General features: G+C 42.9%; 1 protein-coding gene and 1 long non-coding RNA gene across 3 annotated transcripts; one reads left to right on the top strand and one right to left on the bottom strand.

Moving 5' to 3' along the window:
- Positions 1 to 18,613: 18,613 nt before the first annotated feature.
- LOC121832411 (uncharacterized) lies at positions 18,614 to 25,665 on the bottom strand. The gene is made up of 2 exons (XR_006076075.2): positions 25,463 to 25,665; positions 18,614 to 18,987 (listed from the first exon to the last, which is right to left on the bottom strand). It is a non-coding gene; the product is annotated as an uncharacterized LOC121832411 (long non-coding RNA).
- On the top strand, positions 24,472 to 29,663 carry Spry2 (sprouty RTK signaling antagonist 2). 2 transcript variants are annotated; one of them, XM_006985647.4, is made up of 2 exons: positions 24,472 to 25,035; positions 27,839 to 29,663. In XM_006985647.4, exon 2 carries the CDS (start codon positions 27,890 to 27,892, stop codon positions 28,814 to 28,816), a length of 927 nt encoding a protein of 308 aa, XP_006985709.1. In that variant the 5' UTR covers positions 24,472 to 25,035; positions 27,839 to 27,889; the 3' UTR covers positions 28,817 to 29,663. The 2 variants fall into 2 exon arrangements, with proteins under 2 accessions (XP_006985709.1, XP_076401660.1); XM_076545545.1 differs by lacking the exon at positions 24,472 to 25,035 and adding an exon at positions 26,521 to 26,778.
- The last annotated feature ends 42,426 nt before the right edge of the window (positions 29,664 to 72,089 follow it).

Genomic DNA, 72,089 nt, shown 5'->3' with positions numbered 1-72,089 from the left:
GAGATTCTGCTTCAAATGACTAAGCAGAGCAGTGCCCTAACCTAAGGGTATTTAAGTTCTTTGTGGGAAAACAGCATTATAATTGCATATAACCAGTGCATGTCCTTCTTTCTGTATGTTATTTTCCTCTTTGAGATGGAGGTCTTGTGATGCAACTCAAGTTGGTCTTAAATTCTCCATCCTCCTGTCTCAGTTTCCCTTGGGCTGGAATTACAGGCATGTGCCAGTATATGGAATTCCTCATATGTTGTAACATACCTATAGATTGTTCCTAATACTCAGTTAAGAGATAATGGCTAGGAGAAAATATCTGTTGACTAAGCATTGTATACATGCAATTTTTCACCAAATATTTTAAAAATACTTATTTGTTTTTATTTTATGTGTATGAGTGTTTTGCTTCATATGTGCATATATGTGCACTGCATGTGTGCCTGTTATCCATGGAGATCAAAAGAGGATGATGATTGCCCTAGAGCTGGAGTTACAGAGTTGTGAGCTACCATGTAGATGCTGGGAACCAAACCCAGATCCTCTTCAAGAGCAGCAAGTCTTGACTGCTGAGCCATCTCTCCAGACCCTCCAAATACTTTAGATCAATGGTCAGTTCAATCCTTGGTGTAGAACCTATGGCTGCCAGGCACCACTGTACTGTGCTCAGTAATGTAGGACTGGAGGATCTGAGAAAGAAATGGAGGAAAGGAAAGTAGATACCTAACTCACTTAAAAAAATGCTTGGATAATATAAATAAACCTAAATATACTTTTAATTAAAGGGCACCTGAAATAAAATAGGCTAGATCATACATGTTTCTTAACCCTATTTAGATCAACGTTTGTCTTGGTGTCAGATATAATATTATCCAAAGATGAGGGAATCATGCCTCCTTCTAACCCTATAAACTATAATAGGCATGGTGACACATGCTATAATCTCAGCATTTACATTTACGTGTTTCATGTGTTGGTGTATGGGATTGACAATGTGTGCAAGTAGAGATCAAGGTCAATGTATGGGAGTTGGTTTGCTCCTTCTACTATATAGGGTCCAGGGATCAAATTTCAGATAGTCAGTTTGGCAACAAGCAGCCTTTGAGTCAATATTTAATGGCTCCTAAACATCAATTTTAAAACAAGCAGCAAAATGATCTCCTGGTTTCCTAAAATTTTTAGGTTTTTTTTTTTTAAGTCAAATGAACTATATTATGCCAAAGCAAATCTGTGAAATCAGGGATACTCTGCACCCCACCTTCATGATCAGTGTAGTGGATTCCCAACAATTGTTTAGGACTGAAGGATTTGAGAAAGAAATCAAAGAAAGGGAAGTAGATACCTAACTCACTTAAAAAAAATTCTTGGATAATATAAAATAAACCTAAATATACTTTTAATTAAAGGGCACCTGAAATAAAATAGGCTAGATCATACATGTTTCTTATTTAGATCAATGTTTGTCTTGGTGTCATATATAATATGATCCAAATCCTCCAGTCCTAAATGGTTCTGTGAAGAACCATTGCAAAATAGACCCTTGGAAGTAGAGTTTTTCATCCCACCAGCCTGCTCCCAAATAACCACACAGAGACTTATTATTAATTATAAATACTTGGCCAATAGCTTAGGCTTGTTACTAACTAGCTCTTACAACTTAAATTAACCCATACTTCTTATCTATGCTCTACCACATGGCAGTACCCTTTTTCAGCACAGTATATTCATCTTCTGCTTCCTCTTCATCTGGCTGGTGACTCCACCCTCCTTCTTCCCAGCATTCTTTTCATTTGGCTCTCCCACCTAACCAAGAGCAGCACTTCTTCACAGTATACAAAAGGATTATTCTACAGCAGACCCCTCCACCAGATCTGTCATTTAGAATAATGTGGATAGAAAATTAAATTAACCACTTGGGGAAATCAAAAAAATCCCACTTTAAGAAATTTGAAATATATCACCTAAAGAGACAGAATTGAAAACCTAAGTAATTAGAGAGTTGTTGTGTGGTACTGAGAGTGGACATCAAAGCAGTTTGAACGTAGAGTTATTTCATCTCTTTAATCTCTAACCTCTAATGAAGAATTACTCTGTGAGTAGGTTAAGTAAACACAAGCCCATAGAGCATGGTTTAAGAAGCAAAGGGCAATGACCCATCTCCATCCAATAATGTTTCCTAACATCCCCTTGTTAGTGCAGATATCTCTGAGACCTCTAGGTCCTAACTTAACTCATGTGTGTAAATATTTTCCAGATGAGAGATGAAAGAATTTAGCAATACAGTGTGGTCAGTATCAAATCAGCCTTGACCATGACAACTCACATCCCAACTTCCAGGGCCTGACTCCTCCTGACCTCAGAGCCTAGCCATAGGGAATGCATCTTAGCTTTGCCTTGATCCACTGCCTAATAGTCTGAGTCCCTAGCAGTAGAACCCGAGAATCTGTTTCTGCTCTGTCCAACTATCCATCCCTAACACCCTCCACTCTCTTCCGTCATTCCACAGCCTTGACATGCCATGCCAGAGCTCTATTCAGCTATGGCTGAATCACTTCTGCTTGAAAGTGCTCCTCCCTGACATTAACTGTCACTGACCCACACCTTCTCCTTGGTGATTTGCGGGGTCTGAGAATGAGCTGCCGATGGTAACTTGTTTACAGTGATGAGTAGGGTTGATTTAGGAGAGTTGGCTTCCTCCCAGATGTTTCAATCTGTTTTAGCGTTCCCTCACAAAGATAGATATTCAAGAGGAGGATGTTCTCGGGTAAGGAAATACTGTCTCTGACCTCCCCTGCTACATAACACCTCAACTCTCTCATTTTCCACCCCTTTTCTACCACTCTGGTCTTCTGTGGAAGTGTGTTTCTCGATTACGCTAAGTCCACTCCCTGAAATCTACCATTAAAAACGATTCTTCTGAAAGTCCATAGAGCCTCCCAACCTCCCTACTGAATGCAAACATCCTTGGGGAAAGCAGTTCCATTTATTATCTAGTACCTGACTGATGCCCGCCTACAGACAAAAGCCACGAGGAAGAGCTGAGTAAGTGCAGACAAGCTTCCCACCACACACTTGTAAGACATAGCATAGACCATTGTAACAGAAAGACTTTAGTGATTTAATACAAACATTTGTTAAATGAGAATGTGTATGGATCACCACTGATTCGTGAAAAGCAACATTCCAGAAGGAAAATGAATAATTCATTGAATTCTAAGAATCCTTAATTCTAATTTCTGTGTCATGAAAAATTATATTACCTGTGCAATTTCCAAGTATGCATACTCTAGGAGGATATAGACTACAAGAGTCTAACAAAGGATTTTCTTTAGAATTCGAAGACCCAATGCCAATGTCATTTTCACCAGCCATTTTATTATTCACTTGTGTGAACCCGATGGACAGGTAGCCAAATTAAACATTAGATCAGTTACAGAACCAGAGAGATAGTTCAGAAGCTAAGGGTACTTGCCTCCAAGCCTGACCATCTGATTTCAATTCCTGAAACTCACGGGAACGCGTGGAGGACAAAGACCTACCCTCACAGGATGTCCTTTGACTGCCACGCCGGTGCTGTAGCACACATGTACACATATGCATACACAACACACACACACACACACACACACACACACACACATACACACACACACACACACACACACCTAAAAATGAATGATTAAAAAAAGAATCTAGTTATCAAGAATTAGTTGTATAAAATTTATCTTTAAAAAAATTTCCAATAAAATTTAAATTATTGTATTTTGAACTGAGCATGATGATTCACACCTGTAATCCCAGCACTTTGGTGGCTGAAACCAGTGTGGGCTATATAGTGATATATAGTAAGACTATTCCCAAAAAGAGGAAGGGACTGGGAAAAAATATTTGGTACATTTTACGTTCTACTTTATGACATGAGAAAGGAGAAATTCACTTAAAAGTATTACAATTATCTAGCCCTATTTGAATATTACTACTTAATATTAGGGAAACTTTTACCTACTATATCAACACTTTCTACCAAGCCAGGGTGAAACTTCTGTGTAAAAACTGTATGTAAAACACAAACAAAATTCATAATTTCCTTTTCATCCTCCCAAACTGTCCACCTAACTGTTCCAGTACAACCAGCAGAGGGAGCGCAACCATTGTGTTTTTGAATGTGTTCCTTAAAAAAGAGACTTTTTCCCCCCCTTGGATTTTCAGATTCTTTTATCAAGATTGACAAAACTCATAAATTACAATTCTTACTTGTCATTGCCAAATGGTTTCAAAAGTTATTTCTATTAAACTAGTGTTAATTTTCTTTATTAACACTTTAGTTAAGAAAGCAATGCATTTCTGATGTAAAAGTGAAACAAACCCAGAGAGAATGCTTAAAAAGTTAATCATCTACCTTCCCTTCTGATCCCTATCATAACCAGGCTGGTGTGTGCCTTATACCTTCTCACAAGATGAGTGTATATGTATATGTGAATGTACATCCTATGCAAAAGTGTTGGTTCCCTGTCCGATGATGGAGAGTGCCTTCAGCAGGAAAAGTGAAATAAGCACGGAGTTAGGGCATATAGTCCTTACGGGTTCCGAGACCAAGGTCACATACAACGCCCGGGGGACCCGGAGTAACCAATATGCAAACCCAAATATGCAAGCCCCTTCTGGAGATGGGATGAGGAAGAACAGGTGACTTTTCTTCTGAGTTACAATCGATAGTGCTAATATCTTTGTAACACAAAGCAGCCGCAATAAACAACCCCTTGACATTTTCAAGTGAGATTAAAATACATTCTAGGAATTTTGGAATATTTTATAAATTCTGATCCAACTGAGTGATAAACTGTTTCTGCTCACAGGTACATTGAACATATATGTTCATTATTTAACTAAATGAAGAAAACGGATGTAGCTACAGATGACACTTTTTCCTGTGCCATAGGAAGACTTCTTGAATTTCTCCATGGATTCCAACTCCTATCTAATACCATCCCTTGCAGAGAGCTTCCTTTAAGTATGTGGTCCTGGGACACAAAGACACAGGATAGCCCAGATACTCATCTAGCCAACTGTTCCCTCTGTGGGTCTGTTTCTGAGCCCAGTGAATTCGCTGAAGCCAACATGTCCTTTACCACGACATTCCATACAGTCCTGTCACTCGGTTGCCCTTCCTGTCTGTCTCTGTCCCTAGCAGAAGTATTCTTCACCATTGCCAGTTGCTATGAACTCTGATCCCAATAGTAGTGCTATGGTCTTCTACAGAGAGAAGAAGGAAAAAGGATGGAGGTCGGGGCAAAAATAAATAATAAAGGGAAACTTACAAGGGTAACAAAAGGGAAAACCTTACTTACAGGATTCCAGCGAATTATTTCTGGAGGTGAAGGATGTGATTAGTGTGAGCTGTGGCTTCCTTCCCATCTCCTGGGAACAGAAAAGACCATCTGTCTGAGTTGTGGTTTGTTATTTTCTTTGCTAGGGGCTTTCAATGTTCAGAAAAATCTTCTAGTAGCTGCACTTTCTAATAAAATAAGAGAACACACACAACACCATGATCTTCGTCCCTTGGTGATGAAAAGCATCCTATTCCTATAGGAGGTCAAAAGCCTGGCTCAAAGTCACAGGAAAGGCAGTTGCAGCAGTTGGGTTCTTGACTCTTTGTTATCCACAAAGTCAACACAAGCAGTCTAGATTTGGTATCTTCCCCCTTCTCAAAGGCTGAGTGACAGAGTGCTTTGTGAGATACTGAGTGTAAATGACAGCACAGGAAGTCCACTCTCGCGGCAAGCTGTGAGGGTGGCAGCTGAACAGTAGGCAAGAAAGCAGTTCTGTACAGAGTTCTTTCCATCTGCAATCCCTATCTCACCCCTAAATGTGGCCGGCCAGGGGAGTCCACAGATACCCAAAAGAGGCACTGCTAAGGCTATGAGAGGGCACCAGCAGCTTTGAAGTTCACTGAACCAGTTACTTTCTGATCGTCTTTTAAGCAAAGGAAAGAAAGGCTGGGACTCAAGGGGATGGAATGAGTCATCTACACAACTGGGGTACTGACGTTTCAGAGTATTTTATGTGATAATTCACAGATAAGTTATATCATTATTTATAAGCTCTGTTTATAAACTGTACAAATGTTCAAAGTTTCCTTTCTGACTCAGGACCACGTTCAGTCAATCCAGTTCTTTGAAACATGTCAATACAGTTCTCAAGGAATGCCATCTAGTCGTGGATCGCATCTGAAGCTTCAAATGTTGAAAGTGAAGAAAAGTTGTATCCAAACAGGTTCAGTATGAAAACTGGCCATATAAGGAAGAAGTATTTATATGGAAACCACACCCACTGCTGAACTCACGGTTACAACAGCCAAGAGAGTGTAAGCGTACAAAGTGCACTGACCCAACTGTGGCCCACAAACTCTGATTTGTTTGTGTTAGCCTGGCTGTGTTCTTCACTGTACACACAGCAACAATGGAGCCTGTGGTGGCATGCTCCGGCTGCAAATGCATTTCACTGTCTTCCTGCCCACACACCTCTCATTACAAGTGTCTAATTACACGGAATCTCTAACAAAATCAGGAAAAGAAATTCATCAGTAAGAAGACAACAAACATCTCAAAGGACAATCCATCATTTCTCCTCTACCACTAAATTGTGGACAACAATACTTTTAAAAGATGTTCGCAATCAAAACGTGTTGTGCAATGGGATGATTTTTTTTTAATTTATAAAAATGTTAAGATTAACTGTTTATGTTTAAATTGATTGAAATATGTATAGTATGTGAAAATCGGAGAGATCCTAAAATACGTTTCTTTTTTAACTCTTAGTGTACACAAAGTATGAAAAATCTAATTTCTAGGAAGCCATGCTGTGATTTCTTAAAAAATATTTTCTGTCATTTTTTTTTTAATTCTAGAATGACTTCTATTATGTTTTTGTCATTAAAAATAGATCCCATTCTCAATCTCAGGCCCTTATAAAACAAAGACACATCCATCGTCACAGAAGGGAATGGTTTTATATCTTGTGTCCCTGCCGATGTTTAATCATTGGCCAAGAAATTAGAGGTTGGCTCAGCTTATCTGGAGAGCAAATATATCTAAGGCGGTGCCCGAAGAGCACCCCGAATTGACCGCAAAGTTGCAGGCTGTCCTTTCTGAAGAGAACAGACTTCTTTTTGGTGGTCAATGCTCTAGATTGGAGTTCCCAAATCAAGGAACCGGAGGAAAAGTGCTGTGTCATCAGGAATGTGGAGCCCTGGGAAGACGCAAACGTGCTCAAGCGTGGATCCAACGCCCCCCATCGGACTACCGCAGAGGACAGAGGGAAATACCTGCTACCTGGAGAATCAGCGGGGCCGTCCCACCAACACTTTGGGTTCATTTTCCTTTCAAAACTAGGGTGAAACAGAGAAGGGGGCATCTGCCGCAACAGGCAGCTTGCAAGATGAAAAGTTCAAATAATAAGAAAAAAAAAAAAAAAAAACACTGACGGAAGCCTGGCGTTAAAAAGAGAAGTGTTTAGCTGTTAAATCATCCAAATTGCTTTGCCAAATTTTAACACGCTTGGTTTCCTGTAGTTAAAAAATAAGTTAAAAAATAAATTCTCTCTCTCTCTCTCCCTCTCTCTCTCTCTCTCTCTCTCTCTCTCTCTCTCTCTCTCTCTCTCTCTCTCTCTCTCTCTCTCGTCTCTCTCTGAAAAAAAAAGTGAGGAAAATAAGCAGCTGTTTCTTGTATAGTTCAGGAAACAAGTTTGATTTATTACTTTAAGGTTATTTTTGAATGAGCTGCTTGCGGCGGGCCGAGCGCAGAAGTCACTGAGGCCTGTCCACTTGAAGGGCTCAAACTGCTTCCTGAACAGCCCTGCTTCGCTCCTCACCTCCGAGGGCTATTATTGACAACGTGTGACTGGGGCCTTCCAGGATTTTAAAACAGCGGGGGTCCCGGCCGAACAATCGGGCTGTCAATTACCTTTTCCCCTGTTGTGAAAGAGGGGCCCAGGACAATGCAACTTCTCAGCGGGGAGCTGTGCAGCTCCGCGTTTGTAACCCACTCTTGCACGGCTCCGCATTGAAAACCCAGTAAATGGTCAGTGCCTTCACTTTTGTCTGGGGGTGTCAGTTCAAACCAGAACGGCTGCAAGGTGTAGGCATCTCCACGGATGGGTTTTCAAGTTCTCGCTAGGGCAAACAGATTCTGGACAATGTCATCTCGGAACTTCGAAGGAGGGTTTTTTTGTTTTGTTTTGTTTTTTGTGTTTTGTTTTTTTCTGAGATCCACACAGACACAAAGAGCCTCCGGGCTCCCAGCCCCGTTCTGCCGGCTGGTCTGACCACAACGCCCAGGCCCCTCTACCTATATTGTGGCTTTAAAAACTTCCTGTGAGCATTGACGACTTGCTGTGAGGACTGTCCATCATCCTGCCCCTTTGTCTGGCAGTCACTTCCATTCGAATTTGACTGACTGAGGCAGCCTGAGTCATTTGTAAAGAACAACAAGGCTTTTCATTCATAATTTTAGTAGGGGGACAGGGTGCTAATGACTGAGCTTGAATAACTAGGGAATGCGGTATTCAAGGCAGGAAGATGCACCATCGGCTGCCAAAAAGAGGAAGGAGAGGATGTGGGGGAAAAGCATGGGTAAAAAAGCCAGTGGCCGGAGGATCACACATGTATACAAATACAAATCGAGGTTTTAAAGGTGAGACTCTCAGAAAGATAGAAGCAGGAAGGAAGGCCAGGGGCTCAGACAGGATTTCATCCGCTTTGGCTTAAGTTCCCCCGCTAGCAAGGACCAAGTGACTACAGAGAAAGCCATCTTTTCTTCTCCTGCTGACTGTTGGGCAGAAACACTTTTTTTAAGGAAATGTTTTCCCTCTCCTTTGGTGCCTTTCATACATTTGAAAAAAGAAAGAAGATTTTTCTCTCCAGGGTGCTCAGCTTGGCAATCAGGTCTGGGTCCCACGAAGTTTCCGTGGGGTGTCTGTTATCACTTTTGTGTGCCTCATTATGATCATGATACACAATTGTGTATATGCCCTGTTTCCAAGGAACAGAATTTGCAACAATGTAAATTTCTGGTTGAACAGTTACGGGATTTATTTTTATTGTTGAAATAGTAAAACTGCAGTTTGGGTTTTTTGTTTTTTGTTTTTGTTTTTTTTGAATTGAGAAGTGCAAATTGTCAGGCTAGGAATGCATAGTTCCGTAGTTGGGTACTTGCCTGACATGCCAGAGGCCCTAGGTCAATTCTCAGCATCCTGGACTCTCCTCCCAGAAAGAGAGAAACAAGGAAGCATGCTTCCTGATTTGCCTTCATGAAAGAAATAATTCCTTTGCGTTTCTTGGTTACCTGCTATTTAATAATCAGTCAAATTGCATCAAATGCTAATTTTGGTAATGACTAGCGAAAGTGGGACTTGAATTATTTTCTTTATAGAACTGGTGGATTGTTGTTGTTTTGAGACAGACTGTCTCTACTATATAGCTCTGGCTGTGCTGGAACTCATGGAGACCAAGCTAGCCTGCCTCTGCCTCCCAAATGTTGAGACTAAAGATGTGTGCCACCCACCCAGGAGGACTAGTGTTCTTAGGGAGCACTTGTAGCTACTGAGGCTGGAGGTCAAAGTTCAGATCTTCAGTTGCATGTACACATTTCTCTAAGTTCTTAGGTCACAAATTGGGACAGAAAATTTTTTGTTAAAGTTTAGGAACCAGCTGCAAATGCTGTGTGGTTAAGAACCATCATTTCATCACATTCTTTTCTGAGACAAGATTTCATTATCTAGTCCACGTTCACCTCAAACTTCCATCCTCTGCTCAGCCTCCTGAGTGCTAAGACTGGCAGGCATGTGCGACCACACTTGGTTTTTATTTCGTTCTAATAAGCATTCTACTCTGTTCAGTGAGGAAACTAAGGGTGTTAAGATGTTCCAGTACTTTCCTTTGATGTTGTTGTTCTTTGTGGGGGAGTAATTTGTATGGAGGGTTGGTTGGTTGGTTAGTTTGTGGTAGGATGTCATGTAGCCCAGGTTGGCCTCAAGCTTACTACATAACTGAGGTTGACTAGTTCTAACTCCTGATCATCCTGGCCTTATACCTATACCTCCCAAATATTGTGCGGATAAGATGGGGTAGGGTGCACCACACCTGGCTTTTCTAGTACCTTCTCTCCATTTCCACCTCAATACTCAAAAAGGTATAGGCATGTGAACACATTCCTGGAAAGCTCCAAAACTAATCCAAAGTAAGTATTGAATGCCATATTTAATTATTTTACTTATTTATTTACTTGGCTATTTGTGCCAAGCACGTACATAAGCCGAAATAAAATTTGATGGACCATGTTTATCTTGTAGCTTCTTGTGCTCGCTGGCATATCTTCACAGATCCCTGAGTTTTTTAGAACAGGATTAAGTAACTTTCCCCAAGGCTCTAACTCCAAATTGGTTGACAACTTAATCATATCCCGGCGATTCTATATTCAGAAACAGGTGAGACACAGCATGCTCTTCCATCTGTGACTCCTTGGGACTTGAGGCTCAGGCCGCAATCCCAGGAAAGACAGACACTACCACTGGACCAGAGCAGCCCAATCCTGAAGTCAGTGAAGGTTCGTTTTAGGTGTCTTTTGAACCTTTCTAAACTGTCATGTAACGGTCAATGTTACTGACCGGCTCTTGACTGGGGCAGCACTCCGACTTCAGCAGTTAGTGTTGTCTGTGCTCGCTATTGTGTGCTCACTACTGTGTGCTCACTACTGTGTGCTCACTACTGTGTGCTCACTACTGTGCTCACTGGAGCTGATTTTCCAACCAAAGAAAGCAGAAGATACCTGGGTAACTAGCATACAGGTGTGAGCCTTGTCTAGCACCTACCTCCACCTCCCCACACTTTTTTTGATGTAAGATGTATCCTCCATTTTCTACTCTTGTTTTCAATGAGCTGTACATCCCTCTTATGATTAATGATGATGATGAATACAATAATGATTCTCATTTAATAAGAGTTATTACAAGGCAGACCTCTCCTACAACTCTACAAGTATGACTTCTTAATCCTTACTATGATGCTCTAATACTGGAAATATTTTTATTCCCACATTGTAAATGAAGAAACTGAGATGTCACCAGGTAAAATTTATATGGGGCCCATCTTTTATCAACCTCTATTAAGTTTTAGATAAAACTAAATTCGTGGCTGTATTGCATTTCACACATATACTTCATACATAAAAAACAAACAAACAACAAAAAAAACTCTATAGGGGTTGGAGAGATATCTTAGTTGTTAAGAACACTTGATGCTCTTGCAGAGGACCCAGAATAGCCTCCCAGAACTCATATTAGGTGGTTCACAGTCGCTTATAACTCTAGTTCCTGGTTATCTGGCAGCCTCCTCTTCCAGCCTCCACAGGCACTGCATGCATGTGGTACACAGGCATAAAACTCAGATGCATACACATCTGTGTACAATAAAAAATATATGAACCTAAAAAAAAAACCACAATAGAGATGAAGTAAGAATGTGTCCACGTGGTTTGAATGCCAGTGACCCCCATAGACTCATATATTTGAGCGCTTCTTAGTCGGCTGTTTAGGAAGGATTAAGAGGTGTGTCCTTGTTGGAGAAAATTGGTCACTGAGGGTGGGCTCTGGGGTTTCAAAAACCCACACTAGGCGCAATCTTGTTTCTCTCTCTCTCTCTCTCTCTCTCTCTCTCTCTCTCTCTCTCTCTCTCTCTCTCTGCCTCTCTTCCTACAGATCAGTATGTACGATCTCTCAGCTGCTGCCCCAATGTCTTACCTGCCTACTGCCATGCTCCCTACCATGGTGGATCATGGATTAACCTTCTGAAATTGTGTGCAACCCACAATTAAATAAGAAAGCATTTGCAGTGATATTCTTTCCAGCACAGAAGAGGAACTGAGGCAGTGTGTCACCTTTAGGTTATGAAACAGTTTTTCTTAAAGAAATATTCTCAAGAAGTTTTGGGTTTTTTATTTGTTTCTCTGGTTTTGTTCTTTTGACAGGTATAGCTGGAGAGTTTTCTCTCCAGGTCCCACCAAGGCCCGGCAGTCCCTTAGCCCACTTATAAAATAAACATACGGACGCTTCTATTATTTAAACTGCTTGGCCATTAGCTCAGGCCTATCATTGTCTAGCTCTTACTCTTAGATTCAGCCCATTTCTATTAATCTATACTTTGCCATGTGGCTCGTGGCTTACTGGTACTTTACATCTTCCTTGTCCTGGCAGCAGCTGCAGGCAGTCTCCTCCTTCCCTTCCTGTTCCCCTAATTCTCCTCTCTGTTAATCCCACCTATACTTCCTGTCTGGCTACTGGCCAATGAGTGTTTTATTTATTAACATATTTGCCATACAGAACATCATCCCACAGCACTCAGGAATGGGTACCAAATTCGGGGTCTCCTGCATTGTGGGTAAGTTCTGTATGACTGAGCTACATCTCTAGCTCTAAAAGATACTTAATAACTTAAATATTTCAACATACAAAGCACTAGTGAAGTTGTAGTGACTTTCTTGGCTTCATTTCAAACATTTGTATTTTACTATTCATTTCCCTTAATTTTGTGTTAATGGATAAAATACAATGTGAGACACTATTTTGTTGCTGGTCTGAAATATAAATCGAGTGTCCTGTATTTGTGATTGTTAACTCTAGCAGCTGCAGATGAAGCCGAGGGTCAGAATCACCACACAGTAAATCAAATGTCACACTAAGTTGGCTCCCTTTATCTCCTCTCATCGTCCTGACCTGCCCATCCATCAGAATTTCCTTATGAATGTGCTCACAAGCCACACAGGATCTTATACCGACAAAATTCCCCATTCCTTTAGTTCTAGCATGGAGTAGGGAGGGGTTCATGAAAACCAACAAACAAATCCACTTGCCAATCACCAAGGGATGTCCGCGATAGGGATAAAAATTGTCAGTGATCGCTGGATAATTCTGAAACACAAAACACTCAATATAAACTGATAGAAATGTGTCATAAGAACGGACTTGAGTCCTCTGGCCTTCACAGGTATCTGCATGCATGTGGGACACATATACTCACACAGGCACACACACTTAAACACATTTTTGGAAAGCTTGTGTTATCAGTTGTGTGATCTTCTCGGGAAATGGCTGCCAAGTACGAGAGGAAAATGCCTTCTCCTTGCTGTCACAAGTCCTACCCCTTTGAGAGGTCACAATGCCACCCATGATCATGCCTTCAACATACTTACGGAATTCTTTTTTAAAACTCAAATATTTTACCTCTTGTCTAGCCTGATCTGAATTCAATTCCATTGCAAAGTTAAAGCTCTGCATACACGAGTTCATTTCCACCCACTCCCTTCGTACACCCAGCGAGTTTGACTTTCGTAGTTGTATTAGGTACTAACGTTGCTGCTGGCGGAATATGCCACAGAACTACTCAATGCAGAAAAGATTTACTTTAGCTTGGGGTTTCAGAGGATTTCAGTCCATCATGATTAGCCAATGGTTGAGAACAGCTGTTCACCCATAGGGGGCCAGGAAGTAGAGAGTGGCAAGAACTGGGGTCTCACCCCCACTGACTACTTCTGCCAGGTAGGCCACATCATCTAAAGCAGTAGTTCTCAACCTGTGGGTTTAGACCCCTTTAGGGTTGCATATCAGATATTTACATTATGATTCATAATGTAGCAAAATTATAGTTATGAAGTTGGAACAAAATACTTTTATGGTCAGGGGTCACCACAATATGAGGAACTGTACTGAAGGGCCACGGCATTAGGAAAGTTGAGAATCATGGTTCTAAAGGTTCCACACTCTCCCAAAATGTGACTACCATCTGAGAAATATGTGTTCCAGCATGAGCCTGGGGAGTCATTTCAGATTCTTATAGTAACACTAAAGAAACAGCAATCATTTATACTACCAAAGTAAGAGAATGGCAGAGACTTATAAAATAAGGTTCAAAGATCTGCTGGGGCTTTGATACATAAGCATGGTCCACCTTGATTTTGGTGGGCCAACACACCCTCGAGTCGCAATAACTCAGACTTGAAAATGAGTAGCTTCCTCATGACTGGGTTCTCATCTCTCCACTTCGATTGCAGTCTACTTGCAATCAGAAGCTATTTCTTTTTTCTTTTCTTTTTTCTTTCTTTTTTTTTTTTAAAAAAAAAAAGATTTACCGGGCAGTGGTGGCAGAGGCAGGCGGATCTCTATGAGTTCAAGGCCAGCCTGGTCTCCAATGCGAGTTCCAGGAAAGGCACAAAGCTACACAGAAAAACCCTGTCTCGAAAAACCAAAAAATAAAAAAGATTTATTTATCCATTGTGTATACAGTGTTCTGTCTGCATGTGTGCCTGAACCCCAGAAGAGGGCATCAGATTTCATTACAAATGGTTGTGAGCCACCATGTGGTTGATGGGAATTGAAACCAGGATCTCTAGAAGAGCAACCAATGCTCTTAACCTTTGAGCCATCTCTCCAGCCCCCATAAGCCATTTTTTTTTATTCCACAAATAGATGAACAAAGAGAGGGAGCCAGCATCTCCCCAGCCAAGGTTTTGAGGACAGGGGTCCCATCCCCAAAAGGCCATGCCACTTTGATTTGAAATAGTAGAGAATACTTAGTGTATGTTTTCTCCAGGAGTCTGGGAAGTATGTCTGTGGTATAATGCAAAATTCCAAACCCAATAATTACAGGCATGAATATTCTAAGTCATGTGCAAATTCACCTTTATAGAATCATAGTAACTTAAAATAATGTGGAACCATAAAATTTCATGCATTCTAGTGACAATAAATACCTACACATAACTTATTGTAAATGAATATATATTTTCCTTTAACAGAGGGTGGAAGTCTAATAACATTTCAGACACAGGGCTCAGTCCTAAAACATGCAGCCAAATGCAGTGTAGGGCAGTACCAAGGACTGCAGCCACTCAGACAAGAAGGTGCTTATATTATCTTGCTTCCTTCCAGGCTGGCCTTCAGAGCTAGCCTCCTGCCTCAGCAACCTTAGCAGCTGTGATTTCAGGCTTGTGTATTGCACCTAAGCAAACAACTCAATGAGACATTTCTGTCAGAAACAATAATTTAATCGATGTGGGTTCTTTCTTCTCTAAAGTGCTTTTTTAAACTTTGAAAAGGTCATGGGTGAAAATAAAAGCCAATATATGGTTAATATTCCACAGAAACACTGAGTATTGATAAATCTTATCAATAATAGTTATAGACCCAGCACTCCAGGAAGCATAGGTGGGAGGATCTCTGACTTCTAGGCCAGAGTGAGTTCCAGGACAGCCAGGGCTATACAGAAAATCCCTATCTTGAAAAGAAGAAGAAGAAGAAGAAGAAGAAGAAGAAGAAGAAGAAGAAGAAGAAGAAGAAGAAGAAGAAGAAGAAGAAGAAGAAGAAGAAGAAGAAGAAGAAGGAGAGAAAGAAAGAAAGAGAGAAAGAAAGAAAGAAAGAAAGGAAAGAAAGAAAGAAAGAAAGAAAGAAAGAAAGAAAGAAAGAAAGAAAGAAAGAAAGAAAGAAAGAAAAGGAAGTTATAAGAACTTATTCTAAGGCTGGGCAGTGGTGACACACGCCTTTAATCCCAGCACTCGCGAGGCAAAGCCAGGTGGATCTCTGTGAGTTCGAGGCCAGCCTGGTCTACAGAGCAAGATTCAGGGCAGGCTCCAAAATCACACAGAGAAACCCTGTCTCAAAAACACAAAAAGAACTTATTCTAAATTTCTGCAGTGTTATTTGGGTGCAAATGCAAACAAATACATTTAAATAATCAAATTGTGTTTAATAAAGTTATTTTTTTTAAATATGTCAACAAAATTGCTAATAATCCCAAAAACTACCAAGCCCAATTTAACTAAAAGTATCCATTTTGCCTTTTTAGAGCTTCATGGTGCTAGGCTCTCTCCACATTGCCATCCAATCCCCACAGCAGCCCTACACACACCGTTCATTATCTCACTCACTCACTCATCTGACCGAAAAGTGGGTTTTGAGTCCTTATTCACAGCAGGCTCTGGGGATAAAGTGGTATACAAAAATGACTTAGGAATTTGAAACGGAGTGGAGACAGTTATTAATGAAAGGATTGGCCCATTCCAAGTACGGTTTCTTTTGAGACAATCCGGAGACAAAAAAGAGGGATTGATTGACCTAAGAAAGAGGTCAGAAAAAACTTTCCTGAGACTATGGCCACAGGGATTTGAAACATATACAGGGGTGAAAAGAGATGAAGTTATCCAGAGAACTACACCAGAGAACATCATGTTCAAAGGCACTGTTGCAAGAGAGGAGCACATTTAAGCGACTCAGCCACGGTCTTCAGGGCGGCGGGGAAAGGGGGGGGGGTGCGGGGCGGGGGGGGGGGGGGTTGCGGGGCGGGGGGGGGGGGGTGCGGGGCGGGGGGGGGGGGCAGAAAGCCGGAGTGTGTTGGGGCCGGAGGCTGGGTGGTAGGGCTTGAGGGTATGCAGAGAACTTGGATCTTTATCACAAGCAGCAAGACTCAAGAACTTGGGCAATGGAGGTTCGTAGTCAGATTTGTTCAGAGTACCATCAACTGAATCCACATCCGGATTTCTTGACCTCTCTGACCTCTGCGACCTTTAAAATAGTTCAACTTTGAGCCTCAGATATGGGTTTTTGTTTTGAGTTTTTCTGGTTTGTAGGGTGAGGTGAGAGGAGGGTGAGTTAAAATAAACAAATAATAATACAATTTCTAGTCTTCCCATAGATGATTTTTTTTTTTCATTGCTAGGAATTGTACTTAGGGCCTCACACATGCTGGGCAAACAAACGCTCTGTAATCTGTTTTCCTAGCTTAACATCTTGGAGAATATAATGCAAACAAGTGTCTGCACCAGAGCAAAGGTGAGAAGTTCACGTCTTAATTAGTAAAGGATGCTCACACAAAACACAAACTGCAGAACTGTCTACTACTAGGTGACTTCCTTCCTGCCACTCGCTTTTATAGGCGGGGAGAGGTTGACTCAAGACAAGGTTTCTCTGTGTAGTCCTGGCTGTCCTGGAACTTGTTCTGCAAAACCGGCTGATCTCGAACACCTGCCTCGTGTGTGCCGGGATTAAAGGCGTGTGCCACCATGCCTGGTCCTTTCTGCTGCTCTTCATTTCATCAGTTTATACGACAAATATTTTATGCATCCTTGATTTTTGCCACACACAAATTCTGTTCTGCAGCCCTGTGAGATCAAAAAAATGTATCTGCCACCCTTTTGCACACGCTCTTTTGCATAAGCCTGTCTGACCAATTGAGTAAAACCCCTCACCCACATAATGGAAGGAGAAAACCAATTCCTAAAGCTGTCCCGGGACCTTCACATGCATGCTGTGGCACTCACACATTATTCCCCAATTCCAATAAATAAATAAATAAACAAACAAACAAAATAAATAAATGTAGCTTTTTAAAAAGTGCTGTCATTTCCTCTGCAAACAGTCTAGGTCTTAGAACTGCCTGTGACCTTCATCTGGATGGACCTGTGACCATTTGGTGACAACCACACAGCCCCTTCTGTCACTTCCGTACTTCGAGGCCATGAACTTGACAGTTCAGGCTCCACTGTCCATGCTGCTCACTGCCCAGGGTGCACCTCTTTCAGTTGGGCTTTTGATTGATCCCTAAACATGAGCTGCAGCGCCCACTTCTTCTTTTTTTTTTTTTTTGGTTTTTTTTTTTATTATTATTTTATTTTACAATACTATTCAGTTCTACATAACAGCCACAGATTCCCTTGTTCTCCCCCTTCCTGCTCCCCTTCCCTTCTCCCCAGCCCACCCCCCATTCCCACCTCCTCCAGAGCAAGGCCTCCCCCGGGGACTGAGATCGACCTGATAGACTCAGTCCAGGCAGGTCCAGTCTCCTCCTCCCAGATTGAGCCAAGCATCCCTGTATATGCCCCAGGTTTCAAACAGCCAACTCATGCAATGAGCCCAGGACCTGGTACCACTGCTTGGATGCCTCCCAAACAGATCAAGCCAATCGACTGTCTCACCTATTCAGAGGGCCTGATCCAGTTGGGGGCCCCTCAGCCTTTGGTTCATAGTTCATGTGTTTCCATTCGTCTCATTTCTTAATCTCAAGTCACAGCTCAACACTGGGAAAATGTCTCATCGTCAATGCAGGCATACTTTTTGCCAATGCACTTTTCAAAATGAAAATTTCAACCAGGGATGGTGGCCTGCGATTCCAGCACTCAGGGAAGCAGAGGCAGGAGGCTCTCTGGAAGTTCACTGTCATCTCAGTTTGCATGATGAATTCCAGGGGTCCCGAGGAGACCCTGCCTCAAAAAGGTGTGTACCCCGTGGTGGGGTTAAGGATGGTGGGGTAGGAAGGAGGTAGGCTGGGAAATTACACTAAGAACCAACTTCATGAATTCAATTTTATTTCCATATATCCACCTATCATCAGGTTTGTGCTAATTTCTTTATTCCCTATAACCTGGAGCATAAATTTTCCATAAAGTTTTTCTTTTAATTAGGATAAAAAAAATTCAGCAAAGGAAGTTTGAGAACATTCTGTATTTCATAAGAAGACCATCTTAGGAAGGGGGGGGGGTTGCAGAGGAGGAGGGAGAGGAGGGTGCAGAAGAGGAAAGGGAAGGAAAGAAAATTATGGCTTTAATCAAACTTGTTTCAGTCACTTCATGCAAGACATAGTAATAAAATTCTCACAGTAGCAAATGACTTAAATTCTGCCCTAAAAAAAAAAAAAATCCAGTTAGGAGTGGTGGAGCAGGTTTGAAATCCCGCAGTCAAGAGACAGAGTCAACCCGATCTACACAGTGAGTTCCAAACCAGCTAGGGTTTTGAGACCTGTTGGGGGGGGAATCCAGGGCTGAGGATGTGACTCAGTTGGTAGCCTATAAACCGGAGCTGGCCGTTGATACTTGCAATCCCAGTACTCCAGGGGCACAGGCACAAATGTTCAAGGTCATCCTCTGGCCACACGCCACCCTGGGACCACTGAGATTTTGTCTGAAAAACAGAGGAAAGAAAAAAATTAAACAGATACTTAAAAAAAAAGATTTATTTATTTTTATTTTACATGGTTGTTTTGCCTGCAGGTATATATATATATATTTGCATCTCATTTGGGCATCATCTGCTACTGCTCTCTGAGGCCAGAAGAGGGCACCAGATCTTCCGAAACTAGAGCCACAGGCAGTTCCAAGTCAGTGTGCGGGTGCTGGGAAGCATACCCAGATCCTCTGCAAGGGCAGCGAGTGCTCTTAACTGCTGAGCCAGCTCTCCAGCTTCCAGATATTCATTTGCTTTTCCAAAATTAAGACTTGAAAAAAAAATCTAACTTAAGTAAATTCTTTGATTTAATTAATTGAAAATAGAACCAGAATACTTTCTTTTTAAAAAATCAAATAGTAAAACAAAACAAAACAAAACAAAAGCAAAATCAAAACCCCAGAACCTGGCTTTCTGGAGAAAAAAAAAGAAAGAAAGAAAGAAAGAAAGAAAGAAAGAAAGAAAGAAAGAAAGAAAGAAAGAAAGAAAGAAAGAAAGAAAGAAAACCCCACAAAGTGTATCATACACTTAAGGTATAGACAGATTAGCATTGGAACCTATGAAGCTGGCCTGGCAGTGGTGGTGCATGTCTTTGATCCCAGCACTTTGGAGGCAAAGGCAGGCAGATCTCTGAGTTCAAGGTTACCCTGGTCTACTAAAGGAGTTCCGGACAGCCAGGGTTACACAGAGAAACCTTGTCTTGAAAAACAAACAAGAAAACAAACAAACAAAAATCCAAGAAATTCTGTTTCATTTCCAGGACCCAAATAAAAAAGTTCAAGGCAGCCCTGATATAGAGTGTCTGGATCTTCTGCATAGAGTGGTCTCTCAAGTGTATCTTTAAAAGCTTTTTTTAAAATATAACTCTACAATATTTCAATGACTATAAATGAAAAACATTTCTTCCCTATGAGAATAACCTAAATCTGTATACACACTCCAGTTACCAAGCCAGACATATTTAGATGGTAACCTGTGCACTGAGATTTGGAACTGGCTGTTAGCCTTAATAGTTTCACGTCTGTACTAAAATAACCGAAGTTGTGGGAATGTTTGGACCACATCTTCCCTAGAGAACAGTCTGAACTTCCTGTGCCCTTTGACCAGATGCTCACACACTGAGGAGTAGAAGATTAAAACATCCACGGATGTGGGATGTGGAACCCCATGTCTGCCTGCCTGTAATCCTAGCACTTGGGATGCAGAAGCAGGTGGATTACAGGGGTGCAAGCCAGTCTCAACTACATAAAGAGACCTTGTCTGAAGATCAAACTACAATAGCCTATGTATTCAGAAGCCAAATCTTCCTACTGCTACTAAACATTACCCATAATATCTGAAAACTAATGTCCACTACTCATTCTCTTTTATATTAGGCTTTAGTGTCTCTGTTTTTTTTTTTTTTTAAATATTCTAGAATGAAAAGGAACAAATGTTAAGAAACACATAGAAGAGTAAATGTAAGGTGGAGAGGACAGAGGACTAGATCGGTCCCACAAAGGAAGAAGTGTAATTGTTAAGTCAAAGGACAAATATATTGAAAAAGCAGTGAGAAAACTCCTGAGGCCAGCAGTAGACTCTTTCCTTGCCTTGTTACAGACTTTCAGCCCCTCTCTGACTTTGCTTCATTTGTAACAATGATGCACAAGCATCTGGCAGGAATATTCCTTCATTAACCAGTACAAACCACAGGTAGAGTCCAGCTAAATGTGAGATCTCTGAAAAACACCAGACCTACGGGGTCTGTGGCTCCAGGTCACTTACCCCAAACACCTCCTCTCACCCTAGTATAACCCTAGATCTTGCACCCAGTTTAGTTAGGGATAAGGGACAGCTGCAAAGAAGGCTAGATTCAGAGATAAACTACTTCCAGTCCTCCGAGCAATCCAGATAAGACATCAAGTGGTCTATTTTGAATTCCTTTGCTCCTTTATTGATGCCACTCCCAAGCAAACAAAAATCCCACCTCCTTTGGTAAAAGAACAAAATGTCTAAATACTTGTCAATTCTTTGTCTCAAAAGCACACTGTATGTTTGCAAGATTTCTCTAAAGTTTTCAAAACTAGGACTAAAGCTAGGAAGGTCAAGGGGTTTATTCAAATCTCAGAAAGAGACTGGATTGAGAGCCATCTAAAGATACACTTTCCCACTAAAAGAAACCAAACAACTTAGTTTAGCTGACAAGGACAATCCTAAACAAGGTTTCCTCTCACTCAACACAGCTCCAGCAGAGTGTGTTTACAGTCTTCTTCACTACCTTCCACCAAAGATGGGAGGAGGTGCAATTCACCAATGTTTACATTCTGCTTCATTAAAAATGACAAATGAATAAGACTATGGTTATGAATTACAAATCGATGAATTCAGAAAATGAAGCCAGAGTTGAGAACTCACAACAGATTCTGATCAACAGCCAGCACTGGTGAGGGATATTCCTTGATGAGTCCTGGGAACCCGGAGTTGAGCATCAGTGCAGTGTGGAGACCCATGGACTTGTTTGTTTTTGCTGTTGTTGTTTTGCGGCGTTCGACAAGTAGTAAAACCCGTGCTTGTTTCAGGGTTCTCTTTCTAGAACTTTCCACAACACATCTGAAAATGAACTTTCTCATGATGTTTGTCTGAGCTCTGCTATTATCCTGGATTTTCTTCCACAATTAACCCCAGTTTTAATTTGTGAGCATAACTGATTATGAGGCACAATGGTTTCATGAAACTCCTCAGTGTGCATATACAATGTGTGCACAAATACAATTCGTCTTTTCTGTTTTAACACTAGTCTTTGGAAGTACAATATGGTAGCTTATACACCTCACTGACTGAAAAACAATATTGCACTAGGTAAGATAAAGACTAAGGAATAATTAAAAAGAATCCAGATTCTTACATTTATTTTGGTCTTAAGTTACCGGTAAAATGTTTTCCTAAGCAGTAATGTGGGGGTTATTGGGAAGAAAAAGAGAAGTAGATTATTGCCTCAAATCCTTCCTAATTTATGAAAGATAAGTACGAATTCTTAGATTCTTTCCCAAGCATCCGGAAGTTCCTGGTTTAAATTCTGTTTTATGCTTTGATTCCTAATGACCTCTTGGCAGGGCTCCTGCAGCGCTGGAGGAAATGGCATGGGGCAAATGTCTCCCAAGAAGCGGCCACCGGGTGCAAGACGGTGAAGGGAGGTGTTTCTCTGGCCAGCTCTCTTGCTGGTCACACACCAGCCGCCTAGCACAGCCTGCCTTTGACCCCCAAGCTCCTGGGCTGAAAACTTAACGCTCTTCGGAATCGAAGCAGCTCATTCTCAAAGGGAATGTGGCTAAGGCGATGGTAAGAAATGCCACCTTGCGTGGCGCTTATACCACACTGCTCTTAAAAGCCCGAAGCCAGCGGGACCCACTCCTTTGCAAGGCAACCCCTCCAACCCGCAGTGAGTCCTAAAGAAAGCAGCTCGAGCCCCGCGCCTGGCGCACGCCCCCTGGTGGCTCCACAGGGAAGCGCAGGGACTCCTGCGCTCCCTTGCTAGAGACTCCCCGGTCTCGGACGCCGCGCGAGCCGCGGTGGCCCGAGAGGCCCGGCTGTCCTGAGCCCGAAGTCTCGAGGAAGCAAAGGAGCCGGCCGCCGAAGCCTCTTCCACCCTCGGCCGTGGGGTGGGGGCACGTAGCCCAGCGCCCGGAAATAACGCATGCCACTTCCCCTGCCATCTCCAGTTCCAAACCCCAGGCGAGAGGGAAGAGCCGTGGAGAAACACGGAGAGGGCAGGGCGAGCGCGCAAGCGAGGCAAATGACGTGACAGGGACAATCTAGAGAGATACGTCCCCAGAAGGCTGCTAGAGGCCAGGGTATCAGCAGCGAGCAGCTGAGGGCTGGAGCGAGAGAGATCAAACTCCACGTTTTCCCCTAGCGCCGGCTTTCAGCGCCTGGAACCTCGCATGGCGCAAGGTCGCAGGTGCTGTGCGGGAATTTTGACCTTACAGCAGGTACTTTCCGGCGGAGGAAAAACATTCTGTACATTCTCAGCTACAATTGCAACATCAGTGTGCGGATCTATCTCAGCTACCCGCTGGGTGCTTCCACGTGCAGGCACCTTTCTTCGTCCAGCAGCGGCCAGAGCCTATGTATTTTCTGTATTTTAAGTGGTTAACCATAGTCCACTTCCAGCACGAACAAGAGGAACTTTTAGGAGAATGTTCTGGGTGACAAATAGTGGGATTTGAAAGGCGACTCTCCTTTTATTTACGGTTTCGCGAAGGAGGAATTCAATTCTGCAGGGGAATGGTGAGCCTCTCCCCCCTCTCCCTATTTCGGAAGTCCATGATGTCGCCCTGAGTAATCGCGTGGGTATTACTGAATTAATTTAAAAAGCCTTTGCGTCGAGCAAAACAATACCAAAAAAGTCTTCAAAAGGCCTCCATCTATAGATAATCCCTCTTAAAAATGAAATTCTAACAAACTACAAGTCCACACAATCAAAAGCCAATCCCAGCCAGAGCAGAAGGGACGTGAAACACGAATCTGCATTCCGTTCCTCCCGTACAAGGCTCGGAGGTGGGGGAGGCGGTTTGTGCTGGTGCCCGGTGTATAATCGGGTTAATCCAGTAGACAAAGAATAAACCAATAGCCCTCCCACCTCACTTCCCGCTCCCCTTTCCCTCTCTCCCCCACTCCGCCTGCTGCTCCCCCCCCCACCCTCTTCGCCCCCCGGGCATTGGAGGGGGTGGGGCGGCGCGAAGGAGACGAGAGGTAGAACCGAAATGGACTCCCAATCGAAATCTTAAAAAGCTGCAAGTCGCTTTGCACGCGAACGCTGTGCGGCGGCCGGGTTAGTTTGCAACAACGTCCCTTCTCCTCTCCGGGAGGCGAGGGGGAGAAAGTTCCCTTAAGTCAGCCTAGCCTGGGGGGGCTCGTGCTCGTGGCCTTTGGGTGGGTGGGTGTGGGGGGGAAACCCTTAAGGTCAGTGTTTCCTTGAAACTAGATAAACTGACCTCGCGGTGGCCAGAGCGGCCCCCGCGTGTCGGCGGCGCCCGGGCTGCAGGAGCGACTGGGGACGCGCGGGGCGGCGCGGTTGCCCTTTTGAATGCCTCCTGCGGCTCGGAGCGCTGGCGGGCGCTGGAGTGTGAGTGAATGTAGCCCCGCGGAGCCAATGAGCTGGGACCGGATGCGATATATCCTCTGGGACAACAACTGCTCTGTTCCGCCTCGGATCCACATGACGCCATTTACTGCTGCCGCGGCCGCCGCAGAGCTCCCTGCCTCCTCCGGAAAGGCGAGGGCGCAGGCCAGCGGCGCGCCCCCCCACCCCCCGCATCTCCGCCTTCCCCCCCCAACCCCCACCCCCCGCCCCATCCCCGCCCGGGCCCCAGACCCTCCTCCCCCACCGCCTTCTCCTCCCCCCCCTCCGCACCCCCGCCCCCGCCTCGGCCTCGCCGCCGCGCCTCCGCAACGCCCAGTCTGCACGAGTTAGAGCTGCGCGCCGCAGCGCCAGCGGAGGACAGGGGCCGGCGGAGCGCGCAGCGCCCAGGCCCCCGCGCGCGCCCGGCCCGGCCCGGCCCGCGGCCCCGCGCCAGCCTCCGCTCGGAAGCAGCCCCGGGGCCCCCGGGACTTGGCGAGCTGCTGGCCTTAGGTTCTTTGTAAGGCCGTGTTCGCCTCGCTTTCTCTCGTCGACCAGGGGAAAAAAAAAAAAAAGAGACTCGCCAACCACGGCGCTTCGGCCTCTTGTTCATTGAGAAAAAAAAAAAAAGGAAAGGAAAGGAAAAAAAAAAAAGAGGAAATACTCCGCGTGCGCTTCTGTAAGGGAGGTCATCTCTCTAGCCCGGAATCCGGGAGGGTTCCAACGGTGGAGGATTGGGTTCCAAATTTTCCCGTGGTTGTTTTTCTCCTCCCACCGATTACTTGGAAGTTGGACTGAAGCAGAGTTCGGAAAGAAGGGAAAAGTTTGCATCGGGGACTGGATTTATTTGCACATCGCAGAAAGAAGAGAATCCAAGGGAGAGGGGTTGGTGCAAAGCCGCGATCACGGTGAGGAGCGTTTGGCTTTTCCCCTGCTGGAGCCACAGCCGGCCGCGAGTGGGGTCCGGGTTCCTCTCTCCCCCTAAACCCGCAGGCTTCCCGGGAGGATCGGGGAGCTGCCCCTTGGATCTGCTTCGCTTAGGACATGGGTTCGGCCACGGCTGAGCTGCAGGGTTGCGCCGGTGCAGTGTCCCCCACCCCACCCCCGCGACACCGCGCTCCCTAAGGGGTTTGGGGCGGAGGACCGCTCCACTGCGTTCTGCTCCTACCCCTGCCTTGGCGGCGACTTAGTCGCCGAGAGCCCTGTTTTTCCAGGTCCTTGTTGCAGGCTCTTACGTTGCTAACCTGTTCCTCCTTTCAGTGGAAGGCCAAGTTATGGGAAAGCCTATCCTGCGGCCGGGGGGCGCCTGTGGGGCTGGGGTACTGGGTTTCTCACCTCACCGGGGCAGAGGACCCGGCGGACAAGCAGAGGGTAGGTTGCCAGGCGGAGGGAGTCCCCGCCTCTGCCCGGTGTGGACAGTCTAGCCCGGTGCGGGTGGGAGCGTCGCCCAGCCTGGCGCCGCGTCTCTGCGGTTCGGAAGTGCGGCTTTCTCTTTTTTCCGTTCTTCGTGGTCGGCCTGGGTCATGCTTTTTTTTTTTTTTTTTTTAATTTGGGCGCTTGGGCTGACCTAGCACAGGAAGAGAGTTATCAAGTGGTCGCGATCGTTTTCCATTACCTGAAAGGAGGTGGCAAAAAAAAAAAAAAAGAGAGAGAGAGAAAGAAAAAAAAAAGAAAAGAAAAGGGCTAGTTTCCCCCCTCCCTCTTTTGTGTTACTGTTTTTAAGATTTGGAGTCTTAACGCCTTTTTTACAAAGGGGTTTCTGTGTCGGTTTGCCCCACCCTAGTGCTGTAGTCCTTTCCCCCTAATCCTCAGTCTGATCACACACTGTTCTTAATGGGGGTTTCAAAGCACTCTCAAAGGGGGAGGGAGAGGAACTGGGAGAGCGCCGGGGGTGGAGGGGGCCTGCGACGGAGGCGGCCAGGGATCGGTAGGAATCACTTTTTTTTTCCTTCCGAAAGATGCTGCTTTCCACGGCAAGTCCCCACGGAAAGTTTCCAATCCCAGGGGTCCGAGTCCTGCACCCTGGCGTGTGCAGTGGGGCTCTGGATAAAGCTTTTTTTTTTTTTCTTCCATTTTAAGAAATACGTCTTTTTCTTCTTGATCTAAAGGAGGTAGGCGTGTGCAGATTGCAGGCAAGCAGTGCTCGCTTGGGTCATTGCACGGTGGAGTCTCTCTGGGAGCGTGGGTGCATAGACTTCTGGGCAAGCTGTGCGTCCCGACCGGGCTCCCTTCCTCGGGGCGACGGATTTGGAAACTTGTGGGGACAGGCGTTTTGAGGGCCTTCGCAGAAACACCTTGTGGTGACCTTGCTGCGGGGGTGGGCGTGTTGGAGTGGCTCCCCCTCTTGGGGCTGGATGGCAGTTCCCTTGGGTTGGGGGAAATTTTAGCTGCGGGGGTGGAGGAGGGGGAAGTGTGCTCGTGCATTTCACGACACGTCCCCTTCGGAGGCGCCCGCGCCCCCTGCCTGCCTGAGCTTCTGGGGATTGCGCGCAGGAGGGGCCGGGCTGGCCCCTGGACAGCGTCAGTCCGCCTGGAGAAAAGTCCCCGGGGTTCTGGCTGAGTCCCACCTGCTGCGGACTGTGTGGGGGCGCCGATAGAGCCGATAAACCGAGTGAAAGCAAAGAACAGCCTTGTGTGCCTTGCAGTTGGAGGTGAGCAGATCCGGTTTCCAGCTCTGCGTAGTTCTGAATTAGGAGGCATTTGTCACCTGCCTTGTTCTGCCCTTCTCCAAAAAGCAAAGGTTGGATTAAAAGTCCGTTTTTGCTTTGTATGTTTATGAGGGCTTGGGAGAGGGTATGGTACCTTAAACCAGAGAATGACTATGATTTAAGCGATTACTTGACAAAATGATAGGTTTCAACCGTGACACTTTCGGATTTTTAAAACTTTTCCTATTGCTGTTACTTGCTTTGTGTTTCTGGGTATTTTTCAAACGAGAAAATAGCGTTATTTTTTGCATGGTGTATTTATAAAACAGGAAGAATGGTTGAGAATCTAAAGCTAGAATCATAGGTCTGTAGGATATTTAATTCTCGAGTTGTGGAAAATACGTTTTGGTCTTAATGAATTTGTTTTCGTGTGATACCTAATGGGACTCGAAGTGACTTATTTTAATCCTATAACTTTGTACTACTATATTTATTTTAAAATATGCAACCTTACTTGTCCTCGAAATGTACTTTTATATCATATGGGATTGGGAAAGGGCGCTGATTAGACAACTCCGTGCAAGTGTGACGTAAAAGGCTGACTTAAACCGAGGCTGTTGTAGGTATTTGGTGTTTAGTGTAAAGAAACGGTCATGGCAAATTCAAACATGTTTCAAAATCGGAAAGGTATTTAACCTCTGACAATGTTGGTAGCACTGGTAGGCTCCAGCATTCACTTTTCTTCCAATTTTTACATTGAACCGAGACTTCTAAATTGTGTGTTTCTTTGAATAAAGGATTGTTAGCTAAGTGACCCCACAAAGATGAGCTTTGTGTCGCCGCACATCTCAAGAGTACAGAGCTGTGAGTGTCCAGCCAGGCAGGATTTTCACTGTGGAGTACATGCCTTGATCATGTGGCTGTTCGCCTGGCCTGGCCCCCACCACCAGTGCATTTCCCATTTCGCCAGGGGATGTGGGAAGTGAAGAGTCAACTCCCGGTGGGTGGAGAGAGTGGGAAGTCGTAGAGTGTAAACCATTTTCTTTCCTCTTGGTTTCTCCAGGAGTTCAGATGTGTTCTAAGCCCGCTGGAGTGAACACACCACCAAGACCTGATGGAGGCCAGAGCTCAGAGTGGCAACGGGTCGCAGCCTCTGCTGCAGGCGCCCCATGACCCCAGAGATGCCCTTACCCAGCAGGTACACGTCTTGTCTCTGGATCAGATCAGAGCCATCCGAAACACCAATGAGTATACAGAGGGGCCCACTGTGGTCCCAAGACCTGGGCTCAAGCCTGCTCCTCGCCCCTCCACTCAGCACAAACATGAAAGACTCCACGGTCTGCCCGAGCACCGCCAGCCTCCCAGGCTCCAGCCCTCGCAGGTCCATTCTTCGAGGGCCCCTCTGTCCAGGTCCATCAGCACCGTCAGCTCAGGGTCTCGGAGCAGTGCAAGGACAAGTACCAGCAGCAGCTCCTCTGAACAGAGACTGTTAGGATCATCCTTCTCCCCGGGGCCTGCTGCTGCTGCTGCTGATGGGATAATCCGGGTGCAGCCTAAGTCTGAGCTCAAGCCTGGTGAGCTCAAGCCACTGAGCAAGGAAGATTTGGGGCTGCATGCCTACAGGTGTGAGGACTGTGGCAAGTGCAAATGTAAGGAGTGCACCTACCCGAGGCCCCTGCCGTCAGACTGGATCTGTGACAAACAGTGCCTTTGCTCGGCCCAGAACGTGATTGACTATGGGACTTGTGTGTGCTGTGTGAAGGGTCTCTTCTATCACTGCTCCAATGACGACGAGGACAATTGTGCTGACAACCCCTGTTCCTGCAGCCAATCTCACTGTTGTACCCGATGGTCGGCGATGGGTGTCATGTCTCTCTTTCTGCCTTGTTTATGGTGTTACCTTCCAGCCAAGGGTTGCCTTAAATTGTGCCAGGGGTGTTATGATCGAGTGAACAGGCCCGGATGCCGATGTAAAAACTCAAACACAGTTTGCTGCAAAGTTCCCACTGTCCCCCCCAGGAACTTTGAAAAGCCGACATAGCATTAGTAATCAGGAATATGACAGTAATAAGGATCGTTTCCCCACCCTCTTTTTTTTTTTTTAACTCACATATGCAACCAACTAAATAAAACCGTTGTAATCTTGGCACTGTTAATAGAGGGTTAGAGTATTTGTCGTTTGCAGTGAGATGCTTTGTTTTTTTTTGTTTTTGTTTTTGGTCCATGTGCCATTTTTAACTGATGCGCTTGCTAGAACTCAGCTAATGGAACTCCAAGGAAAGGGAACGGAAGTTGGTGACCCACATACTGCATAAGCTAAAGCAGCAGACACTCCTAGGCAAAGTTTTTTTTTTTTTGTTTGTGAATAGTTCTTGCAAAATTTGTAAATTAGCAAATGACTTCCCCCCTCATTGTTTTCTCCAGAGATAATGTGCTATATTTTTGTATATACGATAATATTTGCAACTGTGAAAAAAAAACAAGTTGTGCTATACTCCATGGCACAGTCACAAAATATTATACTAATATGTTGTACATTCGGAAGAATGTGAATCAATCAGTATGTTTTTAGATTGTATTTTGCCTTACAGGAAGCCTTTATTGTAAGACTCTGATTTCCCTTTGGACTTGATGTATATTGTACAGTTACAGTAAAATTCAACCTTTATTTTCTAATTTTTTCAACATATTGTTTAGTGTAAAGAATATTTATTTGAAGTTTTATTATTTTATAAAAAAAGAATATTTATTTTAAGAGGCATCATAATTTTTGCCCCTTTTATGAGGATGTGATGGTTGCTGCAAATGAGGGGTTACAGATGCATATGTTCAATATAAAATAGAAAATATATTAACGTTTGAAATTAAACTGAGCTTGTTTTATCTTATTTTACCTGTTTTTTGTTTCTTTCAAATGCAAGAAGCCACGTTTTCTGTCAAGGCATTCTAATCCAGTAGTTTGCCTCTGGACAAGCCCCCTTTTAAGGACAGCTGCTTTCAGAGATGATGCTACCTATCAAGACAGACAACACCTGATTATTTGAGTGTGAGTTGCTTTAAGTTTATGAGAATGTCCTTTGGCTTGGCCCGCCTGTTGTTCCCAGTCCCTTTGCAGACCCGTTGGCTTGCCTTGGCTCTACAGGGCATTTCTGGTCTGTTATTTTGAGCTTCTTTAGAAGACATTCTGAAAAAGGTTAATGCTTAGAATTTTTTCCTAACATACAGTATTAAAAATGAATGCCAAAGACACTCAAAACTGGAGGAGCAAGTTTGTTCTACAAGCACTGTGTGTCAAACATGGAATAGATCTATGCCCAGATGGAGCCCCGTATAGCAGGAAACAATGTTTTCTTGACCTAGCTGGTCCTGGCTGTTTTTTTCTAGTGTATATTTGGTTTAGATTCTCAGTTCATCACCATCACACCAGATTCTTTATGTTGAGGGAAAAAAAACAAACAAACATTAAAAAAAAATGCTGTTTTGATTCAGGTACATATTTGGTAGGACTTTTCATACTCTTTTGGTCAAGTAATTCAAATCCAAGTATGCCAGTTTATATCTCTGACCTACTGAATCAAATTACATAGAGAGTTACTCAATCTTGCTCCCGTGGAAAAGGTGCAGTATGGCAAAAAGTCAGTGTGCTCAGAGCTGTCCTTTGGGAACAAAGACACCGCAAGCTGCTGCAAGCCCATCTTAACAAATATTAGTCACTTTGTGGCTGATGATTTTTTTTTTTTCCCAAAAGCATAACACTTGGCTGCCAAGAATCCCCGGAAGTCTAGGAAATTATTTACCTGCCATTATAGTTTAATCTCTTGTTTCCTGTTCTCTTGTGTGAAGAGGTCTTAGGACAAGCTGTCTTCTGTTTTGTTTTTTAAAATGGGCTTTCAAGGAACCCCATGGCTGCCTAAAGTCTGAGGACCTTCAGTCCTCTGAACTTCCTCCAAACAACACAAGATTCAATTAATTTAGAGCTTGTTTACTTTTAGCTTCAACTTGGAGATACTGAATGTTCGTGGAATGTTGGGTTTAATGTGCATTCTTAAATTTCTCACTGGTGATTTAAGGAAGAATGAGAAAGTTGGAAAATGAAGCAGGGTTTCTTACTCATGGCAGTCTTAAGATTTGTAAAGCACAATAATTCTGACTAATTAGCATTGTTCATCATTGTGCTTTATGCATCGATAGAGCATTTTTGGGGAGTATAAAAACTGAAAGTCAAAATTTCCTTGGACTGTGTAAGCAGTTTTCAGAGTGTTCTGTACAAATTGGAGCAGATGCCATTGAGTGTTTATTGAAGTTAGATTAAAAACTTTCTTCGTAATTACCCAATCCGAATCTCTGATGTGGCCTAGAGATTTGCATTTACCATCATTCCACAGCAAGTTATCTGCAGTCTGGGGCTGCTGACCTAGGAACTGGGTTCTACTTGAACATGCTTTTAATGAGCTCTGATATCAAGCATCCTCACTGAGTTGGATATTAAACGATAGCCAACTGAATGTAGAATAGAGGACTTGGTGTGTAAATATGTTAAGTGTGTAAATATGTTAAGTACTGGTAGACTTAATATATCTAACATACAAAGGGAACTTGGTTTCCTCAAGAACTTTCTAATTGACCTATTTGGTGTTAAATTTATCCATACCAGTATAGAATTCGTTTTTAGCATATGAAGATTAAATATTTATGACTAGATAGATTAAAAATAGTTGGGCCTACCACATTCTTTGTGCTAAGAGTTGAGGGTAATCACTTCGCTTGGGAATAAATAGGCAATAATAACCTCAAATGTCAGTTTCTATTGAAAGTTGAAGATGCCAGGAAAATGCAGTGAGTTAATGGGTCCAGTGACCAGATTTTGGTGTACCAGATTAAAAATAACGATACAGGCAAAAATAACTGCTGAGCCCTGAGACAGTTGCAAGAAACTTTCTGTGTCCTTAAATTTTTCTTAAACCTGTGCATACTCTGTTTGAGATTCATTTACCAATGACAACTTGATTGTTGTTATTTGAAACATTCATTTATGTGTTTTGAGGAGGAGATTTGAAGGCCTTGCCAAATTTCTGCCATGTTGGAGCATGCTCTGGGGATTGTCTGAAAGAAGACAGCCAAACCCAGGGACGTAATTCCAACCCAACCGTTGGCATAACTTCTTTCCCCGGTACATGTCTGTCCCCAGGACTGCTCAGCTCAGTCCCTAAGGTACTGGTGATGTCAGATAAATGCGTTTGCTCGCTGCACAGTGCTGGGAAGTAGTCCATAGTTGTGTCGTCATTCATGAGTCTTTGTGTGCACAACCAAAGGTAGACCGGATTTGGAATTTCAGTTGGCATTCTCTCCACAAGTGGCCCTTTGCCTTCTCTCATAAGTGTGCTGTAGCTGGAGAGCATCTCTCCAGCTCCCGCCAAGCCCCCACAGTCTAGCAGCCCACTTATAAAACAAACACGCAGACTCTTGTATTATTTAAACAGTTTGGCCTAATGGCTCAGGCTTCTAGCTATCTAGTTCTTACATCTTAAATTAACCCGTTTCTATAAATCTATACCTTGCCACATGGCTCATGGCTTACCAGCATCTTACATGTTGGTACTCATGGCAGCGGCTGGCAGTGTCTCCTGACACAGCCTTTTAGTTTTCAGAATTCTCCTCTCTCCTTGTCCCGCCTATACTGCCTGCCTGGCTACTGGCCAATCAGTGTTTTATTTATTAACCAATCAGAGCAACACATTTAACATACAGAACATCCCCACAGCAATGTGCAGAAGGACTGCAGCCTGGGTGTAGAGTCAGTTTTGATGCTGATTAAATTCTACGTCAAAGAGTGATTTGTTTTGGACTGGAGCTCTATCCCAAGAATAGAGCGTTGAGCGGGTGAGAAAGGTCCAGGATACACACACACAAAAACTACGTTTTTATCTTACTGATATTCTGGACTATTTTAGTAAGGAAATGTTAAGAGGTGTAGCTCAATTGGCAGAGTACTCATCGTCCTACAAAGAGCTCTGGATTCAGCCTCGCCTAACACAAGTGAGGCGGCATGGAAGTAGAAGCTCATAATTTTGGCACTTGGTAAGTTGAGGCAGGAGGATCAGAAGTTCAGAGTTTGGCTACATACTGAGTTCAAAGCCAGTCCAGCATACATGAAACCCCATCTCAAGCAGAACAAATATGAAAATCGGTTATTAAGAAGTCGTGCCATTTTGTCCGTGACTAATCTTCTATTGGCCGCATCTACTAAGACAGCGTATTAATTTCTGTTTTAATTTGGATGAATGCATCGTTTTTCACCATTGAGACCAGGTCAGAATGTTATCAAAGCCTACCTGATTTGGCTGGACACTGGTCATCGAGGTGAAAGACACACATCTGAGGTATTTCATCGCTGGTTTGGCTGTTCATCAGAAGAGAAAGCAATTAGGCTGACTGTGCTCAGTGCTGCAAACTGGCTTTGATGCCATGCCTCCCCGACCTGCTTCTATCGCTTGAGAGGACCATGTGAATAATGGAAGTATTTACCAACAGTACGATGCCTCTGGTCAGAACAGGTAGTCATGAACCGGGAGTCAGAAAAGACCAAAAGGGCTGAGGGGGTGGCTCACTAGAGAAAGCGTTTGCTCCACTCAGGTGAGGACTGGAATTCAGGTACCCAAGAAGCCAGGCAAGGAAGGTGTGGCTGCTGCCTGTCATCCCTGAACTCAGTGATGCAGAGATGGGACCCCTAGGTCAGGTCTGTCTCCATATATAAGGTGAAGAGTGATTAAGGAAGATACCTGACTTTCACTTCAGACCTCACGGTGCGTGGACACACACATGAACACGCATGCACATGTGAGTACACCGAGCACACACACATAGACATCAGGCCTACCATGGTGGCACATGCCGGTGATCCTGGAAAGAAGACTGCTAACGTGAAGCTAGTCTGGGCTTCATAATGAACTATTACTGCGTCACCCAAGAAAAGACAACAACGACAAACAGTCGTGGGGATGGAATATAGTAGATCACAGGAGTGCTTAAACGTGAGTACGTAAACGTCTACGGATGGCTAGGAGACGGCAAACACTTTTATTTAATGCTGCAATTTGATTGATTTACAATCCCCCCACCCACCCACCCCTTTTTTTAAAAGTCTGTCTTACTTGGTAACTCCTTTATGAAAGTCAATGAAATTAGAATGGAGCATTGGCCTCTGCCTTGGCTGGATGGAGGCATTTATTTCTCAAAACAGTTGCTAATACACGGAAGGATTATGCTGATTAGTAAAACATTCACTCTACATGGAAGAAGGGCAAAGCAACCACCTGGCAGTTCCATTTAAATTCTATTTATTCATTCGTTCATTTATTGAGATCTACGTCCCACCCCAAACTGGTCTCAGATTCTTAGTTCTCCTACCTAACTCTCTGGAGGGCCGGAATGACTAGCTTACATCCTGGTTAGTTGATTCCTGAATCACTGCATAGGAGTCATAGGCCTAGTTCATCGGATGCCAAGGGGTAGGTAGGGCTGGCAAGTGCAGTGCTAGCAAGCCTTGGGGGTAGTCGGAGCACAGGAAGAAAGAGAAGTCAGGGTGCGTTCTCACCATGAGGTCGGTGCCCACCGCACACCCCCGCTGTGGCTGCAGATAGGCAGGAAAGATTCTGCTATGGGATTGCAACAGAATCCGTATCACTCATTAAGTGAAACACTTGGTCAAGGTCAGACTTTATTAAATCCCAGCTCAAACGTGCAGGAGTTTGATAAATATTTGGCTAACTGTGTTTCCTATGACTGCTTGTTTGCTTGTTTATTTATACAGCCCAGGCAGGCCGAGCACTTACCGTGTAGCCTAGGCTGGCCTCTTACAGGCCATCCTGCCCTGGCCTCTCTTGTGCTTTGTTGACTAGTGGGTGTTTTACTCTGAAAATTCATCTACAACTCAGCTGCATTTATTCTTAATTTTCAAATATAATTCACAAAAACTTTTTTTTTACAAAAGAAACCAAACTTTAAAGCTGGGGAGATAGCTCAGTCAGTAAAATGCTTGTCTTGTGGGCACAAAGACCTGGGTTTGATCCCTAGAACCCATGTCAAAAATGCCAGGCATTGTAGTGCGTGCTTGTGATCCCAGTGCTGGGGAGGCTGGTTCCAGCCTAGCCTACTAGTTTAAAAAAAAAAAAAAAGATGATAACACCTAAGGGCTAATATCTGAAGGATGTCCTATGACCCTTACATGCACACACGTACTTGTAAATATGTTCCTCTATGTAAATGAGTGCGCACACACACCAAAACACAGAAAGACATCGGAACAGACATAATTAAGTTGAAAAGACCCACTTCCTAGCGCTTAAGTTCTCATTGAAATTCATCTCTAGCCATCAACCCATTATTTTATCTTGTCACTTAAAAGAGGACAGGTGAAACATGAAAAAGAAAAGCAGTGGTTGGCTTTTACTGCAATTCTGCCCTGATGGGGAAAAAACAAAACAAAACACGTGGTTCTTAAAACCAGGTACCCATCGCTAGGACCTAAGCAAAAGGGTTTTTGTTTTTGAAGTGTTTTGAAATCCAAGTAACATCTTGCCGTGTTGATTTGTATCCATGGCTCTGGCACTCCAGCAGCGTTCTGATAAAGTTATTTGTATCAGTTCTGATGAATCCCCAGATTCTTATTGGGTGCCCCAGCTTGGCCAGACTCCCCCTGTACTGTTCTCCGGTAAACAAAAGGCATCTGCCTGCTCACATTAGAAATAGTCCGAAACCCTGTCCTTTGCAAGTTCAGAACAGCATTTAAGGATGTAGGTAAACCACACTCCAGTGGATGGTCCCACCTTCATCAGAACGTGGGCAGCACAAACTGGACACCATGGGTTATTTAAAAACAAAAAAACGAGACAGAGGATGTGGTATTGGGAGGGGATGGGGGGGTTGGGGGCTGGGCATGAACCTGGGAGGAGTTAAGAGGAGTGGAGGGTGGATATGATAAGAATACAGTATATAAGATTCTCGAAGAATTAAAATATGTTTAAAAAAAGGGGTGCCTATCTAATAATGGTCACTGTGAATGTTATAAAGCCTAGTGACCTAGCAACCCTGCATTCACCAAGCAATACGTAACAGTACACACAGAATCTTAGAAGACTGATTATCTTCTCCAGGATGCCTTAAAGCAGTGGTTCTCAACCTGTGTGTCGCAACCCCCAGGTGTCAAAAGACCCTTTCACAGGGTTTGCCTAAGACTGTCAGAAAACACAGATATCTACATTATGATTCGTAACAGTAGCAAAATTACAGTTATGAAGTCACGACAACGTGAGGAACTGTGCTTAGGGCCACAGCATTAGGAAGGTTGAGAACCACAGCTCTAGGGGCCTGTTTTCCTCACTGTTGACTCACCAAGTAAGGGGCTGAACACTTGGCGTTTAGCTGCGATGTCTCCTGGAGTCTGACCTACAGAGTTAGTAGAAAGCCTAATTGGTTTCATTTTATTGCACTCTATGGAGCAAAACTTTAAAAACATTGAAATTACCAGTTCTTTCACAAAGTACTGATTTGTTATTTATCATCTGCGAAGTCATGCGATGAGCCCAGGATCAGGCCTTCCGAGTCTTCCATATGAATGAGAGCACTGTCTTAAGAACAGTAGAACTGATGTAGTTCAGACGTAGAGCACTTACCTAGCATTGGGGAAGCCCTAGGTTGGGTCCATAGTACTGCAAAACCAAAAAGCCTGCGGGCTCAGGGGGCAACTACTTGTCGCCGACTGAATTCTTACCATACATCTATTTTTGTGTTTCAGTTGTAAACGGTGTTACCACGGACAAGAGAGGGGAAAAAAATGTTCACTGCACTTTGAAAGCTGATAATCTAAGACCGAGGTGCTAAATCTTAGAAGAGGGTTGATAGCATTATCCACTTCCTTCCTTGGGTGTCTGGCCCTCGCCCCTCAGGGTCCATTTGGCAAGATCTTGAACATTTTTGGATTTTGCTACTGGCAATAGGAAGGGAAAGCCAGGGACGATGCCAACAGCGTGCAGTATACTGAGGACCTCTCCCAGTAACCAAGAAGTACCTAGGCAAGTACACTAGTTAAGTCGAGTTTAAATAGTCCTCCCCACTACAGAGAAAGCTGAGAGACCAGTGGGGAGAATGTTGCTTGTCTTCCCAATACACAGCAAGGAAGACTGTCAGGTGAGTGAGCATCCAAATACGAGGAGATGACTGTGACCTTCACTTTGAGATTTCCATTCTAGTGGTAAATATCTGGAATCTTTAAATGAAAAGTATCCTATGTTCACAAAAGTCCAACTCTAAATCTGGTTACTATGATTTACTCTGTGTGTGTGTGTGTGTGTGTGTGTGTGTGTGTGTGTGTGTGTGTTTTGTTGTTTGTTTGATTTTTAAGCAGGGTGTCAGTATGTAACCCAGGGTGGCCTGTAGCAGACAGTATGTGTATAGAAAAGGCCAGTCTCAAACTTGTACCAATTCTGTCTCAGCCTTCCTTCTGTTGTTGAGTTCACAGGCCTGCCCCACCTGCCTTTGTATAGACATTTTTGCAGTTAACTTTAACAACACTTTAGTTTTATCAAAAGTTTCTTTGAGACGTCTCTCAGAAGGAGAATTTTAGGAATTCATTCATAGTGCCAGGAATTGCATCTTTAATTAATAATTTCCCAAGTGAATTTTGAGGGTATCATCGATCTATGGTTTTGTGGGTGGGAGGAGGTTGATCCTATTGGCAATTGTTTGTGGCAGCAGAGCCTCATACATATCCCATCTCTACAAATGCTTAATGAACACTCGATGAATGAACGTACTCAACAGAGAATAAAGATATACTAGTGGTTTCTAAAAGTATGGATAATGATATACAGCAAAATACAAATAGCAGTTGTTAAAGAAACAACATAGTAGAGTTGGGAGTATTGTTCATATTAAAAGGATTATCCGGGCTGGAGGGATGGCTCAGAGGGTAAGAGCACTGGCTACTCTTCCAGAGGTCCTGAGTTCAATTCCCAGCAACCACATGGTGGCTCACAACCATCTACAATGAGATCTGGCGCCCTTTTCTGGCATGTAGGTATACATGGGGGAAGAATACTGTATACATAATAAATAAATAAATCTTTAAAAAAAAAGGATTATCCAGTTCTAAGACCTTCATTTATTTATTTCTAAAGTTATAGTGCATTTTGCAATCAGTGACCAGTTGCCATTGGTCAGACAGTAACCATAACATGCTTGACGTTATTTGCTGTGCTGGAACTTGATCAGAATGTCTGACTTCAATTGAGTATATATGCAGTTTTTATATTTTAAATTTAACTGTTGTTAGTACCTCAAAATCAAGAATATTTTATTAGGTTTAAATTCAATAGGAAAATTAGTTCTTGGAGAAATTATTGCAATCTAATTCTCTTGTTAAACAAACAAGGAACAACTGCTATATAAGACCTAAGAGAATTCCAGCATGGTGGCACATGTCTTTAATCCCAGTACTTGGGAAGCAGAAGCATGTGAATTCATGGGAGTTGGAGACCAGCTTGGTCTACATAGCAAGTTCCAGACCTCCAGGGCTACATAGAGGGAACTAAAAGATTTTTGCACAAATTTATCAGCAATGCTTTTACTTTCTTCATGGTTCAAACATAATAGTGCCTCTTACAATCCATTGTATTTTAAATGAGTTTGTTTTATGTGTTTGAGAGTCTTGCCTGCATGTAGGTAAGTATGCCACAGACATGCTTGGTTCCTCTAACGTTAGAAGACTGTTGGATTGCTTTGAACTGTAGTTAGGGTTTTTGTAAACCACTATGTGAGTCCTAGGAATGGAACCCTAGTCCTCCACAAGAACAGCAAGTGATCTTAACCACTCAGTTATCTCTCCAACCTCTGCTGTATTTTAGATGTTCAAAAATAAGAGTCTTGGCCAGTCAGTGATGGCTCGGGCCTGTAATCCCAGCAGTGAGGAGGCACAGGCAGGTGGATCTCTGTGAGTTCAAGGCCTGTACAGAACCAGTTCTAGAACAAACCAGGCTACACAGAGAAACCCTGTCTGGAAAAACAAGAACAAAACAACAAAAAGGAGTCATTTTAGATATTCTGAGAAAAGGAGTCATGGGCAACAAAGATTGAAAAGGGAAGAAATTTGTCTGGGACTTGAGGAGATAGTGATGTGATATTGGGAAGGCCAAGTCAAGATTAAGCAAAATCCTGTTCAGGAGACTGGCTGGACCAGGCCAGCTAGGATGCTTATTCATGTAAGGGAGAAATGAAGGAGCACTAGGAAGAGAGGTAGCCTCACTTCCAAGGAACTTTTTAAAAGGCCTGCCCTTTACCATAACAACCAACATGGGATTCAACCCGGTGTTTAAGATATTCCTTTTTCTCCAGTTCCATTTCTGTTTAGTTGACAGACAGGATCTTCTCTACCCAACGCTGTCCCCAGCATCCTCTCCTGCTTCTTCTCCTGGTGTCATCCAGTCTCTTCTTTCCTATACACATCCTTCATGACCATTGTGCCTTTGAGTGGAGTCTCTTCGATCACTCTGCCCATCCGTTCACCTGGAAAATGTTTATTCATCCTTAGAAACTGTCTTTGCACTGAAGAGCCTTTCTCTCCCTCCCCACCCATGTGTGTGTGTGTGTGTGTGTGTGTGTGTGTGTGTGTGTGTGTTGTGTATGCATGCCAAGAACTGAGCTCAGGACTTTGCATGTACTAGGCAAGCCCTGTAAAATCGAAACAAATCCACAGCGCCTAGGAAGTCCTTAAACCCCTAATGTCCATAAGGTCTCCTGAGGGTTTATGGTCACGTTGCTCAGTCGTTTTATGTCAAAGCATACGTCACACATCAGTTGCGTGTGTGATTATTTGTTTAGTGTCTTTCTCACGATTAAACCTTTTGTATTTGGTTTACATTTGGATTCTCTGGATTATTCCCATCATCTGGCACAGAGTTGATGATGTTTAGTATTTGATGAATGAGTTCAGTGAAAGTGATAGTGTCTAAGAAGGCAAAGACACAAAGAAGTGTCTATCAGTCTAGACACTCATAGTGTCTAAGAAGGCAAAGACACGAAGAAGTGACTAGTTTAGCAAGCTCAGCTGATCATTTAGTGTGTAATGATTTAGAGTAGTGACAGCTACTCATCTGTCTTATATGATTGTAAGAGTTTTAAGGAAGGAGTGAAGACTTCTCGATATCAAATGCCTGGAAAACATTACATATTCCCTCAATGTCACTTGAATATCATTGACCACAATACAGTCATTCTCTAGACTGGTCAACTGTCATTTCATATATATTCTTTTATGTTAGATACATGATTCTTAATTTTCCCCTCTTAGGTTAGCAGGACTCTGTGCCTATTTACATGATTTCAATCGGAAACTTTTAAAGTGCCAGGAATGGTGGTTCATGCCTGTAATCACAGCACTCGGGAGACTGAGGCAAGAGGACCATCAGTTCTAGGCCAGTCTGGGCTACCTAGGCCAGCCTGGGCTACATAGTCAGATCCTGGCTCAAGGAAACAAAACAAAAACATTCAAATAAACAAACAAAAAATCAAGAAACGTGGACTAATGTTCTCTGCTGATAATAAACTAAATGACAGAGTCAAAAATTGTTTGAACATTGGTGACAGTGAAATCTAGTCAGCAACAATTTTCCTCCTTTGCTCCTTCCCTGCTGGTGAATGCTTAAAAAGCCTGCAAGCACTAGGAAGACAGACACAACGTTTAAAAAAAAAATCACTGAGAAACATAAAAGGGAAGCGAAGGGGGGGAAAACACATTATCTAAATTTCCCATGAGCAATAGTCACCTGCAGTTGATATGTAGATTTTGAATAGCACAACACATCCCGGAACTGGAGCTATAGTGCAATAGAGAGAGAGTGATTTTACTTCCAGGAATTGGTTGTTGTGATTATTTATAGAGTCTAGCAGGTTCAAAAGCTGTAGAGGGGACTGGATGGCTGGAGACCCAGGGGGAGCCAACATACCAATTCAAGACCAGAGGAGAGCAATCTTTATTCCTTTATAGCCTTTGATTGATTAAATAGGGCCCACCTACATTATAGTGGGCAATCTGCTTTATAAAAAGTTTACCAATTTAAATATTAATTTTACTTCATTTTGTGGAAACATCTAAAATGCCCTGTGGGTGCTGTGGCCCATTCCACTTGTCAGATAAAATTAGCTAGCAGTTGAGCTGGAGAGACGACTCAGTAGTTAGGAGCACTGGCTGCTTTCCCAGAGGACCCAGGTTCAATTCCCAGCACCCACGTGGCAGCTAACTACCTTCTGTAACGCTAGCTCCAGGGGATTCAACACCCTCCTGCAGACACACATGCAGGCAAAACATCAATGCACATAAAATAAAAATTAATAAATCATTTAAAAAACCTAACTAGCTGCAGCAAGAACCCAAGGAACCATGCAGTTCTTAGAATAGCTACATTTTATTTGTCCTGTCTTCAGGGTTTTGTCAGTGTGTTATAAATTAATTGTCTGATGACAACTGTATGGAATTTCAACAGCTGGGATATTAAATTTCCTGTATTAAACAGAAAGTCATCTTAAAGCTTAGAGAATCCATACTTCCATTATGAAAACTGATACTTTCAACAGCACATATACTTCTATAACTTTATAGAGAATAATTTTTTGTTGTTTTAAGCTACCTAGTGGAAGTTTTAATGGGAAAACACAAAAAAATTAATTTTGATGCAATATAAACAGCCAAAATCACTGACTTTGTAACATACATGATAGCATCTCTTTCTGGCGCCACCATTTCCTGACTGAATGGCCTGTGGTGCGATTACTTAATGTCTCTGAGCATCAATTTACTCTCACATAAAGAAGGGATTAAAACTATTTTAACCCTGTGGGTTGCTTCCTAATTAAAACTATGCTATGTTGCTACTGTCTTCTTTACACTGGATCTTATAATCCCCTGAAAGAGATGTTCTAGCCTACTCTCTAGCATGTGCTTGGATCTGTGGCACAACAGCGTCCCTTAAACAGCACTGAAAAGTGCAGGCTGTGGCTTCAGCCGGCTTCTTTCCACTGTCAGATAGAGCAGGATAGGAGCAATTGCGTCTCAAACTGTCATTATTCATGATGCTGCCCTAGCGTTCTCTCTCTCTCTCTCTCTCTCTCTCTCTCTCTCTCTCTCTCTCTCTCTCTCTCTCTCTCTCTCTCTCACACACACACACACACACACACATGCACACACACTTTTTTTTTGAGGGAGTATTTGTTTGTTTTGTTTTTCCCCATGAGCTCCAGACCTATGAATTGGAGTCATATCGAGAAAAATCATAACTTCACACTTTGTGGTAGTGTCCTATTGATGGGAAGGAGTTCCTTTCACATATCGATCCCAGTTTGATCGTGAATCTTGTTGGCAGTTCAGAGGGGTCTGGAGGGCAGAAACTGATGATATTCCTACTTTTCACAGTTGCTGCAGATGAGAGAACTTATTCAAAGCATTCAGTAAGCAAAGGTAAATACCATGCTCATGGTATCCCTGCTGTTTCTTCTCACCAATGCTTTCAAATGACAACACACCCCTTGAAGGCGTTCTGCACTACTGAGGTTTCTGCTCTGGCAGCTTCACTCCTGGGCAGTAAATTGCTCCTCACATGAGAGTCTATGCCACACCGTCTACACAAACTCTAATGCATTGGTGGAATGACAGTGTTGTGACTGTCATTCCACCAAGGCTGTTCCTTCAACTGAAGCAGCCTCATCCCACTGCTTCTCTGCAATTCTAATTGCATAACTGCATAGAACCTTCATATTTTATAGATTTGTTGCTTAACGTGGAAACCTATTTAAAGAGAAAGTCATGAAAATATATTTCATGTGCCCTGCATGCCCTTCATTTTAATGAACCAGAACTAATGAAGTACGTGAGTACTCCAATCTTAAAACTGATGGAATGTATGCACAGAGGACTGGTGCAGACCCATGCAGACCCTGTGCATGCTGCCTCAGTCTCCATAAATTCCTATGAGCTCTGATCATATTGATTCAGAGAGCCTTGTTTTCTTGGTGTCCCCCATCCCCTCTGGCTCCTACACTCTCTCTGCCTCCTCTTCTGCAGGGTTCCCTGAGCCCTGAAGGCAGGAATTCCATGTTTAGGGCTGAGTGTTCCAAGGCCTCTCACTCTTCGCATGTTGGGTTGGCTGTGGATCTCTGCACTGGTACCCAGTTGCTGTGGGAGGAAGCTGCTCTGACGGTGGCTGAGCAAGGCGCTGATCTATCATGACTTCCCGTTAAGAATTTTTGTGGGATTCCTGAGTGTTTGAAGGAATGGGTTTCTGTTTCTTCTGCCTTCTCTTGGTTTCTTTTGCTTCTGTTTGTTGGTTTTGCCCTGTTCCAATGTGTCAGTTTTTGTCTTATCTTATTATATTTTATTTCATTTTTATATCAAGAAATGGTATGATTGGGTATATCTAAAAATAGAAAAAGAACTGTAAGTGTAAAAGGCACAAAACTAAATTTTATGTACTATTGAAATTTAATAGACCTTTATGTAAAGTTGCTTAAGGAATATCCTGAAGTTATAATAGTGAACTCTTAAATTCTAGGCTAGTTACTGCTATGGTTTTAGATCTAATTTATGACCCAAAGGCTCAGGTCATGGAAGCTTAGTTTTCAAGGTCAGGATCCTGAAAGGTGGAAGAACTGTAAGAAGTGGAAGGTGATTAGGTCACGTGGGGCTCGAATCGGGACTGAGGGAGTGACGTCTGAGCAAATGATGTTCTCGCCAGGCTGCACAGGTGATCTTGGGAGTGGGTTGCTATCCAAGTTTGTATATCTCAACTGGCTACCCTGAGTCCTTTTCCATCATACTGTCCCCAGTTATGCTGGTGTGAGATTCCACCTGCTGCCGTGATGCAGCAGCATCTCCAAATCCCTTGGTCAATAGCTGCTTTTCTTTATAAAGTACCTTGCCTTAAGTATTGTCATCGCCACACAAAACAGACCACGACAGTAACTCTTTCTTCCATTATAGGAAAAGAACAAAAAGTCTAACTTTTTGAGTATGGCAGATCTTTTTTTTTTTTTTTTGCATACATTTACCTGCCTAATATACTATTAAACTCTATGATTTACATAGTGAATGAACTTACCCTGCAAAAAAAGATCTGCTTAAACTTCCAAGTTCAACAGATTTGCAGGTGCATTGAGGTAGGTATATTATTATCGGCTTGTCTTTTCAGTCACCTGACTTGCCCCTCCCCACAAAAAGTCTCCTCTGAATTTATGTATGTATTTATTCTCTTTTTTCTTCCAAGGGCATTCTCATACACATATTAAAAAAGATGAGGCACGGTTTTACTTGAAAGGCTGAACCTCTTGGTTACCTGCCTAAAGCCTTGGAATGAAGCCTAAACTTTCAGTAGCAAGTTAAACAGTAAATAAATTCTGCTAATGGCTATTAGATTGTTAGCTGGGGAGATTAGTATAGGGAGTGATTCTAATTAAATAGAGAACACTGGAGAGAGCCGGAACGTTTCAAGAATAGATTTTTGTCTCCCATGCCTCATTAGGAATATAAAATCAGCTTCTATTGTGGGGATGACAACCTTTCAAAACACTGCTCTTTTGCCATACGGAGCTGTATAACCTCCATTTTCAAATTTTGAATTTCCTTTTTTAGCAGCAAAAGGTACTTTTATAGCCCTAATCCAATTAAAGCCATGCTAAATCACCACATTCTATTTTAAGTTAACAATAATTTATCTCTTGTTTAGACACACAGAAAGGCTGATCTCAGCCCTTGCTATAGAACCACAGGATTCAAATTCTCGCCTTCCAGAGCTTCTCAGATGGGCCTTACAAGAACCAGGGGGTGGGGGCGGGGATGGGGTAGGGGGCTCACTCTCCTCCTCCGTCACATTTTCTTCCACATCCATGGTCTACCCACCCTGCAGCCTGACAAAGCATCACCCAAGAGAAGAGAAGAAAACTGGAGTTGAGTTGCCAACTATTTGGATTTAGTTTATTGAAGGTTATTTGTATCAGTTTAGAGTTTAACTGCACAACATTTTTTTTTTAAATAGGGAGAAAAAGTGACAAGATTTTGAAGTAATCTAAATGTTAAAATTTACTTCCACCTACAGAGTGCTGCTGGCTGTGATGATGTGTATATCATCAGAGATATATGCCAGCACTTCCAGCTCGCTGCCTGGAATCTTGACCCTTGTTTGTTCTATAAATATAAAACCACAAGATATTGAATGTAAGAAAAAAAAAGGTAGTTTACGAGTTGATCATGCCATACAACCATAGCTGAAAGGAAAGAGTTAACTAAGAGGGGGCGGGGGAAATCACTTAAATAAGTTTCTGGGACAAACAGGAAATGCTCCTGCAAGAAGGAGTCACGGCTTCAAACATGACATCATGAGAGGTGATGGTGTATCTTACTGGGTCCGTACGAGGGCGTCGAGGAAGGAAAGGCCAGAAGCCCACTTCCTTCCCTCTCTTCGCCGAGTTAGTCTTCACTCAGTTTCTCCGTGAGGAATAAGAACCAATCACATTGCACTGCTGTCACAGATGCTCTGAGCATCCTTTGTGTTGGCAGATCCTTCGCAAGAATCGTACATGCTAGCTGGGAGCACGCCTCTAACACAGACATTCCTGAGTCATTTCATTTATTGGTATAACTGTTTGCTTTACTAAGGGAGTAATTTCCTACGAAATAAACTGTCCCGTTTATTTATTTATTCTACGTATTCCCTGATGCAGTGTTCTAGAAAGCACACAGACTCTGAAGTCACTGATCCTCTCACTGGAGCTCTGCTCGACCAGATGAAACCTGGGTCACCTAGGGTCAATGTCATGACCTCTCTCTCTCATGAGGGTTTTGCTTACAGCACAGAATGAGGTTTTAGAGTTACGTGTTCTGGGTTGGGCATACATATCTAACTTTCAACTGACCTAACCTCACACTCAGAGCTGAACAGTGACTGAAATGCTTATTATCATGATGTAAATCCAGGTAAGCCGTAAGAAAATGAAGGAACAGTATTTGAAATGAAGAGCAAAGAATAATGTGGTAAAAAATCAGGAGCTAGGGGGTTGGAAGGTTTATAGGAAATATGAAGCCATTCATTGTCATCGGAATTGTGAAACACATCTAAAGTATTGTTTTATAGTATTTGACACCTCTTCCCCTGCCCCAAGATTTAGAGCTATCTAACTAGCTGAAGCTAGAATCAGATTTTTAAATCATTGCACCATAAAACATTAGATTAGAATCAAAATTAAGTCTATTCATTGATATCTTTAGGAAGAGCCAATGTGACCTGGGTATAACAGCACAGACCTCTAATCCCAGTATTCCAAAGGCAGAGCCAAGAGACTCATGAGTTTAGGGGCTGGGCTCCATAGTAGGACTTTGTTTCAAAAGAAAAAGAAAAAGAAAACACATTTGTTTTTGTAGTATTAATTAATAACACAATCAATCAAGAATTATTTTAAAAAGTCACCATTCAATTTTCACCATATTTTTGGTTTTGTTATATTTATTATAGAGACAATGTGTTAATGTAACAACATTTGCACATTTATAATTTATTACATGGTATACTCTAAACTTACAGTGACAGATTCATAAACAAATATATTTAATGATCACTGATATTTTTAGAGAAAAAAATTAGAACATGACTGGAGAAAGCATTACTGTAAATGAGGTGTTAGGGGTCACCTTTGGTTTCTTCTACTGAATACTGTGGATAATAATACCTCATACGTGATAGTTTTGAAATTCGTGTGTGTGTGTGTGTGTGTGTGTGTGTACACGTGTGTGCGTGCGTGTCTGTATGTGTATGTGTGTGTATGTGTGTGTGCATGTGTGTGTATGTGTGTGTATGTGTATATATGTGTATGTGTGTGTATATGTGTGTGTATGTGTGTGTAAGTGTATGTATGTGTGTGTATGTAAGTATATGTATGTGTGTGTATGTGTGTGTGCATGTGTGTGTATGTGTGTGTGTATGTGTGTGTATGTGTATATGTGTGTGTGTGTGTGTGTGTGTGTGTGTGTGTGTGTGTGTGTAGTTCAGTGGGTAAGAACATTTGCTGCATAAGCATGTGGACTTGAGTTCAAATCTCCAGAACCCCTGTGAATAATTAAAATATTTCCCAAATAGTACACATGATATTGGTATGCTAGGTATGTGATTGTGTGCAAGCAGAGGTCAGAGGACAACCTGCAGAAGTCGGTTCTCTCCTTCCACCACCTGGGTCCTGGGGATTGAACTCTGGTTGGCAGTTTGATGCTTTTACCTGCTGAGCCCAGTGTATCTCTCACCGGCCCCAGCTGGCTAGGTTTCCCTATTGCTGATTGCTATTGTTACTGCACTTCCCAAACTTTGTTCCAGTACTTCTCTAGAAAAGTGTCTGTGCACATTTGAGCAATGCTACATTATCTTCTCTTGAGGAGTTGCAACATTAACTGCTATCCCAAGAGTTTTGAGGCTTCCTAAAGTAAAGGAACTTGCTCAACTTTACTTAATTCCTTTTTAAATACACTTTACCCCAAGTGTAATTATGAGCTTACAAATTAACTAGTTTCATTTAAATAACTGTAACAACCCCATTACTATCAGCATAAAAAAATGTTTTTTAATGAAAACGATTTTACCAACCCTGCCCTGTCAGGAAAAGTGACCTCGAGCTGGAGAGAGGGCTCAGTGTTTTAAGAGCACTGGCTGCTCTTTCCAAGGATCTGAGTTCTATTCTCAGTACCCATTTAATGGCTCAAAACTGTCTGTAGCTCCAGTTCCTGGGGATCTGATACCCTCTTTGCACACACATGGTACACAGACATACATGCAGGCAAAACACCAAAACACATTAAGAAGAAAGAAAAGTGGCCTTGTTTTACCTTTTTTGCAAATCTCTTTACTGTCCGTCTGTCTGTCTGTCTTAGTAGCTTGATTCTCATATCTCCTGCTATAGTCTATTGTCAAATGTTTAGGTTGAAATCATTTTTCGTTTGTTCATTGTAAGGTCTTATATAGATACATAGTTTGAAAGAGTGGGACTTCTAAAATAGCATTTTAAGAAAACTGTGGTTTTCCTACGACACCAAAATTTGATGCCTAGTAGCTTCTTTTTTTCCCTTTTCCTTCCTTCCTTCCTTCCTTCCTTCCTTCCTTCCTTCCTTCCTTCCTTCCTTCCTTCCTTCCTTCCTTCCCTTCTTCTTCTTCTTCTTCTTCTTCTTCTTCTTCTTCTTCTTCTTCTTCTTCTTCTTCTTCTTCTTCTTTCTCTCTCTCTCTCTCTCTCTCTCTCTCTCTCTCTCTCTCTTTCTCTCTCTCTCTCTCTCTCTCTCTCTCTCTCTCTCTCTCTCTCTCTCTCTCTCGGCAGGGTCTCACCATGTAGTCCAGGTTGGCCTGGAACTCACAGAGCACCACCTGCCTCTGCTTTCCCAGTGCTGGGGTTAAAGCCTTGCATTACCATGCCCCACCCTGGCAGTTTCTTAAGGTGCAATATAGAATCTAAAATTGTATGGGCGTTTCATATTCTCTTTCAATAAAATTCATTTTAATGGAAATATTATATTTTCTTAAAGGATGTGAACATATTTCAAGACACAGTGAAGTATCTTTGTGATAAAGTTTGTCTGGCGTTAATATTATTCTACTGCCTGTGCAGGATGATTAAAGTTGGTTGATGAAAAGCCTTAGGGTTTAGGTTCCTGCTCAAAGCGAAGTCTGTACTCAGAAAGGGAATTCTGAGTTGAATCTCCACATCTCTCCTTATTGATCTCCCACACTGTTATAAAAGACATCAACACAATTGAAACTGGAGCACAGTAGCTTTTTACCTGGTGGGAGAAAGTGGGAGATGGGTGGGGGTGGGGAGGTGGGAAGGTGTTTCTTATCCCACTTGACTCAGCCTCTTAATCTATTAAGATCAACTTTAACATTCCTTGACCTGCCTCTTAGTGAGCATAGATAGATCAAGGATGAACACGGCTGTGCACACAGTGACAGATTCTCCAGGCTAACGATGCAAAGTGCTGAGAAGAACTCACGTTCATGTCCAGAACTGGTGCCCCACCGGCCATATTGAACCCCAGACTCCCCTCTGTCCATCTCTTGAGAAAATCATATTTCCTTCCATTAGTCTATGAAAACTTTGCTAAACAATTGCCATCATTTGCTAGGGAAACTTTTAACCTCCCTGCAAAGAGCAAGGAGCATGAAGGAACTTTAAATTAGATTGTTACTTAATTCTGTTTGTTTGTTTGCTTGGTTTTTTACAACCAAAAGAATTCTGTCAATAATGTTTCTTGAAAAAAATATTTAACATATGTAATCAGAAGCAAAATACAGTGGAAGAACATGGTTAAGCATTTTTAAGAAAGCTCACTACTCTTTAGTGAACAGAACTATTTCCAAGAATAACAATTCTTAAACATTTTTGTTTTTGCCTTAAAAAAACAAGAGCATAAAAAGTGTGTCTCACAAATCACTGAGATGTGTAAATAAAGGAAGCTTCAGAAATTCCTATGGAAGAAAAAATACCATTTTTAAATTTATCTACTTGTGAGAACAAACATATCATATCTGAAATGCAAATAATTATAAAGTCACAATTAATTTCTTCCTCCGTGTTAAGCTTTTGAACAATTTCCAAGTTTTTCTCATTGTAAATATCCATAACTTAAGATCCTGCTCTTTAATTTACAGGATGAGGAAAGGTATTTTTTCTTCTGAAAAGCTGTCATAACTAGTTTATAAATTTGTTCAAGTTAGAAGCCAGAGTTTTCATAATTAGATGATTAATGAGTGTTTCTTTAGCTTATGGGTCAGATAGGGGTCTGAGTTAAAGATTTCCTAGGGTCTGTGAGAAAGAAACCATATCCTCTCTTCTCCCTCTCCTGCCTAGGCAAGACTTCGACTTTGCTCCCAGTTCCCTCACTCCGCGGTCATTTGGAGATCTGACCTGGAAAAGGACAAAGCCCCTCCTTTCCCACAGAGGGCTTCTGCAAGCTTTCCTCCTCAAACTCGGAGCTGATATTTGAAACTGGGCTGCACAGCGTTCTCCCCGAGGAGTACATGTTTTCCACAAGCTGACCCCCTGAAACAGCTGCCTCAACACTCCTCCCGGCCCTAACTTCCCCGAGCAACACTGCTCAGCTGTCATCCAAACCCTTCTCAGCTTGGGATTTCACCCCCTCTCCAGCTGGGTACCTTTAAACTCCTGTGTGAATCTCACGTCCTGAAAGAGACCTCTCCACGTCTCCTCAGCCAGGCTGCAACTGACTTCCTTAAGCTCTCACAGTGCCAGCTTACCTTGGACACGCGCTCGATCTTCGCCGGTACTTGAGCCTACACTGATCCCCTCCCCCATCTCTTTTTCGTTTTTGTGTTTTGCAGTGCTTTGATTAAACCTAAAGTCTTAGACATATGAAGCGAGCATTCCATCACTGAGGTATAGCTACAGTCATCTATACTATCTATTTCTTTTGGTAAAAAATTCGAATCTTTATATTAGTATATATTAATCGCACATATAGGTTTCATTATGGCATTTCGTACATGGACACAATGTATTTTGATGATATCCCCATTCTTCTCATCCTCCCTTGTCTCCCTCCCACCCACCCCTTTCTTTTCCTAATTGGCCCCTCCCCATTCTACTCTTTCTCCCACCCCTCCCCTTTACGTGCTGCCCCAGGCTTCTTGACCTCAAGTACATACTTCCGGTCCTGCTCACGCTGCATCTCATGCCATCCTGTTTATTTCTCGGCAGTACTATTGGAGCATTTTGTTCATGTTAAGGGCTCCACTTGGATACTTTCAACATATTAGATTACCCAGGATTAAAAAAAAAATGTGTGTGTGTGTGTGTGTGTGTGTGTCTGTCTGTCTGTCTGTCTGTCTGTGTGTGTGTTCACCCCTACTGGCACGCCTGGAAGCCAGAGGCTACTGCTAAGATGACTTCTTCAGTCCCTTCTCGATCTTATTTTTTGAGCCAGAGTCTCTTCTTAAGACTGGAATTCAAAGTTTCAGCTAGACTGCCTGGGCAGGACAGGGTCCGCCTGACTCCTCCCACCCGAGGCCTGGGGCTATGGACCTGTGTCCCCGCCAATCTTCAAAGGCGGTGCTGTGCATCAGAACCTGGGTCCTCACACCTGTGCAGCAAGCACTTGACCCACCGGGCTGTATCTCCAGCCTTTTGTCCAAGATTTGAACCGATACACGGACACACTCAATGCACTGGCCAGAAAGAAGAGACAGGAAGTAAGTGAGGCACCTCTGTGGGCACCCTTCCGATGTAAAAGAAGAAGCTTCCCAGGCCAGCCTGGCAGCGTCAGTGGACTCTTTTCCTTTTTGAGCAGTGTTCAGTGTTATCTAACGCATATTAATTGAGCCAGTGGAAGGAAGAGACCACAATCCCTTCCCTCAGAAATAGTCCTTCAAGGACCTCAACAATCTTCGATAATACATGAGGGACCTCAGGGTGGCTTCATTCACTTTGATTTAAGCATAAGATGGAGCCAGTGGTGTTACATGTAAAGACTTTTTCTGAATTGTGTTTTTGTTGTTTTGTTTTTATTACCCGTCTGTAACTGATGAGAGCTTAGCAAGTAGAGAAAGCCCTTTCTGTGCAAGCCTGCTGACCTGAGTTCTGGCCCCAGAACCCACATAAAAGTGGAAGGAGAGGACCATTAACACAGCTATCCTTTCACACACACACACACACACACACACACACACACACACACACACACACTTTTTTCTGGATTACATAAACCCTTTTCTAGGAAAATAGAACCAAGACTTTTCAAGGAGAACTGAAAACAGCTCAGTGACTAAGAACACTTGCTGCTCTTGCAGTGAACCTGAGTTTGGTTCTAAGCACCCACACCTGAGACTCACAACCTCCTGTAACTCCAGCTCCGGGGGATCTGAAGCCCTCTTCTGGCTCCTTCGGGCATTGCACTCATGTGTACATTACCTGCCCTTCTCTCCCCTTACCCACCCACATACACATAAAAAATATTATTAATGCAACCTTGGTTTCAACAATTCTGGCTCATATAAACCCTCCTCTTTCTCGCTAATTAGACTCCTGTTGCTCCACCCGGGGCCTAGCCATGGATCTCTGCAGCCAGATTCCTTAGTCCTTGGATGGGGTTTTTGGCACAACTATTAGGGTGTTTGGCCATCCCATCACCAGAGTAGGTCAGTCCCGGCTGTCTCTCGGCCATTGCCAGCAGTCTTTTGTGGGGGTATCTTTGTGGATTTCTGTGGGCCTCTTTAGCACTTTGTTTCTTCCTGTTCTCATGGGGTCTTCATTTACCATGGTCTCCTATTCCTTGTTCTCCCTCTCTGTTCTTGATCCAGCTGGGATCTTTCGCTCTCTTTCCCTCAACCCTTGCCCTTCATTGCTCCCACTCATGTCCAGGTTGTTTATGTAGATCTCAGTCATTTCTCCATCATTGGGCGATCCTCGTGTCTTTCTTGGGGTCCTGTTTTCCAGGTAGCCTCACTGGTGATGTGAGTAGCAGTCCAGTCATCCTTGTTCCACATCTAGTATCCTCCTATGAGTGAGTACATACCATATTTGTCTTTCTGAGTCTGGGTTACCTCACTCAGGATGATTTTTTCTAGATCCATCCATTTGCCTGCAAACCTCATGATGTCATTGTTTTTCTCTGCTGAGTAGTATTCCATTGTGTATATGTGCCACAATTTATTTATCCATTCTTCAGTTGAAGGGCATCTAGGTTGTTTCCAGGTTTTGGCTATTACAAACAATGCTGATATGAACATAGCTGAGCAAGTGCTCTTGTTGTATGATTGACCATTTCTTGGGTATATGCCCGAGTGGTATAGCTGGATCTTGGGGGAGATTGATTCCCAATTTTCTAAGAAAGCGCCATATTGATTTCCAAAGTGGTTGTACAAGCTTGTATTCCCACCAGCAGTGGAGGAGAGTTCCCCTAGTTCCACATCCTCTCCAGCATAAAGTGTCTTCAGTGTTTTTGATCTTAACCATTCTGTCAGGCGTAAGGTGGTATCTCAGAATTGTTTTGATTTGCATTTCCCTGATGATTAGGGATGTTGAGCAATTCCTTAAATGTCTTTCAGCCATTTGAGTTTCCTCTGTTGAGAATTCTCTGTTTAGTTCTATAGCCCATTTCTTAATTGGACTGTTGGTCGTTTTGATGTCTAATTTCTTGAGTTCCTTATATATTCTGGATATCAGTCCTCTGTCAAACAGCCAAATGAATGGAAACACATGAACTATGAACCAAAGGCTGAGGGGCCCTCAACTGGATCAGGTCCTCTGAATAGGTGAGACAGTTGATTGGCTTGATCTGTTTGGGAGACATCTAGGCAGTGGTACCATGTCCTGGGCTCATTGCATGAGCTGGCTGTTTGAAACCTGGGACTTATGCAGGGACACTTGGCTCAGTCTGGGAGGAGGGGACTGGACCTGCCTAGACTAAGTCTATCAGGTCGATCTCAGTCCTCGGGGGAGGCCTTGCTCTGGAGGATGTGGGAATGGGGGGTGGGCTGGGGGGAAGGGGAGGGGAGCAGGAAGGGGGAGAACAAGGGAATCTGTGGCTGTTATGTAGAACTGCATTGTAAAATAAAATAATTAAAAAAAAACAAAAAAAATTATTAATGGAGAGGTGATATACATAAATGAATGATCATAGAACTATTGAAGAATGTCAAAGATTTACATCTGAGAAAATGTCAGCTATTGATATATATGAGATTCTAAATATGAAGTTCACAGAGAAATTATAATTCTAACTTTTAAAAAATAATTTATTTAGCTTTATTTTAGGCACATTGGTCTGAAGGTGTCAGATACCCTGGAACTGGAGTAACAGACAGTTGTGAACTGCTATGAGGGTGCTGGGAATTGAACCTGGGTCCTCTGCAAGAACAGTCAGTGCTCTTAACAGTTGAGCCATCTCTTCAGCCTCCTAATTCTAACATTTTTAAAACTGTTTCAGAGCTGGGCAGTGGTGGTGCATGACTTTAATCTCAGCACTTGGGAGGCAGAGGCAGGTGGATCTCTGTGAGTTCGTTGCCAGCCTGGTTTATAGAGCGAGTTCCAGGATAGGCTCCAACAAACCCTGTCTGGAGGGGGGGGACCTATTTCAGAGATAGGCTATGGTTCTACTCCTAGCTCTGTTGATAAGGGGTATAAGAGAGAAGGAAGATCCACACTCATTGTGTCCTCAGGAAGCATAACTTTAGGATAAGGATAAATTTTATTAGAGTACGTCATGGGAGAGACTGAGGGATTCCCAAGGGCAGATGAAGTAGTTCTGGGAAACTGGAGTGGGAAGAGATGGGATTGCAAAGGTTTTGACATATTTCTTTGAGAATTAGAATCTGGAAAATAAAGAATAAAGTGGAGGTTGTAAACATCTTTCAATTAGGGCCAGAACAAGGGTGGAGAACAACATGGTAACATTTTTCCTTAGACTCCATAGTGGCTGTATTGAGAATGAATGTCAACAGGGTCTTGCTCAGAACACACAGGGCCCTGAGACTTCCCTTGATATCTACTTCCTTGTAGATCTGTCCACAAGAGGCCATAAAGCTAGCAACATAGTGTCATACTCAGAGCATCTCCACACCCTCCTAAGTGCTGCCAATGACATACTTACTAAGAACCATTCTAGTGATCCTAGCCAATGTACTTACCTAAGAAAAACAATAGGAAAGGAAAGGCGTTATTGTGGGAATATCATCCAACAGGGCTAAAAAAGCCTCACTAGAGCACAGGAGAGTTACTTCTTGCAAACCAATAACTCTGGGTGGCAAAGGACAGTGGCATTTCAGGTAAGAATTGTATCTCGGAAAAGGGGAAGATCAAAGCCTGAGTTTAGGGGAAACCACAAGCGTTAGAGATAAAGAAACGAATTTGGGATGAGTGCACATGACTTGCCGATCCTTTGTTGTCGATCAAGAACAAAGGAAATGAAGTAAAGCAGTCTTCAGGATAGATAGGAACATCAGTCAGGAAGCTAGAGAACGCTGGATGCCTGGTGGATTTGGATGGAGCAGTTCATTTATATTCCATACAATTTTTTGACATGATTGCTTTGAGGTATATGTGCAATATCCAGGTAGAGGCTCAGAAACAGTGCCTCAAGATCCAAGCATGAGGTGGAGTGCTCTCCGAGTGTGCTTGCGGCAAGGCAGACGTGGGTATTGGGAAGGCGGATGAAGTAACAGTAGGGAGGTCCTTATTCACACCAGTCTCTCCCGGTTGTTTCAGGTTTCACTCTGCTGTGAGTCTTGCCTCTTCAGAACCCGCTTTTGTATCTCACGGATAGCAGTCTGAACTCCTCACCTCCTCCTCCCCAAAGCCATCCATCCTCCTTGTGAATTGCCCACTACAAAATAAGCAAATTCTGCTCAGTCACCGGCAGCAAGTTGTCTCCATGGATTGGGTAGCTGCTATAAACATGGCAGTCGTCCTGTTTTCCACTTGCAAAAAGGATCCCACTTAATTCTCACAGGAGGCAGGTGTTATTATCCAATATTTGTAGACAAGATACTAAAGCCCAAAGACATCAGACAAGCTAGAGACACAGAGCTAATGATAAATGGCACGGCCTCCTTCTGAAATTAACCTTCTTTCTTCCCAAAGTTTACATTTTTGTCTTCTAACGCCCATCCCATTGCCTCCATCATCACTGTGGTGTTACAGGCTCTTTAGTTTTGTTTGATTTTTGTTTTTCATGACAGGGTTTCTCTGTATAGCCTTGGCTGTTCCGGAACTCATTGTGTAGACCAGGCTAGCCTTGAACTCAGAGATCAGCTTGCCTCTGCCTCCCAAGTGCTGAGATTAAAGGCGTGCGCCACCACTCCTGGCTGTTTGTTTTTGAGACAGGATCTCACAACGAAGGCTTAGCCAGCCTGGAACCATACACAGTGATGTAGTCCAGGCTGGCCTCGAATTCACAAAGCGAATTCCACCCCCATCAGTCTGCAGAGTGTTGTCACAGGTTTTGTTTTGTTTTGTTGATGTTCAAAACTAAATAAAACAAAGGAGGTGGGAGGTTTCCCCTTGTTTCATGATATTCTGAGGGGAGACTCCAGTGAGTAGCCTTGGGTTCCTTGAATAGAACTTTCACAGAATGTGTTATTTATGTCTGTCTTCTGATATTCATGGTTGCCTCCTAAGGGACTGCCACTGTTGACAGGTATCAGAACAGAAACTTGCTTATATTACCTGTGTGACAAGCCAAAGCTGGTCTATGCTAGATAAATACCATTCTCCCACAGATGAGAAGCACAAATGTGTGTTATGGTGCCCCTAAATCAGTAAGGAGTTTAATAATCACTAATATTGTAAACAATACTGCTGAAGCCAGGATCTAAGAAAGATTATATGTCCTTAAAAATTGTCTTATTAGAGAAATAAGAAAAAGGCATTCAAGATAATTTGTTGATTGTAGTTAGAAGGAACTCATATAAAAACAAAACAAAGACCTACTGTGGCCTTCCTCCACAATGGAAATACTATAATGCCACAGAGAGATGAACATCTGCTGTACATACAGGTGCCGACGTCTCCCACAGCTTCCCATCTCCCTGCTCTCGGGATCTTAATGCTGACAGGTAAGGGTCAGTTTGGGATGTTTTAGGACTTATTTCGCACACATCTTCTCTCCACTTCAATGCTGTCATATTTTTCTTCAGCAACTAAATTTGCTCAAACTAGTCTCACCAAAACTAAAAGATAAGGGATGGAAAAATCAGGTTGAAGGGTAAAGGGAAAGTGATTGTTATTAGCACATCAAATTTAAAGTTAGGATTGGTCTTTCTAAATTAGAAAACACAGTTTTTTGCCCCCACCTCCCGTTTTGGGGTAGGAGTCTTGCTTTGTTGCCCAAAGTTGTCTCAAATTCCTGGGTTCAAATGATTCTTCTACCTCAGCCTTCCGAATTGCTGCAAACGGCAGCCCGGAAACCGGACTCTGACTTTAAAAAGGGCAAGTTAAGGGCTGGAGCTGTAGCTCACAGACGGAGCACCTGCCGAGCATGCACCAGGCCAAGATTTAAATGCTCATTGTTGTAAAACCTCGTGGAAGTTGGAGATCTGATCAAATGTACTACTGTAGTGGAAGCCTTGCCTTACAGGGGAGATTGGAGTTCTCTTTTGGGGTTCTTAGTTTTGTTAGTAAAAGAATTTAGAAACAGATGCAGAAGGAAGCTCGGGAGCAATTTTATTAAAGTTTTCAAGAAAAACAACAGGACAGCAAAGCTGTTGATCTTGGCGAATTCTGGGAGAAGGAAAGACGAGGGGGAAAGAAAGCCGTTTCTTCTGAGTTAGGGGCCAAGAGAGCAGGCAGCCCCGGCAATAGAGTTAAGCTGGCAAAGAGCCACATGGCTGGTAAGCAGCTGCATGGAAAAAGGGGGTGGGGGTGAGGAGAGCCTCTGAGAATGAGTGAGAAAGCCCAGAGTGTCGGCAAAAGCATGCCCAGACTTTGGCCAGTGTCCCAAAGGAAAGGACAGAGGAAAGAAGCAGAGGGGGGCTTTGCTTTCGGCTCTGGGCTGGGTACCAGGAGTTCTGCAGGCCGCGGCACAGAGGCAGGATTTCAGGGGAGGATCGGTACACTGTATCACTAACTCCACAACTATTCCTTCCATCACCTTAGCTTTCCTGGTGGCATGGACCCCTGACCAGGGGACGGGCCGGCCCAGATGCATTAACTCTCAAGGGAGGAGACAATGGTGTATAGTATTTTAATCTTGGGAGCAGATCGGAATGCTTTGTTTCCACTCCCGGCCAGGGGGAGTCTATTCTTTCCGATTAGAGGTTTAGGGAGTGGCGAAGCTGATGCTAGCTTGCTCAGATTATCAGTGAAACAGGGGGTGTGGTCCAGAACCAACCGAGAGCGGGGAGTTCATCCTCAAGGTTATTCTAACATTCCTGTCTCAAGAACTGAGGCCCTTAAATCATTTAGGAGCCAGAATTCAAATACTTCTGGCATCTCTGCCTCCAGCCAGGACAGGACAAAGGACATTTTCAGTTTCCGGCCAAGGCCACCGATGGAGGAACCCATATCTAAACTGCCTGTGGGTGTCCATGACCTGTGCTCCTCACTTGATCTCTCGGTTCACTTTGAACTTGCTTCTGTGGTTCTCTGCTGTCTACAATGAGGCATCTTCTTCTCAGAAAGCTCGAGGTAAGAAGATGCCTCATTGTGTTCCCGGTTTGGCTGGAGAAAGGTGCGTTACCTTGCACCTCATCTGCCTACAGTATTTCTTCCTGGGTAGCCGAATGCTACACCCAAACCTTCAGCCACCTACCGCACTTGTTCGGCCATTGATGTCAACAGTGCTAGTGAAGGGTACAGTGAGGCCAGGTTGTGAACTACTATTAAAATACATCGAATTAGGAAACAAGATCGAAGCTTCCAGGCAAATTGCCCAAGCCAAAACTCAGGCAAACTGAACCACTGGAAACTGGTTTGCACGTAGCTTAAAATCATGACTGAAAGAAAGAAGGAGATGCACTAGAGGTTAGTGTACACCTCATTTTAAAAAGGGGGCCCGGTAAATTACTCATTGTCACGGGGGTCTCTGTTGTATTTGTAGATCTTAGCAAAAGCGATAGTACCTAGAGGGTGAAGGGTTAAAGATGTCATTTTTTTTTTGGGGGGGGGGGTTAAAGCCTTAAAGAGATCAGGGAAATATGGAAAGCCAAGAGCTAACCTCACCTCGCCAACTCCTCAACTTCCAAAGAGAGCAGACAATTTCCTGTCTACCCAGACTTATATGCCTTGCTCTTCTGCTCTCTCATTGGCTCTTAGCCCAGCTACCTAACTTCCTCTTCCTACACAGCTCTGTCACTTTCTGTCTGTCTGTATAGACCTCCAGGACTTTATGGTTGGTCTTGGGATTTAAGGTGTTTATTACCACACTTGGCTCTGTTCCCTAGTTTGGCCTTGAACACACAGAGATCCTGCCTGCTAAGTGATTAAGGGCATGTGCTGCCTGACTTCTTTGTTTACTTAAAATGGCTGGCCTTTCCCCCCTGATCTCCAGGCAAGTAAAGATGTCATTTTAAAAGACAGAAGCAGACTGCTTTCACCCCTCAGTTACTCATCCATGGCTTGTATAGGACTTCAGCTTTCTAAGCTTTCTGTCCCGATGATGATCTACACTCCTCGGAGCTGCTTAGCTGACTATCTTGCACCTGTGGTAATGCTGATGAACTTCCTGCTCCCTAGGGGAGAGGGAAAGGAAGCTCCCCCAGGGTGGGGATCTCAGTAAAGGGTCAATCAGGAACAGTCTTGCTGAATTTTAACTTTGAAGGACCTTTTGTATCTAAAAAGACTTTCTGATGATGAGAAATAGGACAATCTGTGAAAACTTCTGTGATAGAGTGCTTACTTAGTTTCAGTGAGGTATTGGGTCCCACCCCCAGCCCTTTGGCCCCACACAGAGACACACTGACACACACACACACACACACACACACACACGTCTCTTGGTCAGAACTGTACCAATATAGCCAAAGTTGTTCTCGAGTACCTCTGCGGCCTAATCGTCAATGAAACAGATGAGCAGAGGATGTTTGTGGAAAGCAGATTGGCTGAGCTGTGAAGTTCTGAGGATGAAGTCTCATCTGTGACAGAGACATCAGGAGGTTGGCAATGCCAGGAACATGGAATGTTTGCTAAAGAAGACTGCAGGCAATAAGTGAAGCCAGAGGGGGAGGGTGTCCAAGGGGATGCCAACAGCAAGGTGGTGGCCACGGAGCTGCCCACATCCATTCGCGTTCACATCTTTACGCCATATTCGACAGAAGCTGAACCAGGATCTTTAGAGCTTCCTGTTGGCCCTGATGGACTCTGTTCTTCCTTTGTTCCGATCCTTCCTTATATGCTGTTCCTCTGTTTTGGAATAGGAATGTTCAATATGTGTCATAACATCTTTGGAGCTTATCACTTGCTTTCTGAATTTATAGGAGTTCACAGCTCAAAGTTTGATGTGAATCTTAGTAAAAACTTGACTTTGTACTTCTGCATAATTTTGAAGCCATTTCAACTATGAAGATGATACATATAGATAGAACGAATGCATTTCCCATTATGAGATGGAGATGAGCCTTTGGAGACTAGGGTGGAAAGCTAAGATTTAGGTGTGACGTGTCCTTAGAAAAGTCTCACATGCTATCATTTAAAATACTTGCTATACCTTCTTCATGAATACTTGCTCTGTCTTCTTGGTGAATTATAGCTATCTTTTTAAAATTTGAAATCTAATTCCTAGTTTTATTGGTAAATAAAGAACTGCTATTCACCTAAAGGGTTGTTGCTTGTTTTGAGACAGGGTCTCAGTATGTAACCCTTGTTGGTCTGGAGCTCACTGTTTGGCCTCGAACTTACAGAGATGATATTATGTTTATTTACTCATGTGTTGTGTGTGTGTGCACATGTTGCACATGTGTGAGTACATGTTGCACATGTGTGAGTACGCGTGTGTAATGTAAGGTAGCTGGAAGTCGGATGACAATTTGTAGGAGTCAGTTCACTCCTTCTACTATGTGAGTCCTGGTGATCCAACTTAGTTTCTCAGGCTTGGTGAGAAACAAGTACTTTGGAGTCTTACCAGCACTCTAAGAAGTATTTTAACATGTATGTATTTGTCATGCTGTACATGTTAGTCTATATCTGTAATCCAGGCCTTTGAGAAGCAGAGCCAAGAAAGTCATGAGTTCAAGGCCAACCTTGGTTAAGAAAATGTTCATAAATGAGGTAGTGGCTTTTGTTTCTGTTTCAAGAGCCACCTACACTGTTAATGAAGGTTTAGTGAAAGTAAAATATATTTGTGCTTTCATGCTAACACTCTCTTTATAAGATGTCCAGTTCAATATCTACGTTCTGTACACCTATGTGAATCATGACCAGTCAGTGGAAATTTTACAGAGGGTTAAAATTACTGAATTTGATAGAGGCAGAAAGAGACTTACTTTGTCTAGAAGTACATATATTTCTAACATATATAAAATCACAAATTCTGTTAGAACAAAACCATAATGTGCTTGCTCACTTATAATGTCTTCGGGGTGATCTTCTGTCTGCTCACACGTGAAAAAGAGGAGAGGAGACCATGAAGAGAGTCAACTAGTCACAGACATTACAAGACTTCAATATCCCAGAGTGGAGGTGGGCACTCGGAACTAGATCCCCATAGTTGTACAAATACAGTTTACTAACTGAGCTATTTTTCCCAGTCTCACCCCACTTTTACTGAAAATTTCGTTTCATCTTCTGGTGGTGATGGTGGGACTCCACTCTGACACTAAGGCTCCACCTCTGATCTTCTGTTCTTAAGTTTTTACCCATGTGCCTACTTTACTAGAATGCAGTATCCTTAAGGCATAGCTCTTCCTGATACAGTACCTGGAACAAAACATAATAACAAGCATGTATTAAGTGAATAGCAGAATAAATAATAAAATGGTAGAGTGATGAATTTTAGTTCCTGCAGTGGAATACAGAAACAAAGGTCAGACCCTGGACCTGAGGCAGAAACAGAAAAGTCAGTTTAAATGTCCCACCAAGTCTCAAGTTCCAGACAGTAGCGGATTCTAAACTATTGAATAGAGCAGAAGTCTATGAAATGATATAGGTACAGTATCAATGAATAAAAATGAAAGTCTAAGGAAAAACACGTGCTTCAACCTTCAAGAAACTTCCCCTATAAAGTTCTTCTGATTACAAAGAAACAAACCAAATCCACAGCAGAGAAGCCTGTCAGATACCTTGTTAGTCAGAGGTCGAAGTGCGCACCATTAGGAGTCGCGGCCAGGGCAAGGAGACCACACTGTTGTGCTTGTCATCTGCTTATTGAAGATAAATAACTTGGTTCTCACCAAGAAGAAATGTTCAAAAATTGCAATCAAAGAATATTCTACAACATGACTTCAATAGACTTCAAAATTATCATTATTTTGAGGGCTTGAGGGATGACTCAGCAGCTGAGAGCACTGTCTGCTCTTCCAGGGGGACCCCGGTTCAATCCCTAGCACTCACATGGCAACTCATAGCTGTCTGTAACTCCAGTCTCAGGGCTTCTGACATCCTCACACAGACATACATGTAGGCAAAACACCAATGAACATAAAATAAAAATGAATTGTTTTTAAAAATTATTATTTTTAAATGTTTATTTGTTGGGGGGTTTTGAGTGAGGATCTGATGGTCTTGCTGACCTGGAACTCACTTATCTAAATGCTAGACTCAAGCTACATCTTCCTGTCTACGTGTTTCAAATACCAGAATTATAGGCATGACCCATGATACCAAGTTTACGCTTTAAAATATCAAGATGTTGAAAATTAAGCAAAGGTTGGAAAACTTTTCTATGGATATGATAAGATAAAAAGTGGATTATTGAATCTACTTTAAAAAGGAACTACTTGTTTTAAGTAGGATAAGTAATGAAAATTTTTTGTCTGAATTTATCAAATGTTACTGGACTGGACATTGTTAATATATATAATGGAGGGTTTTTTATCTGAATCTGTCAAATGTTAATGGACTAGACATTGTTGATGTAATTCTTGACTGTATATATTGTACATACTTAGTGGGTATAGTTTTTCTTGTATTAGTTATAAACTTTTTTTAAATTTTAGACAAAAAGGGGAAATGTGGTTGACATATTGTGGACCCCAATAAACTTATCTGGGGGTCAGATAACAGAACAGCCATAATATTAAACATAGAGGTTAGGCAGTGGTAGCACACGCCTTTAATCCTAGCATTCCAGAGACAGAGATCCGACTGGATCTCTGTGAGTTTAAAGCCACACTGGAAACAGCCAGGCATGGTGACTCATGCCTTTAATCCCAGGAAGTGATGGCAGAAAGCAGAAAGGTATATAAAGCATGAGGACCAGGAACTAGAGGTTAAGCTTTTAGGCTTTTGAGCAGCACAGTTCAGGTGAGAGGAATCCAGTCTGAGGAAACAGAATCAGCTGAGGAATTGGCAAAGTGAGGTGGATGTGGCTTGTTCTGCTTCTCTGATCTTCCGGCATTGACCCCAATACCTGGCTCCGGGTTTGATTTTATTAATAAGACCTTCTAAGATTCATGCTACACTTTTCCTTAATCAAAAAGATTAAAGAAAGTAGACCCAGGCATCATGGCACTTACCTTTGCCTTTAGCCCTAGCATTTAGGAGACAGAGGCACGCAGATCTCTGTGAGTACAAGGCCAGTCTGGTTTACATAGTGAATTACAGGCAGCCAGGATTATGTAGAGAAACCCTGTCTCAAAATAAGAAAAGAGAGAGGGAGAGAGAGAAAAGGAAGGAAGGAAGGAAGAAGAAAAAAAGGAAGGAAGGAAGAAAGATAGGCAGAGAGAGAGAGAGAGAGAGAGAGAGAGAGAGAGAGAGAGAGAGAGAGAGAGAGAGAGAGAGAGGAAAAAGCTGTCATTTAAGACATTTTTGTCCCAGTGGGCAAAATTTGAATGAGAATTAAGGACTGAACTGATGATAGAGTAAAATGAACTTTCTACCTTCATGCTTATATGGAGTTTACATGGACAAGTGTCTTTACTTGTATGAAATATCCATGTGCATGGCAGTTTGTGGCTATCAGATTAGTACTGTTACGGTAAGCTTAATCCTTAACCCGACAGTGTGAAGAGTAGTGAGAGGTGAGAGGTGGTAAGGGTGCATCAGTGATGTTGCAGGGCTGGGCTCATCATGGAGAGTGTGAGCTCTGGTAAACTGGCGCTCCCTCGCTTTCTGCGTCACTCTGTTACCCTCCTGCCTCTTACCATATGACCAACGGAAAGACCCTCGCAAGACACCTGCGCCTTGATCATGGCCTTGCTAAACTTCAAAACTATAAGAAACAAATGTCATGCATATATAAATTACTCAATCCATGGAGTTCTGTCACAGCAGCAAAAAAGGAATGAAGCTCTTCTCAGAAGGTTCAGAAAAGCAGCAGCAGTGGCAAACACAGAGACATTCTTCTGTGCTGGCCACTCTTACATATTTTGGGATCCTTTGAAGGTAATACAGTATTTTATTTACTTATTTTGTGATTCTGGGAAGTAAGCCCAAGGCCTCATGTACTCTATCACTGAACTCCATGCCCTGCTCCCGATGATATTTTATATTCCTAAACATGAGGAGCAGGGAGAGTCTGCTGCTGGGCTTTGGCTCAAACTCCAGCGCCTCTCATTGGATACACTTGTGTGAGTTCTGTGACCTCACTGAGCTGTCTGCCCCGATTCCCTGTGAAAGACCTAATGGTGGTAATAACTACTCAAAAGGCTACTTTAAAATTTAATTTGTGGTTCTTGTTTGGGGGGGGGGAGGTTGCATGGGCAGAGGGTGGAAGTGAGGGAAGAGGAGTTAAGTGGGATTGGGATGCATGATGGGAAATCCAGAGAAAGTCAATAAAAGTTGAGAAAAAAAATTGAAATAGAAAAGACTTTTATGAGCCAGAGAGATGGCTTAGTGAGCAAAGACACTTGGCTGGGCTGTCAACGTATGCTCCATCTCTGGGCCCGTGGAAAAGTAGGGGAGGATCAGCTGATACCAGGAAACTGATTGTCTGTGACCTCCATCCAAACACCACGGCACACATGCACCTACAAACACATCACACACACACACACACACACACACACACACACACACACGCATACACACACAACCATAATTAATAAATTAAAATTTAAAAATATTTAAAAGAACTTCACATAATCTCCAGCTATTAGAAAATTTTATTGAAAGCCATTTTCCTTTTCTCATTTCATTTCTTTATTTTTCTAACTATAATAAAATACTTAATTAGTTCACATATTAAAGATCACAAAGTAGAATGCAGGTAGCGACTGACTTTTTTTTATAAACAGAAAGATGAAGTATTTAAGCCCTTTAACTATTTAATACTGTTATCTGTTGACTGTATCTATTCTGAATCCAAGGTATGTTCTTGTTCAGATCCATCAGAATAACACAGTGAAAGCATATTACATACAACTTACACCGCCACAATAACAATAGTGGATGCCACCAAGGTCTGAATATAGAAGCATTCAAGTGCAAATACAGTTCTTTTCACTGGCAGAAATAGTCAGACATTATGGATGTCACAGTGACAGAGACCATGTCGCCAAATCAACAACAAAACATGACACACTTTCATATTCGTGAGGTTGCAGTGGCAATGGAGAAAATTTGTTATGATGAAGAAAAGATGACACATTTGTTCGTAAGTGTTGCGGTGACCCAGGTCCACAAACTGTAGCATCATCGTAAAGCCACAGCCGCCGCGCCGCCGCGTATTATCTCGCAGCTCCGTGGAGCAGCGGTTTGGGTGGGCTCAGCTTTTCCCTGAGCTCAGTGTCTCAGGAGACTAAACTCAATGTTATTTGCTGGGCCACCTTTTCACTTGAGGAGACGCTGCCCTCCCAGGCTTTTACACACTGCTGGCAGGACTCCTTGCAGACAGGGCTGAGGTCTCTGTTTCCTTGGTTGTTGTCTGGAGGTGACGTTTAGTTCCAGACCAGACTCCACACCATTCATCTCACAAAGCCCCTTCCATCTACAAACCAAGAACCCGGGGTCAAATCCTTTGCACACTTTGACTCTCTCTTGATTCCTCTTCCGCCACCTTTGGAGAAAGTTCTTTGCTTTTGAAGAACGTGTGTAATTAGTTAAGGCCATCTAAGATAATCTGCCCTTTTTAAGGTCAATGGTTCCATTTAGCATAACTAAGGAGTGACATGTTCTCACATTCAAAAGTTCCAAGGAACAGACTGTTGACATATTGGGAACCGTCCCAGAGAAGAGTATTGGGTTAATACAATTAGTTTGAAGTACGTGTCTTGTACAGTAGGAAAAACTAACAGTTCACTTTCCTGTGAGGTTTCTTCTGTATGTTCTGGAGATATATTTTTTGGAATGTTTGTAACTTAGGTTACAAAATTATGAGTTAAGAAATTATGAGTTAAGAAAAACATTGAAATAAAGAGAACAACCCTTACTGTATTTCTCTTACGTATGAATGCAAGATAATCTAAAGGCATTTGAAATTACGCTTTCTCTCCAAATGCATGGATTTTCTACAGGTATCACAATATTGTATCACTTAAATTAATATTGTGTCTCCTTCATCCCATTTCTGGTTTCTATCCTTAACTGCTAGATTGCCAAATCACTGTGTCTCCTCAACTCAGATCTAAAAGCCAGCAAGGAAGATAATTAATTGGAAGAACATTTATGCTGGTTCTGACTACAAGGGCGTCACAGTTTACCGTACCAATTTTGACTTGTTAATCACCACAGAATAGGCAGATTTAAAGAAAATTGGAACCAAGTTGGAGAGCTGTACATTAGAAAGTTGAAAGAGGAAACTGAATTGGACAACTTCAAATACAAGGAGCAGCATCAACAACAGCCCTTAATTCAAACAATAACGTGGATGTTTGTGTATTTCTAGGCATACTCCCCTTGGAGGGCCTGAATCGGGACATCCCTCCCCTGGTTCTATAGCGCAGAGGCTTGCTTTAGGTGGGGTTGGAAATGCCCTAGAATGGCTCTTTGTTGATTTTCCCTCATGCTAGAGCCCAGTTCTGCTGTGAAGCAAAGTGCTATTGAATTTGCTCACTCAGGCAGAACACTCAACAGGAAGGAAGGAAGCGGCCATTCTTTCTGGTCCTATTCTCTGACCACCCGGCTTAAGCAAGCAAACAGCTCTGTGGGTTTTCTTTTTCTTTCTCTTTTTTCCCCCTTCTCCTTCTGGTGGGCACTGGGGAAGGGGGCGGGGATGGATGCAAACAGGCTCTTCGGTTTCCACTCATTTTTGTAGCGTCGGAGGGCATCTTTTCATGGCTTAGATTCAGGTACCCATTTTTCAACAGCAAAATATAGGAGAGAGAGAGAGAGACTGTAACGTTCGAAAGTGCAGCCAATGTGTAGCGATGCGTTGGGCTTTCTCTATGGCTGTATTGTGAAAAGAGGGAATGGCAAATGTTCCGTTTCACTAATAAAACTCAAGACCAGTCAGCAGTTCTAAGTGATGGCATCCGAGGCTCCGAGCCCTTCTCGCCATTCTGGGGAAGTCCTTCCCCGCTGAACTTGTTTTTCTTCCTTCATTTTGAACAAATAGTGTAAGGATAACACCTTGTTTTACGTAGTTGTGCTGCTAAACAAATATAGAAAGATGTACTTAGAAAAATATTATATTATCCTAATAAACAACATTAAGATTCTGAGGGGAAAAATGATGTCAATTAAAATGAGTCGCCATGATATGATAGAGAGTGGAATAAAAACTAAGATGACTGAGTAAAACTAATAAATTTGTGACAGATTCGTTTCCGATTCTCTTTTCTTTCCTTTATGAAATGATGTCTTGCCTTGTAACCCAGGTTATTTGAGTCCTTTGTATTTAATCGAGTCTGGGATCAAACTCATGATCTTCTGGCATCATCCTCCAAAGTGCTGGTATTACAGGCATGTATCTCCACACTTAATGAAACAATTATAGTTTGAAAACACATTTATCAAAAGATTGATACCTCACATTATTGTTTTTTTTTTCCAATCTGAAATTTAGTGGAAATGGAAAAAAAATTAAGATCTTAAGAGTAACCACAGTTAAGCTTTATGGGAAAATGGTGCCTTTAGAAACATGAACTTTAGGCATTTTTTCCAAAGGAAAATGATTGCAGTTGCATTTTACTAACATTAGAAGCCAGGAGAAGTTTACCTTGGGTTATTTGGGCACATCCTGACAATCTCTTAAAAAATATGTCACAGTCCTTCATAAGTAATAACTCTGTTAGTAAAGTATGGGCAGAGCCAGAAGCCTTTGGGAGGAGAGGCAGGAATCATACCTGCGTGATGTCTACAAACAGACACAGCAGAGGATGTGTTTTCATCTGGGGTTTGTAGATTTTTCCTTTCTAGGGACCTGATACAAGGGGAGCCTAGGGTGGGTTGGCTTATGAATTGGGGTCTCTCTCTCTCTCTCTCTTTTTTTGTGTGTCCTCCCTGTCTCCTCCCTCTCTGTGTCTTCTCTGTCTCTCTATCTCTGTCCTTTCTCTCTCTCCCTCTCTTTGTGTGTCTCTTTCTTTTCCTTCTCTTCTTCCTCCCTCCTCCTCTTTTACAAAGTGTCTCATGTAGCCCAGGCTGGACTCAACCTGCTATGTAGATAGAGGTGACCTTGAATATCCTACACCTCCCATTACAGAGATCCTACACCTGTCATGTACAGAGATCCTACACCTCCCATTACAGGGATCCTACACCTGTCATGTACTGGGATCCTACACCTCCTATATACAGGAATCCTACACCTCCCATGTACAGGGATTACAAGCACAGTACCATATCTACTGAATTCAATACTCTAAACAGTGGAACAGTTCAATATTTTAGCAATCAAATGTTTCTGTATGTACAATGGCCAAAATTTAATTCAAATTTGTGAGTACAAAATTCAGGACTATATTTAGGGCCACTTCAAAACTGTTTGATATAGTGTCCTATCTCCAAGCCAGTTTATTGAATAACTTTTTACATAACATGAATCAACAACTCAAACAGCTATTTTTAAAACTAAGTATTCTAATGCAATACAATCCCCAAATGCACTAATTTGCTCTTTACTTATTAAGGAATAATGGGTGTATGATATTAAAGTCTTTTTTTTCTGTAATGAAACCACTATTTCTTTAAGAGTAGAACCAAAAAAAAAAAAAAAAAAAGAGAGAGAGAGAGTAGAACACATTGATGCCCACTAAAAACATTGCAACTCAGAATATACAGTAGTCAAGAATCCAGTTCAAGGCATTTCAAGCATCCTTCGTTGGTGTTAGGTGCCCTGAGGCAAGCACACTGCAGAGTTCTTGTGTTGTATCCTCAGAACCAAGGCCGCCTTGACTTCTCATCCCAATATGACTGAGAGCTTTCAGAAACATGATGATAATAAAATCAAAATATCAATCAATTCTGAAAAACACTAAAGATGCTCCATGTCGTGTAGTATCAAATATTCAGCTAGGATTTAAATTTTTATGAAAAAGTAAACTAGTACAAACATTTTCATTAGTATGCAAATTTACTTCCACCTTTAATAAATGTATAATATCAAAGAATTGTTTTAAAATAAATGGTAATGGTTTGTTGTAGTAAGTGTTTGATTAGTATGTCTGTTCTAGATGCCTAGATACCTGGGCTTGCATAACAATTGTTTTGGATGAAAAGACATTGCCAGTGAGAAGTTTAAGAAACCCTGGTCTAGACCAGGCCTGAGTTGGGTGTATTGGGATAGTTCTTGCTTGTCTTAGAACCTTCACTCTTCCTAGCCAGTCGTGGTGGCTCATGCCTTTAATCTAGGGGACATCAGGAGGCAGATGCAGGTAGATCTCTGAGTTCCAGGCCAGCCTGCTGCAAGATATCCAGGGCTTACTCAGAGAAACCTTGTCTCAAAACAAAACAAAACAAAAAAAACAAAACAATCTCCCTCTTTGTTTTTCCATTTTAGCTGTTAGTAATTAATTGATTCATTTCTTGGTAGTTCTCATGAATTTACTTAGGCACAGGTCAATCATGCCTTTGTGAGCTCTCTCTTCATTTTCCTCAATGTGCAGTCCACACAGCGGTGGATGGCCAACTCTTTGTGCATGTTCTTTGCAGTTCTGGGCAACCCCGGGACAAAATGCTTTTATTTCATTTCTATTGTGGTGCTCAAGATGAACTCACGGCTGATAGCATGTTAAACAAACACCGTACCATTGAGCAACAAGCCCCCAACCTTGAGCACAGTAAGATTTGTCGCTGAGACGACAGCAGTGCTTCCTCTGGCTCCTTGATGTTGGGGACCAAGAATTTCCTAGAGTCCCAGAAGCATAGGCTTTATTTTCCTCTGATTACCGTAACCAACACTGGGCACTAAGATCTAGCCCTGGGATCTTTCCCACACCTATTGTGAGTGTGTGTGTGTGTGTTTCCATCAGTTAACATGTCCACCTGACCGGTGTTACATGACTTCTTGACAATCTTCCGAATGATCTTGGGCTCTACAGAGGTCTGAAGATAGCTAGTGAAGGATTGCTACCATTGCCAGGGAGCTGAAAGGAGAGAATGCTACAGTTTTTTGGTAATTTCCTTTTTAGTTTTTGGAATAGTGTCTCATATAGGCCAAGCTGTTTTTGAATTTGCTACATAAAGGAGGGTGGCTTTGAACCCCTGATCCTCCTCCTTCTACCTCACAAGGGCTAGAATTTCAGGAATCACCCCCACATACTCATCTTAAAGGTTGATGCTGTTTTGTTGGTGATACGGGGGCGGGGGTGTCAAATCCTGGGCCTTGCAGATGCTAGACAAGTGTCTCCCCCCACCCCACCCGTCCCCCGTCCCGCCCCCCCCCTCCCCCTGCAAGCAGCATCGCCTGGCCTTGGCTACTGCTTTTGGCAGTTGAGTAGCTATGCCGACACGTCTTGGCTGCTCACCACTGCTCTCAGTAGTGAGGCGTTCTGCGGTGATTTTTTGAGAGGTTTAAGAGGAAGCTTCATCTTCCTGTTGTGGATGTCTAGAATGCGAATCTGGGCTCCCAGCAAGCTCTTTCCTGGGGTTAAGAGACCAGTTAGTCCTTAAGGGTGGCGAAGCCTTAGTCAGTACTTTGTGCTGTGGTATGTAGGGGGTCCTGGAGAATTTCACACCCTAGAATTGACTGTGTCCTAGCTTTATTGTTATGGAATTCAGAATTCTTCCTTTGCGATAAATCGTCCTTTTGTGTGAAGGTCACTTATTTATTTCTCTCCTCTCTGTCTCTTTTTCTTTTTAGAATGGATCCAGTTTTAGGCTCTTCCTGAAGATGAGTCAGTGTGAAACCCTGCAGCCTGCAGGAAATGAAAAAAGTTCCCAGAGAATAGAAGCCTGAAAGAAAAGATATATTTCTTCCTTTACAGTTTTTGTCAATATCCTCTCATCTGAAGTTTTATTTATTCCCTGAAGTTTTAGGTGACAAAAATAGAGAGGAGCAGTTAGTCTGGGAATGCAGAGAGCTCAGATCTGGTTCCCAAGTTCACAGTTTTAATGCAATTTCCTGCTCTGTTGAATGACACCCTTGGAACAAATGATTTTCTCCTGTTGTGGGTAGATCTAACATTCCCTCATTCTCAGGCTATGCACTGAAGGACCTACGTAATGTACGTACATACATATGTACGTGTGTGTGTGTGTGTGTGTGTGTGTGTGTGTGTGTGTTCAAAGCCATAACCCACATATCCAGTCACTTCTGTGATAAATAAGGGAAAGAAGTGACCTATGCTATTGATGACATGGTCTTCACTGGGAGAACTCAGGGGTCCTCCTAGAAAATCTGCTCCAAAGATGGGACAGACCCCCCTTGTTTTGCGATACTAGGTTTTGCTATGGTAAGAGGACTGATTTAAGCCTATCCATCCCGGGAACTGGACAAGACACAATTTGTGTAATGTGCAGCACAGTTTGTCTACATTTTGTTCATATTCTGAAACTTTGTTAGAGCTGGAGTTTAAAGGTGGTAGATTAATTAATTTGACAGAGGAAATTTCAAGACAGGATCATGTTCAGTTATTATTGGTGTCTTTTAGCCAGTTTTACAGTGATAATCTAGAGGCAAAGGAGAGTAGAAAGAGTTGAGAAACAAAATTTGGGCAGAAAAGGAACATGAGGATGTAAAAAGGGAGGGCATGGTTGCTAAACAGATTAGTGCTATAACAAAAGGCATTGATTACTTTGCAAGGGGATAATAGGAATAATGCCTTGAGGTTATTTCAGGAATCAGTCATACCCAACCATCATAGGTTACCAGGCATAAAACTGTCAACTCATTTTGACACCTTTTCCCTTGAGATGAAAGAACCACAGCATAGCCTGTTCACACAGGGCTGCCTAGGGAAGTGCTTTCTTGGGTACAGACACCTATCTACTCAAAGGCCATTGTAGAGAAAGCTTGGCTATTACTCAGACTTGAAGGAGACCTGACTGGGTGTGCAGGCATGCAGAACACATGAGTTTGGGGATGATTATGGCTTCCCTAGAGATTTCAAAGGAAGGCAGAGGAGGACATGCAGTGTGTAGCAGAGTCAGATTTCCTGCAACAAGCCCCTGGAAAGGACATGTATGATCCTGTAAGGGTGCAACTTAAGCCACATCAAAGACCACAGCATGTTGGAGATGCCAGAATGCTAAATACGTGGCTAGGAAAGCTGCAGGCAGCAAGAGAAACCAGCTCAAGAGAGGTGGTATGGACTGCATCCGGCAAAGGC

The sequence above is a fragment of the Peromyscus maniculatus genome, chromosome 9 (genome assembly GCF_049852395.1).
Source record: "Peromyscus maniculatus bairdii isolate BWxNUB_F1_BW_parent chromosome 9, HU_Pman_BW_mat_3.1, whole genome shotgun sequence".
Classification (NCBI taxonomy): domain Eukaryota; kingdom Metazoa; phylum Chordata; class Mammalia; order Rodentia; family Cricetidae; genus Peromyscus; species Peromyscus maniculatus.
Note: the sequence above shows the minus strand (reverse complement) of the source record. Positions and strands in the feature narration are given on the sequence as shown.

Coding starts and splice junctions, on each gene's coding strand:
- Spry2 (XM_006985647.4), top strand. CDS start 27,890: ATGGAGGCCAGAGCTCAGAGTGGCAACGGGTCGCAGCCTCTGCTGCAG.